Below are 72,089 nucleotides of genomic sequence, written 5' to 3' on the forward strand. Positions count from 1 at the left end.
ATGGTGCAACTCCCCATTGACAATTGGCATTGACTTAGACTATCGGGTTATCTGTCTGGCCAAGACCTCATCCTCCGGCAACTCACCCCGGGTCATGTAAGCCAAATATGGGACCGTCCAATCAGGAATAGCATGAAGAGCCGCCACCAATGCGCCTCTGGGTCAGGGACAACAAGATCCTCCTCTATAGGTAATTTAACAGTCAGGTTAAGCAAAATATCCAGAAATGTGTTAGGTGGCACCGGCTTACGCTGAGACCCTAGCCGGCTTAAAGTATCAACCGCCTCATTCTTCCTGCGATCAATATGCCCAACTTGATAACCCTTAAAATGACTAGCATCAACCTCTCGGCGATAAGCCACCATGAGCGGATCCTTAGAATCCCAAGTACCAGAAACTTGCTGAGCTACCAGATCTGAATCGCCAAAACACCTCACCCGGCTCAGATTCATCTCTTTATCCATCCGAAGACCATGGAGCAAGGCCTCATACTCAGCTGAATTGTTAGTACAAGGGAACATTAGCCGGAGAACATAAGAAAATTCATCACCTCATGGGGAAGTCAAGACAACTCCAGCTCCTAAGCCCTGCAACTGCCTGGATCCATCAAAGTGAATAGTCCAATATGTGTTATCTGACTTTTTCTCAGGCGCCTGTAACTCTGTCCAGTCATCGATGAAATACACAAGTGCTTGGGACTTGATGGTTGTACAAGGCACGTATTTTAAACCGTGAGGTCCAAGCTCAATGGCCCATTTAGCAACCCGGCCTGTGGCTTCCCTGTTTTGAATGATGTCTCCTAAAGGAGAAAAGCTAACCACAGTAATGGGATGACCCGGAAAATATTGTTTGAGCTTCCGGCTTGCCATGAAAACCCCATACACAAGCTTCTGCCAGTGTGGATATCTCTGCTTGGATTCAAGAAGTACCTCACTAATGTAGTAAACCAGCCGTTGAACCGGGTAGTCCTTGCCTGCCTCTTTCCTTTCCACCACAATAGCTACACTCATGGCCCAGCTGTTAGCAGCCACATATAGCAACATAGGCTCTTTATCAATAGGGGATGCAAGCATGGGCGGCTCAACCAACTATTTTTTTCAAATCCTCAAATAATTCATTAGCAGGATCACTCCAAACAAAGTGATCCATCTTCTTCATCATCCGATAAAGACGAATAGCTTTCTCACCTAACCGGCTTATGAACCGGCTTAGAGCTGCAATACGACCCGCCAGACGGTGAACATCATTGACACACGCCGGTTTAGCCAATGAAGTGATGGCTTTGATCTTCTCCGGATTAGCTTCAATGCCTCTGTTAGAAACCAGAAATCCTAAGAGCTTGCCTGCTGGTACACCAAAGACACATTTGACCGGGTTAAGCATCATCTTGTAGACCCGAAGATTATCAAACGTCTCCTTCAAATCATCAATCAGGGTCTCCTTATTTCTAGATTTTACCACAATGTCATCCACATAAGCATGAACATTACGCCTGATCTGATTATGAAGGCAATTTTGTACACGCCGCTGATAAGTCGCCTGGGCACTCTTGAGCCCAAAAGGCATAGATACATAGCAGGAGGCTCCAAACGGAGTAATGAAAGTTGTTTTCTCCTGGTCCTTAACTGCCATCTTGATCTGATGATAACCTGAATAAGCATCCAAAAAACTCAAACGCTCACAACCTGCCGTAGCATCAATGATTTGATCAATACGAGGGAGGCAAACGGATCAGCCGGACAAGCCTTGTTTAAGTCCGTGTAATCCACACACATTCGCCAAATGCCGCTCTTCTTAAGCACCAGCACCGAGTTAGCCAACCAATCAGGATGGAAAACTTCAACGATAAATCCGGCCGCTAAGATCTGGGCCAGCTCCTCACCAATGGCCTTCCGCCTCTCCTCGTCAAATCGGCAAAGAAATTACTTGACCAGCTTAAACTTCAGATCAATATTAAGAATGTGCTCAGCGAGTTCCCTCGGTACACCCGGCATGTCTGAAGGCTTCCATGCAAAGATGTCCCGGTTCTCGCGGATGAACTCGATGAGCGCGCTTTCCTATTTTGGATCCAGATTAGCGTTGATGCTGAAGTGTTTAGATGAGTCACCGAGGACGAAGTCAACCAATTTAGTATCATTTGCCGATTTAAACTTTAAGGAAGGATCATGCTCTATGGTTGAATTTTTCAGGGACGTCATATCTGCTGGCTCAACATTATCCTTGTAAAATTCCAGCTCCTTTGTTGCACAAACTGATTCAGCATAAGCCGCATCACCATCCTCCCACTCCAAGGCCACCTTGCGACTCCCATGCACTGTGATGGTGCCCTTATAAACCGGCATTTTAAGCTGCAAGTAAACATAACAAGGACTTTCCATGAACTTAGCATAAGCCGGCCGCCCAAATAGAGCATGATAAGGGCTCTTGATCTTGACCACTTCGAAGGTTAAAGATCCAGACCTGGAATCATACTCATCTCCAAAAGCAACCTCTAAAGATATCTTACCCACCGGGTAGGCCAACTTACCCGGTACCACACCATGGACAACAGTTTTTGACGGTTTAAGATTCTTATCAGTCAGCCCGATGCGATGGAAGGTCTCATAATAAAGTATGTTAATGCTGCTACCTCCATCCATGAGTACCTTAGTAAATTTATAGCCCCCAACCAGAGGCGCAACCACCATAGCTAGGTGACCTGAATTATCAACCTGGGGCAGATGATCCTCATGACTCCACACAATAGGCTGCTCTAACCATGAGTACCTTGGGCTGACGCTTGTTTCGTAGAATCCCCGTTAGACACGGCACACCGTAAGACTTGGAAGTTACACCGGCCTCAACTGAAGCTGTCGGGTAAACCAACGCGTGCTGATGAGCCGCCAGCTCAGCCTCTCGACGTGCTCTGCCCTGGTCCACCAAATCCTATGCATTGGTTCCATCACGCGCCGGGTCATGCCCATGAGGTCGGTGACGGTGCTGCTCCATACTCGAGACTTTCGGTGAGTCAATGTGCCTACTATAGCTCCGGCTTGGACGAGGGGTTGAATGAGTCCGGTCACGGCTATAAGAGTAAGGCTGTTGCTGGACTAAAGCTGTTTGAAGGAGCTCCCTAGTCCTTCGGGTTTCAACCGCCGTCGGAGTATCACCCTCAACTGGTAAGGACGCCAATCGCGTCGCCGCAGCAATCATGTTGTCCAAAGGGGTGGAATAGTGACCCGGCGGTGTTACAACGTGTTGAGGCGGGGTGTTGTTCATATACGGATAACTTGTCACGCGCAGCTGACCCGGCACCCCACCACCTGGCACTTCAGTTATTCGATTTACCACCGGCGGGTTACTGGCCCCGGCTCCAGGGGTGTTGAAGAGGTCCCTTGACTCATAAACTGAGGGCAGACGAATCCGGTATTTTCTCCTCGAAACTTTGTTCGACGTGTTCTGATCCACCGTGAGCTGGTATGAATATGCTTGAATCCGCTGTGCTTGGGCACTTTAAAACGGCCCGCTCTGCGGCCGTCCTAGCGTTTTCTGCTACTAATTTCGTTTTAGCGTGCGCTATCTCATCACGCAACTTAGCTATCTCTGTCTTGTGTAGCTCCTAGTTGTCTGGGGTTACCTCAACCTCCATCAAAGTCGCCAGAGCATCCAACAGATCTATTAAGACTTGAGCCGGCGGGCGCGCTGAACCGCCAGCCCCGGCTGCCCTTACTGCTGCTGCACTGGAAGTCTTAGCCGTGGCGGTTGTCGAACCAAGAACCGGCTGGGTGCCAGCCATGAAGATCGCCACCCTGTTCGGCGGCTCACGGGGATCCGGAATACTGTCGCCATCGGAACAGCCCGCAAGACGCCCGTCTTGTAGCTGATTCATTGAGTTGGTCTCGCCTGTGGACGACTCATCATCAGAACAAATGGCCGTCTCACCGCCAGAGACAGAGCCTTCCAACTCAGCCCCATGGGTGAACCCAACGAAGACATGCCTTACGGTGGGTTGAGCCCGGGCGGGTCGCGCATGCTGAGCCGTCTCCATGATGTCGGTGCAGATGTCCGGCTTAGGGCCCAGCTCGCCTATCTTACCGATGAAGACGTGGACTCCGCCGAAGGGGACCCGGTACCCGTACTCAATTGAGCCGGCCTCGGGGCCCCAGCCTGCATCGTCGATGTAGAGCTTGCCGCGATGACTCTTGGTCATCCGGCCCACATCGTATCCCTAGAGCCCTTCGAAGTTGCCCTTTAAGAACACAAAAGCACCGTGCACTGGCCCCATGGTGGGCGCCAACTATCGTGGAAGTGTCATGGCAGATGTCCTCATAGAAGGACTTAGTTGTGGAGCCATTACGACGAGGTTAGTTTATACTGGTTCGGCCCCTTGCGGTGAAGGTAAAGGCCTACTCTAGTTTGAGGTGGTATTGCTAGGGTTTCGATTACCAGGGAGCAAACACGCTTTGCCTGGCTTTTGACTTGTTGTTTCTTGCCCTAAGCCATTGCCAGGTCGTCCCGTTATATACATGGGTTGACGCCCTGCGGCCTACAGAGTCCCGGCTAGCTCATACAAACATGTCCGGCTCGGTGACTTATCTTACATGCCTTACAATACAAGTTTACCTATACATGGCAGTTTACACTTACGGGCCTGAAGCCGCCCCCAGACTTGGGCCTTTTAACAAGCCTATCTATGAACCACCATCCTTAGCATATTCTTGGGCTTCATTTAGATGAACCGCCATAATGGATGACCCGGCCACTCCTAGGCGGCTCATATCTGATAATCATATCCCCAACAGGTTGCATCATATACAACTCTTCTTTGAGAAATCCATTAAGGAATGTAGTTTTGACGTCCATTTGCCAGATTTCATAATCATAAAATGCGGCAATTGCTAACATGATTCAGACAGACTTAAGCATCACTACAGTTGAGAAAGTCTCACTATAGTTAACTCCTTGAACTTGTTGAAAACCTTTTGCAACAAGTTGAGCTTTGTAGACAGTAATATTACTATCAGTGTCAGTCTTCTTCTTGAAGATCCATTTATTCTCTATGGCTTTCTGATCATCGGGCAAGTCAACCAAAGTACACATTTTGTTCTCATACATGGATCCTATCTCAGATTTCATGGAATCAAGCCATTTTGCGGAATGTGGGCTCATCATCGCTTCCTCATAGTTCGTAGGTTCATCACGGTCTAGTAACATGACTTCCAGAACAGGATTACCGTACCACTCAGGCGCGGAACATGCTCTAGTTGACCTACGAGGTTCGGTAGTAACTTGATTTGAAGTTTCATGATCATTATCATTAGCTTCCTCTCTAGTTGGTGTAGGCAACACTGGAACTGATTTCTGTGATGAGCTAGTTTCCAATTCGAGAGAAGGTACAATTATCTCATCAATTTCTACTTTCCTCCCACTCATTTCTTTCGAGAGAAACTCCTTCTCTAGAAAGGATCCATTCTTAGCAACAAAGATCTTGCCTTCGGATCTATGATAGAAGGTGTACCCAATAGTTTCTTTTGGGTATCCTATGAAGACACACTTCTCTGATTTGGGTTCGAGCTTATCAAGCTGAAGCTTTTTCACATAAGCATCGCAACCCCAAACTTTAAGAAACGACATCTTAGGTTTCTTGCCGAACCACAGTTCATACGGTGTCATCTCAACGGATTTAGATGGTGCCCTATTTAAAGTGAATGCAGTTGTCAATGCATAACCCCAAAATGATAGCGGTAAATCAGTAAGACACATCATAGATCACACCATATCTAATAAAGTACGATTACAACGTTCACACACACCATTACGCTGTGGTGTTGTAGGTGGTGTGAGTTGTGAAACTATTCCACTTTGTTTTAAATGAAGGCCAAACTCGCAACTTAAATATTCACCTCCGCGATCAGATCGTAGAAACTTTATTTTCTTGTTACGATGATTCTCCACTTCACTCTAAAATTCTTTGAACTTTTCAAATGTTTTAGACTTGTGTTTTATTAAGTAGATATACCCATATCTGATCAAATCATCTGTGAATGTCAGAAAATATACCCGCCGCGAGTGTCAACACTCATCGGACCGCATACATCAGTATGAATTATTTCCAACTAGTCAATGGCTCGCTCCATTGTTCCGGAGAACGGAGTCTTAGTCATCTTTCCCATGAGGCATGGTTCGCAAGCATCAAATGGTTCATAATCAAGTGATTCCAAAAGTCCATCCACATGGAGTTTCTTCATTCGCTTTACACCAATATGACCTAAACGGCAGTGCCACAAATATGTTTCACTATCATTATCAACTTTGCATCTTTTGGCATCAATATTATGAATATGTGTATCACCACGATCGAGATTCAACAAAAATAGACCACTCTTCAAGGGTGCATGACCATAAAAATATTACTCATATAAATAGAACAACAATTATTCTCTGATTTAAATGAATAACCGTCTCGCATTAAACAAGATCCAGATATAATGTTCATGCTCAAGGATGGCACCAAATAATAATTATCCAGGTCTAAAACTAATCCCGAAGGTAGATGTAGAGGTAGCGTGCCGACGGCGATCACATCGACCTTGAAACCATTCCCGATGCGTATCGTCACCTCGTCCTTAGCCAATCTTCATTTAATCTATAGCCCCTGTTTCGAGTTGCAAATATGAGCAACAGAACCAGTATCAAATACCCAGGCGCTACTACGAGCATTAGTAAGGTACACATCAATAACATGTATATCAAGTATACCGTTGTTCACTTTGCCATCCTTCTTATCCGCCAAATACTTGGGGAAATTCTGTTTCCAGTGACCAGTCCCTTTGAAGTAGAAGCACTCGGTTTCAGGCTTGGGTCCAGACTTGGGCTTCTTCCTGGGAGTGACAACTTGCTTGCCATTCTTCTTGAAGTTCCCCTTCTTTCCCTTGCCCTTTTTCTTGAAACTAGTGGTCTTGTTAACCATCAACACTTGATGCTCTTTCTTGATTTCTACCTCTACAGCTTTGAGCATAGCGAAGAGCTCGGGAATTGTCTTATCCATCCCTTGCATATGATAGTTCATCACAAAGCCATTGTATATTGGTGGCAGTGATTGAAGAACTCTGTCAATAACACTATCATCTAGAAGATTAACTCCCAGCTAAGTCACGTGGTTATGATACCCATACATTCTGAGTATGTGTCCACTGACAGAACTGTTCTCCTCCATCTTGCAGCTATAGAACTTGTTCGAGACTTCGTATCTCTCAACTCGGGCATTTGATTGAAATATTAACTTCAATTCCTGGAACATCTCATATGGTCATGACGTTCAAAAACATCTTTGAAATCCTGACTCTAAGACGTAGAGCATGGCACATTGAACTATACAGTAGTCATCAGACCCCGTCTACCCGACGTTCAAAGCGTCTACATTAACAGGAGAGGGCTTGTCACCTAGCGGTGCATCGAGGACATAATTATTCTATGCAGCAATGAGGATAAACCTCAAGTTACGGACCCGGTCCGTGTAGTTGCTACCATCATCTTTCAACTTAGATTTCTCTAGGAATGCATTAAAATTCAAGGGAACGGTAGCACGGGCCATTGATCTACAACATAGATATGCAAAAACTATCAGGACTAAGTTCATGATAAATTAAGTTCAATTAATCATATTACTTAAGAACTCCCACTTAGATAGACATCCCTCGAGTCATCTAAATGATCACGTGATCCATATCAACTAAACCATGTCCGATCATCACGTGAGATGGAGTAGTTTTAAATGGTGAACATATCTATGTTGATCATATCTACTATATGATTCATGTTCGACCTTTCGGTCTCAAGTGTTTCGAGGCCATGTCTGTACATGCTAGGCTCATCAAGTTTAACTCGAGTATTCACTACAAAAAAATACACTTCCGTGATGATACGTGTTTGTCACAATAGGTCACATTTTCTGTCATGCATGTACATCCATGACGATTTTATAACATAATAAAGATAGTCATACCTGTGCTGTCATAGAAGTGTTCCATGACATTACCAAAATTATCATCATGGAAGTGTCCACTTCCATGACGATAAATCGCTCGTCAAATAAGTGCTTTCATCAAGGGTGTCCGACACATGGCATCGACCGTAACGGGTCGCCGTTAAGCTACCAGGTCCGGTTTTGGATCCGATAACCCCTTAACAGCCTAGACCAATGGGGATTTTCCACGTGTAAAATTATCATTGGCTGGAGGAAACACGTGTTGGCTCACCGCTGGGACAAATGTCATCCACTCATTGGACAGGAGGCACCTATGATATGTTGACACGTGGCACGGCCCGAAAGAGGCCCATTCCGATGAAAAGGCCGGCCCATTTGACTTGGTAGAAAGATAGTGGGGCGGCCCAAGGAAAGCATGTTAACGGCCTGTTCGCACATAGGGGTTGATGTATGTCTTGCATGTGCTTATCTGTGGTGACAATGGGATATCACGTGATCCACTTGATGTATGTTTTCGTGATCAACTTGCGAGTTCCATGACCTCGTGAACTTATGGATAGGGGTTGGCACACGTTTTCGTCTTGACTCTCCGGTAGAAACTTTGGGGCACTCTTTGTAGTTCTTTGTGTTGGTTGAATAGATGAATCTAAGATTGTGTGATGCATATCATATAATCATACCCACGGATACTTGAGGTGAAATTGGAGTATCTAGGTGACATTAGGGTTTTGATTGATCTGTGTCTTAAGGTGTCATTCTAGTACGAACTCTATGATAGATTGAACGGAAAGAATAGCTTCATGTTATTTTACTATGGACTCTTGAATAAATCGATCACAAAGGATAACTTTGAGGTAGTTTCGTACCCTACCATAATCTCTTCATTTGTTCTCCGCTATTAGTGACTTTGGAGTGACTCTTTATTGCATGTCGAGGGATAGTTATATGATCCAATTATGTTATTATTGTTGAGGGAACTTGCACTAGTGAAAGTATGAACCCTAGTCCTTGTTTCAACGCATTACAATACCGTTTGTGCTCACTTTTATGATTAGTTACCTTGCTGTTTTTATATTTTCAGATTACAAAAACCTTTATCTACCATCCATATTGCACTTGTATCACCATCTCTTCGCCGAACTAGTGCACCTATACAATTTACCATTGTATTGGGTGTGTTGGGGACACAAGAGACTCTTTGTTATTTGGTTGCAGGGTTGTTTGAGAGAGATCATCTTCATCCTACGCCTCCCATGGATTGATAAACCTTAGGTCATCCACTTGAGGGAAATTTGCTACTGTCCTACAAACCTCTGCACTTGGATACCCAACAACGTCTACAAGAAGAAGGTTGTGTAGTAGACATCAAGCTCTTTTCTGGCGCAGTTGCCGGGGAGGTTAGCGCTTGAAGGTATATCTTTAGATCTTGCAATCGAATCTTTTAGTTTCTTGTTTTATCACTAGTTTAGTTTATAAAAGAAAACTACAAAAAAATGGAATTGAGTTTGCCTCACACGCTTCATCTTTTTAATATCTTTCGTGAGAATGATGGAAAGGAAAATTGTGCTCAAGTGCTAGAAGAAGAAGTCTATAAAATGTTTGGCACTAAATCTTTGAATGGTGAGCATGATTGCAATGTTATTAGTATGAAATCTTTGAATATCCATAGTACTAATGATGATTGCACTAGTCATGATGAAAATATCTCTTATAAGCATATCGATTTTTGTGGAGTGCATAGAGTTTGCAAGTACATACCAAAAAGGGAAGATAGTTTCTGCAAGAGGCATAAGTATTTGGAAACTAAATGGTTGCAAGAAAGGCTAGATGTTTGTGCTGAAAATTTAAACTTTCTTAGCCATACTTGTGAACTTTGCAATGAACGTCATCATTTCAGTACCCAATGCAAATTGTTTCATGATCGTATCATGTCCAAAAATTGTGATGACTTGATTTCCCTTGCACATCCTAATGAACTTAGTTTGCTCTTGGGTTATGAAGAAATGAAACATATATCTAAGGTTATTCCAGAATTTGCCCTTGATAGTGTTCTTAATTTTGATCTAGAGGAAATTTATATGTATTATGCGGTGAATTGCATTGAAAATCCTTATATTGCCAAGTATATAAAGAAAAGAAAACAAATAGAAAATGAAGAGAATACTAATGAAAGGGAAGAGACTTCCCAATATCCTCCTATTATTTCTTATGATGAATCAGGTAACGAGGAGGAGCCTTCTATCCAACCAATCTCATTAATAACGAGCTCCAAAAGGAGGATTAAACCCACACATGATGTGAAGAAGAAAAAGAAAAGACGGAGAAGCAAAGGTAATAAGGTATTCCTCCCAAATGATGTTGCTCCTATTACTCATTGTGATGATGATAATTTCTATACTATTGATGCTAGCCATACTATTAATGATGAGAGTGATTATGCTTATGATATGAAAAGGCCCAAGCTTGGGGATGCTATGTTTGATGAGAATGACATGTTTGAGAATATATTTGCTGCAATTAATGTTTGTCCCAAGCTTGGGGATGCTATGTTTAGTGAAGATGATATTTTTAGTCTCCCAAGTTTTGATATGCAAATTTATTATGATGATAGCATGCCTCCTATTTATGATGGTTATATTGATGAAAGTGGGTTTGGATAGGTCTTGACTTTATTTGGTAATGATTCCACTATCTTGGAAGAGGTTTCAATTGATTATGATGAGAACAAATTTGCCACCTATGATGATTATCGTGATGACACTTATTCTATAAAAAGTAGTGATGATTATATTTATAAAACATGTCATGATTATGATTACCCTTTTCCTGCACATTACTCTTTTAATGTGGAAACAATTTATAGTATTCGAGTCTCTTATGATACTCCCACTATTCCGAATGAGAAGAATTTTGCTTATGTGGAGAATAATAAAATTTCTATGCTGGTAGATCATGAAAAGAATGCTTCAGGTGCTGGTTATATTGTTGAATTCATTCATGATGCTAATGAAAATTATTATTGGTGAGGAACATATGCTTGTAGGAATTGCAATAATATCAAGTTTCCTCTCTATGTGCTTAAAATCCGGAAGTTATGCTTGTTTTACCTTCCTATGCAAGTTGATTCTTGTTCCCATGAGTTGTTTGCCCACAAAATCCCTATGAATAGGAAGTGTGTTAGACTTAAATGTGCTAGTCATATTCTTCATGATGCTCTCTTTATGTTTCAATTCTTATCTTTTATGTGAGCATCATTCAAATCATCATGCCTTGATAGGGGCGTTAAATGATAGCGCTTGTTGGGAGGGAACCCAATTTTTATTTTTGCTCTTTTGCTTTTTGTTCCTGTTTAGTAATAAATAATTGATCTAGCCTCTGTTTAGATGTGGTTTCATGTTTTAGTTAGTGTTTGTGCCAAGTAGAACCTTTGGGAAGACTTGGGGAAAGTCTTTGCGATCATGCTGTAAAAAACAGAAACTTTAGTGCTCACGAGATTAGCTACCATTTTTTACTGGAGAGTGATATTAAGTTGATTCCTTTTGCAGATGATTAATAGACAAATTCCTCAGGTCCACCAATTTATTTGAGAATTTTATGGGTTCAATAAGTATACGTTTGATCCAGATTACTACAGACTGTTCTGTTTTTGACAGATTCTGTTTTCTATGTGTTGTTTGCTTATTTTGATGAATCTATGAGTAGTATCGGATGGTATGAACCATAGAGAAGTTGGAATACAGTAGATATTACACCAATATGAATTTAGAATGAGTTCACAACAGTACCTAAGTCGTGATTTATTTTCTTATACTAACAGAGCTTACGACTTTTCTGTTAAGTTTTGTGTTGTGAAGTTTTCATGTTTTGGGTGAAGATTCGATGGACTATGGAATAAGGAGTGGAAAGAGCCTAAGCTTGGGGATGCCCAAGGCACCCCAAGGTAATATTCAAGCACAACCAAGAACCTAAGCTTGGGGATGCCCCGGAAGGCATCCCCTCTTTTGTCTTCGTTCATCGGTAACTTTACTTGGAGCTATATTTTTATTCACCACATGATATGTGTTTTGCTTGGAGTGTCATTTTATTTTCTTTTTTTTATTTGCTATTTGAATAAATTACCAAGATCTGAAATTTTTAAATGTTAGAGAGTCTTCACATAGTTGCATAATTATTCAACTACTCATTGATCTTCACTTATATCTTTCGGAGTAGTTTGTCATTTGCTCTAGTGCTTCACTTATATCTTTTTTGAGCAAGGTGGTGGTTTTATTTTATAGAAATAATTGATATCTCATGTTTCACTTATATTATTTTGAGAGTCCTTTAGAACAACATGGCAATAATAAAAACTTTCATATAAGTGCATTGAATACTAAGAGAAGTTTGATACTTGATGATTGTTTTGAGATATGGAGATGGTGATATTAGAGTCATGCTAGTTGAGTAGTTGTGAATTTGAGAAATACTTGTGTTGAAGTTTGTGATTCCCATAGCATGCACGTATGGTGAACCGTTATGTGACGAAGTCGGAGCATGATTTATTTATTGATTGTCTTCCTTATGAGTGGCGGTCGGGGACGAGCGATGGTCTTTTCCAACCAATCTATCCCCCTAGGAGCATCCGCGTAGTACTTTGTTTCGATAACTAATAGATTTTTGCAATAAGTATGTGAGTTCTTTATGAATAATGATGAGTCCATGGATTGTACGCACTCTCACCCTTCCACCATTTCTAGCCTCTCTAGTACCGCGCAACTTTCGCCGGTACCATAAACCCACCATTACCTTCCTCAAAACAGCCACCATACCTACCTATTATGGCATTTCCATAGCCATTCCGAGATATATTGCCATGAAACTTTCCACCGTTCCGATTATTATGACACGCTCCATCATTGTCATATTGCTTTGCATGATCATGTAGTTGACATCGTATTTGTGGCAAAGCCATCGTCCATAATTCTTTCATACATATCACTCATGAGTCATTGCACATCCCGGTACCCCCCTGGTGGCATTCATATAGAGTCATTTTTTGTTCTAAGTATCGAGTTGTAATTCCTGAGTTGTAAGTAAATAGAGTGTGATGATCATCATTATTAGAGCATTGTCCTAGCGAGGAAAGGATGATGGAGACTATGATTCCCCCACAAGTCGGGATGAGACTCCGGATGAAAAAAAGGAGAAGGCCCAAAAAATGAGAGAAAAGGATAGAAGGGACAATGCTACTATCCTTTTTCCACACTTATGCTTCAAAGTAGCACCATGATCTTCATGATAGAGAGTCTCCTATGATATCACTTTCATATACTAGTGGGAATTTTTCATTATAGAACTTGGCTTGTATATTCCAATGATGGGCTTCCTCAAAATGCCCTAGGTCTTCATGAGCAAGCGAGTTGGATGCACACCCACTAGTTTCTTTTGATTGAGCTTTCATGCACTTATAGCTCTAGTGCATCCGTTGCATCGCAATCCCTACTCGCTCACATTGATATCTATTGATGGGCATCTCCATAGCCCGTTGATACGCCTAGTTGATGTGAGACTATCTTCCTCCTTTTTGTCTTCTCCACAACCACCATTCTATTCCACATATAGTGCCACATCCATGGCTCACGCTCTTGTATTGCGTGAAGATTGGAAAAGTTTGAGAACATCAAAAGTATTAAACAATTGCTTGGCTTGTCATCAGGGTTGTGCATGATTTAAATACTTTGTGTGGTGAAGATGGAGCATATCCATACTATATGATTTTGTAGGGATAGCTTGCTTTGGCCATGTTATTTTGAGGAGACATGATTGATTTATTAGTATGCTTGAAGTATTATTATTTTTATGTCAATATTAAAAATTTGTCTTGAATCTTATGGATCTGAATATTCTTGCCACAATAAAGAAGATTACATTGATAAATATGTTAGGTAGCATTCCACATCAAAAATTCTGTTTTTATCACTTACCTACTCGAGGACGAGCAGGAATTAAGCTTGGGGATGCTGATATGTCTCCAACGTATCTATAATTTTTGATTGTTGCATGCTATTATATTATATGTTTTGGATGTTTATGGGCTTTATTATACACTTTTATACTATTTTTGGGACTAACCTATTAACCGGAGGCCCAACCCAAATTGTTGTTTTCTTGCCTATTTCAGTGTTTCGAAGAAAAGGAATATCAAACGGAGTCCAAACGGAATGAAACCTTCGGGAAAGTTATTTTTGGAACGGAAGCAATCCAAGAGACTTGGAGTTTACGTCAGGGAAGCTTCGAGGTGGCCACGAGGCAGGGAGGTGCGCCTGCCCCCTAGGCGTGTGCCCACCCTCGTGGGCCCCTCGTGGCTCCCCTGACCGACTTCTTTCACCTATATATATATATCAATATACCCTAGAAACATTGAAGAGCAAAATAGATCGGGAGTTCCGCCGCCAGAAGCCTCCATAGACACCGAAAACCAATCTAGACCCGTTCTGGCACCCTGCCGGAGGGGGGAATCCCTCTCCGGTGGCCATCTCCATCATCCCGGCGCTCTACATGATGAGGGGGTAGTTCTACCTCGGGGCTGAGGGTATGTACCAGTAGCTATGTGTTTGATCTCTCTCTCTCTCTCTCATGTTCTTGAGTCGGCACGATCTTGATGTATCGCGAGCTTTGCTATTATATTTGAATCTTATGATGTTTCTCCCCCTCTACTCTCTTGTGATGAATTGAGTTTTCCCTTTGAAGTTATCTTATCGGATTGAGTCTTTAAGGATTTGAGAACACTTGATGTATGTCTTGCATGTGCTTATCTGTGGTGACAATGGGATATCACGTGATCCAATTGATGTATGTTTTGGTGATCAACTTGCGAGTTCCGTGACCTCGTGAACTTATGCATAGGGGTTGGCACACGTTTTCGTCTTGACTCTTTGATAGAAACTTTGGGGCACTCTTTGAAGTTCTTTGTGTTGGTTGAATAGATGAATCTGAGATTGTGTGATGCATATCGTATAATCATACCCACGGATACTTGAGGTGACATTGGAGTATCTATGTGACAATAGGGTTTTGGTTGATTTGTGTCTTAAGGTGTCATTCTAGTATGAACTCTATGATAGATTGAACGTTAAGAATAGCTTCATGTTATTTTACTACGGACTCTTGAATAAATCGATTAGAAAGGATAACTTTGAGGTGGTTTCGTACCCTACCATAATCTCTTCGTTTGTTCTCCGCTATTAGTGACTTTGGAGTGACTCTTTGTTGCATGTCGAGGGATAGTTATATGATCCAATTTTGTTATTATTGTTGAGGGAACTTTCACTAGTGAAAGTATGAACCCTAGGCCTTGTTTCAACGCATTGCAATACCGTTTGTGCTCACTTTTATCATTAGTTACCTTGTTGTTTTTATATTTTTAGATTACAAAAACCTTTATCTACCATCCATATTGCACTTGTATCACCATCTCTTTGCCGAACTAGTGCACCTATACAATTTACCATTGTATTGGGTGTGTTGGGGACACAAGAGACTCTTTGTTATTTGGTTGTAGGGTTGTTTGAGGGAGACCATCTTCATCCTACGCCTCCCACGGATTGATAAACCTTAGGTCATCCACTTGAGGGAAATTTGCTACTGTCCTACAAACCTCTGCACTTGGAGGCCCAACAACGTCTACAAGATGAAGGTTGTGTAGTAGACATCAGGCCCATTGTTTCTACGGCCCGTAGGAGGCCCATGGTAAGTACAGTAAATATGTAGCACATGGTTGTTGTGGCCTAGTTTTAAAAAATAGGTTATTGCGGCCACTAGCAAACCACAGAAAAAGAACTACACTGACTACAAGCAAACAAATAAACAAGACAACAAGGAAATAAATAAGCAAGCAACTTACTCTAGGCTATCACGGCTATTACACATATTACATCCACTAGGCATCAAAGTTTGTCACCAGTGCAAATATAGGGAACAAAGCAGCATATCATATACACTGGTTGTCAAAATTGGCGACCAGTGCAAATAAACGCCGCAGCAAAACAAGTCCAGAACTGAAACCACTTCCGAAGAGATCAAGAAACAATATCTTGGGTACCCATAATGCTGGCAAGTTGCTTAGCAAGCTTATTAACTTTCTCTTGTTTGGCGCATAAATCCTTCAGCGCTTGCTGTTGCACAAGAAACTATGCATCTGAATTCTGCAGGGACTTCCTCAGTCTTTCGGCTTCTTGCCACAGCACAGCTGACTGATGCCTTTAAGCTTGTAGCTGAGACGGAAGAAGACGAAGTGATTCAGGCAGCGAGTTCGAAGAGCTTGTGCCAGCGGTACTGGCCAGTAACTCAAACACTACATCAACGCAGGACTGTGGGGGTTTCCCACTGTCTACAAGATCATTTTTATCACCTTTCTTAGAGACCAACAGGGCTGTCTCACTGTCTTGAACCTTATCTTCATTACTTTCTCTACCATTGCATAGTGGGGTGCTCTTCTCCAATATTCTGTTCGCATACTACAAGAGAAACAAGCAGACACATCACAGGTTTAGCATGTAGTATACGAAACTCATTTTGGTAAACCGGTTCAGTAGTAAGGTGGACAGGATAACAACATGAAACAAACATATATGTATGTACTATGGTCACTGTATTATCCATATCATATTAGTTTATGTTGGCAAATCAAGATAGAGACACAGTTCAACTAATATGTTTTTAAGACACAACATCATAGACAGAATATAAGTGTGAGAAACTACACAACATTGGCAACACTTGTAATGTGCATCACATGAGAACATAACTGTTTATACAACTGAAATTGAAATCAACATAGAGCAAGAAGTTAGAACAGCAATCCAGTTAAAGAAATAGGTTTAAAACATACCTGTTGCGCCATTGGAGTTTCAATTGGATCCTTCAAATTCGAAAGTAGTTGGTATGAGTAAATATAGTGATGCAATAGCAAAGGAGTATGGACCATAGCTACGGAATCTAAACTGAGAACAATTGCTCTTCTGCTTTAAACATGGAGTTTGGGTTGGCTGTGGTGGTCTTCGTGCTTTGGGCACTGCAGTTGCTTTACAAACTGCTCGTGTGGGGGTACTCTGTGGTGGACATGGTGCTTTGTCAACTAGAAGTGGGTAACTATGCGCTGAGATTGGGGTTAGATGGGTTGTAGCTGGTTCTCTGCCCAACGGTGTAAGTGTGCAATCTCTAAGAGTCTCGATTATGTGTGGTGGGGCTAGTTCGTGGGCCAGTACAACCATGGTTCTATCTGCATCGACGAGTAGCACTGTCTTTTGTGAAGAACGGGTTTTTGCTCCCTTAGATACTACCATCACCCCCTCCAATTCAAATGGCTGAAAACAAGAAAAGAAATTGAACGTCCAGACATTGTATGATAGACAGATGTGGTAATTCACATATATGTTGTCTAACCAAACAGGACAACATGACACAATTTCACATATATGATGCCTAACTAAACAGGATAGCATGACACAGTTTCAGATATATGATGGATAACTTAACAGGATATAATGGCATAATTCAACATATGATGAGTATCTAAACAGGATGACATGACAAAACTATATGATGTCTGATACTTCTCCGTCGTATCTACTTTTCCAAACACTTTTGCCCTTGTTTTGGACTCTAACTTGCATGATTTGAATCGAACTAACCCAGACTGATGCTATTTTCAGCAAAATTGCCATGGTGTTATTTTTGTGCAGAAATAAAAGTTCTCAGAATGACCTGAAAATCAATAGAGAATTATTTTGTAATATATAAAAAATACTGGAAGAAAGATCCACGTCAGGGGGGCCTCCACCTGTCCACGAGGGTGGGGGGCGCCTGCCCCCTGGGCGCCCCACTGCCTCGTGGGCCCCTGACGTTCCACCGACCTCAACCCTGACTCCATATGTTCACTTTCGGGGAGAAAAAATCAGAGAGAAGAATTCATCGTGTTTTATGATACGGAGCCGCCGCCAAGCCCTAAACTCTCTTGGGAGGGCTGATCTGGAGTCCGTTCGGGGCTCCGAAGAGGGGAATCCGTCGCCATCGTCATCATCAACCATCCTCCATCACCAATTTCATGATGCTCACTACCGTGCGTGAGTAATTCCATCGTAGGCTTGCTGGACGGTGATGGGTTGGATGAGATTTATCATGTAATCGAGTTAGTTTTGTTAGGGTTTGATCCCTAGTATCCACTATGTTCTGAGATTGATGTTGCTATGACTTTGCTATGCTTAATGCTTGTCACTAGGGCCCGAGTGCCATGATTTCAGATCTGAACCTATTATATTTTCATCAATATATGAGAGTTCTTGATCCTATCTTGCAAGTCTATAGTCACCTACTATGTGTTATGATCCGGCAACCCCGAAGTGACAATAATCGGGACCACTCCCGGTGATGACCGTAGTTTGAGGAGTTCATGTATTCACTATGTGTTAATGCTTTGGTCTGGTACTCTATTAAAAGGAGGCCTTAATATCCCTTAGTTTTCAATAGGACCCAGCTGCCACGGGAGGGTAGGACAAAAGATGGCATGCAAGTTCTTTACCATAAGCACGTATGACTATATTCGGAATACATGCCTATATTACATTGATGAATTGGAGCTAGTGTTGTGTCACCCTATGTTATGACTGTTACGTGATGAACCGCATCCGGCATAATTCTCCATCACCGATCCAATGCCTACGAGCTTTTCATATAATGTTCTTCGCTTATTTACTTTTCCGCTGCTACTGTTACAATCACTGCAAAACACCAAAAATATTACTTTTTGTACCGTTACTTTTGCTACCGTTACCACTACTATCATATTACTTTGCTATTAAATACTTTGCTGCTGATATTAAGTTATCCAGGTGTGGTTGAATTGACAACTCAGGTGCTAATACTTGAGAATATTCTTTGGCAACCCTTGTGTCGAATCAATAAATTTGGGTTGAATACTCTACCCTCAAAAACTGTTGCGATCCCCTTATACTTGTTGGTTATCAAGACTATTTTCTGGCGCCATTGCCGGGGAGCATAGTTCTATTCTTTGAGTCACTTGGGATTTATATCTGCTTATCACTATGAAGAACTTGAAAGATCAAAGAACCAAGATTTATCCCTCAACTACGAGAGGAGGTAAGGAACTGCCATCTACCTCTGCACTTGATTCACCTTTTGTTTTGAGTAAGCTTGCGACACCTAATCCTGCTTCTGCTATTAATCCTGATATGTCGCATGTTATTGATGATGCCACTTCTGCTATGCATGATAATTATGATGAAACTACTTCTATGCTAGATACTACTGTGCCACTTGGTGGATTTCTTGATGAACAACTTGCTAGGGCTAGAGAGAATGAAATTATTCAAACTCATACTATTGATGAAAGTGATGATGAAGATTATCCCCCTAAATATGAATTGCCTGTTGTTCCTGAGGGTTATGTTATGGATGAAGAAACTGCTAGAGACTTTCTTTCTTGCAATGATAGGAGTGATCTTAAGAAATTATTAGCTAAGCTGAAACAAAAAACTCTGAATGCTAGAATGAAATATGATCCTGCTTATGCTACTTCACCTATCTTTGTTACTGATAAGGATTATGAATTCTCTGTCGACCCTGATATAATTACTTTGGTTGAATCTTATCCTTTCTATGGCTATGAATCTGAAACTGTTGTGGCACATCTTACTAAATTAAATGATATAGCCACCCTGTTCACTAATGATGAGAAAACTCGCTACTATTATATCCTTAAGATATTTCCGTTCTCATTAAAGGGTGATGCTAAGATATGGTTTAATTCTCTTGATCCTGGTTCTGTGCGTAGTCCCCAGGATATGATTTATTACTTCTCTGCTAAATATTTCCCTGCTCATAAGAAACAAGCTGCTTTAAGGGAAATATATAATTTTGTGCAAATTGAAGAAGAGAGTCTCCCACAAGCTTGGGGGAGGCTTCTCCAATTACTTAATGCTTTGCCTGATCATCCTCTTAAGAAAAATGAAATACTTGATATCTTTTATAATGGCCTAACTGATGCTTCCAGAGACCACCTGGATAGTTGTGCTGGTTGTGTTTTCAGGGAAAGAACACCAGATGAAGGTGAAATTTTATTGAATAATATGTTGACTAATGAAAATAATTGGACACTTCCTTATCCAATCCCTGATCCAATTCCTGAACCAACTCCTGAGCCAACTCAGAAGAAAAGGGTTATTCTACTTCTCTGTCCTGAAGATATGCAAGAGGCAAAGAAATCTATGAAAGAAAAAGGTATTAAAGCTGAAGATGTTAAGAATTTACCTCCTATTGAAGAATACATGGTCTTAATTTGTCTCATGTTGAAGAAATACATGGTCTTGATAACCCGACACAGGTAGTAAAGGTAAATTCTCTCTATAGATATGATAAAGCTGAAATCCCTCCTACTAAGTTTGCTAGCCAATGTTTGGATGAGTTTGATGACTTTATGGTTAAGCAAGAAGACTTCAATGCTTATTTTGGTAGAGAATTAAAACATAATGCTTATATGATTGAACACATGAGTGATTATATGGCTAATGTTAAAGGTGAACTAAAACTTATTAGTAAACATGCTTCTGTGGTTACCACTCAAGTAGAACAAGTACTTAAAGCTCAGAATGATTTGCTCAATGAATTGAATAATAATAAAAATGATAATGATGTTAGAGTTATGACTAGATGTGGTAAAATGACTCAGGAACCTTTGTATCCTGAGGGCCATCCTAAGAGAATTGAGCAAGATTCTCAGAGAAATAATATTGATGCACCTAGTCCTTCTAAAAGGAAGAAAAAGAAAAATGATAGGACTTTGCATGCTTCTAGTGAACCTGTTGATGACACACCTCAGAATCCCAATGATATTTCTATTTCTGATGCTGAAACACAATCTAGTAATGAGCATGAACCTAGTGATAATGTTAATAATGATGTTCACGTTGATGCTCAACCTAGTAATGACAATGAAGTAGAGATTGAACCTATTGTTGATCTTGATAACCCACAATCAAAGAATCAACGTTATGATAAGAGAGACTTTGTTGCTAGGAAGCACGGTAAAGAAAGAGAACCATGGGTTCAGAAACCCATGCCTTTTCCTCCTAAACCATCCAAGAAAAAGGATGATGAGGATTTTGAGCGCTTTGCTGAAATGATTACACCTATCTTCTTGCGTATGTGTTTGACTGACATGCTTAAAATGAATGCTTATGCTAAGTACATGAAAGATATTGTTACTAATAAAAGAAAGATACCGGAAGATGAAATTTCCACCATGCTTGCTAATTATACTTTTAAGGGTGGAATACCAAAGAAAGTTGGAGATCTAGGAGTACCAACTATACCATGCTCCATTAAAAGAAACTATGTTAAAACTGCTTTATGTTATCTTGGAGCCGGTGTTAGTGTTATGCCTCTCTCTTTATATCGTAGACTTGATTTGAATTAGTTGACACCTGCTGAAATATCTTTGCAAATGGATGACAAATCAACTGCTATACATGTCGTTATTTGTGAGGATGTGCCTGTTGTGGTTGCAAACGTTACTATTTTAACGGACTTTGTTATTCTTGATATTCCCGAGGACGATAGTATGTCTATTATTCTTGGAAGACCCTTTTTGAATACTGCAGGGGCTGTTATTGATTGCTCCAAAGGCAATGTTACTTTTCATGTTAATGGTAATGAGCACACGGTACTCCGCTTCACACGTAGATCTCGCAACGACGCTTTGCTTGGAACTGCACCAACTGATAGCTCAACCATTCAATATAAATACGTATCTGGATTGTGACTTAGAGTCATCCGGATCAATGTCAAAGTTAGCATCAACGTAACCATTTACAACGAGCTCTTTGTCACCTCCATAAACGAGAAACATATCCTTAGTCCTTTGCAGGTACTTCAGGATGTTCTTGACACCTGTCCAGTGATCTACTCCTGGATTACTTTGGTACCTCCCTACTAGACTTATAGCAAGGCACACATCAGGTCTGGTACACAACATAACATACATGATAGAACCTATGGCCGAGGCATAGGGAATGACTTTCATTTCCTCTCTATCTTCTGCAGTGGTCGGGCATTGAGTCTGACTCAACTTCACACCTTGTAACACAAGAAAGAACCCTTCCTTGACTGATCCATTTTGAACTTCTTCAAAACTTTATCAAGGTATGTGCTCTCTGAAAGTCCAATTAAGCATCTTGATCTATCTCTATAGATCTTGATGCCCAATATATAAGCAGCTTCACCGAGGTCTTTCATTGAAAAACTCTTATTCAAGTATCCTTTTATGCTATCCATAAATTCTATATCATTTACAATCAACAATATGTCATCCACATATAATATTAGAAATGCTACAGAGCTGCCACTCACTTTCTTGTAAATATAGTCTTCTCTGAAAGTCTGTATAAAACCATATGCTTTGATCTCACTATCAAAGCGTATATCCCAACTCCGAGATGCTTGCACCAGTCCATAAATGGATCGCTGGAGCTTGGACACTTTGTTAGCACCTTTAGGATCGACAAAACCTTCTGGTTGTGTCATGGAAGTGTCATGGCAGATGACCTCATAGAAGGACTTAGTTGTGGAGCCATTACGACGAGGTTAGCTTAAAGGGGTTAAAACAGGACAAAGGACACGGAGAGTTTATACTGGTTCGGCCCCTTGTGGTGAAGGTAAAGTCCTACTCTAGTTTGAGGTGGTATTGCTAGGGTTTCGATTACCAGGGAGCAAACACGCTTTGCCTGGCTTTCGACTTGTTGTTTCTTGCCCTAAGCCACTGCCGGGTCGTCCCCTTATATACATGGGTTGACACCCTGCGGCCTACAGAGTTCCGGTTGGCTCATACAAACGTGTCCGTCTCGGTGACTTATCTTACACGCCTTACAATACAAGTTTACATATACATGGCGGTTTACACTTACGGGCCTTAAGCCGCCCCCAGACTTGGGCCTTTTAACAAGCCTATCTATGAACCACCATCCTTAGCATATTCTTGGGTTTCATTTAGATGAACCGCCATAATGGATGACCCGGCCCCTCCTGGGCGGGTCATATCTGATAATCATATCCCCAACATTAGGCCCCAGGTTGATTTGAACTTGTTCATGTCAATCTTCAACATTTAGAAAAAAAAACCCTTCTTCATCTTCTTGTGCCATGCTGTAACCTGCCATGACATCATCTCTGGCAATTGCGGTAACCCGTCATGATGTATCTGTAATTAATGCAACGCACAACCCAAATAAATCTTTTTCTTAACTGACCCTTCCGAAAATCAAGGCGCTCACGCTATCACATATCCACTTTTCTGTCTCCTCGATTCCCGTGAATGCCACTTATCCTTCCAGTCTTATAATAGGGCCCTGAGCTCAATTCTCATTCTCCCCCTTTTCCTTCTCTCCTTCTTCTTCCTCCTCGCAACGTCCCAGTGCATCCGAGCTCCGCCGCCGTCGACCTTCATCCTCTTCATCAACTCCGACTGTTGCATCACCCTGAATGGACCAGAACACCGTGGTGTGGTGTCTCCTACACAACCTTCTTATTGTAGACGTTGTTGGGCCTCCAAGTGCAGAGGTTTGTAGGACAGTAACAAATTTCCCTCAAGTGGATGACCTAAGGTTTATCAATTCGTAGGAGGCGTAGGATGAAGATGGTCTCTCTCAAGCAACCCTGCAACCAAATAACAAAGAGTCTCTTGTGTCCCCAACACACCCAATACAATGGTAAATTGTATAGGTGCACTAGTTTGGCGAAGAGATGGTGATACAAGTGGTATATGGATGGTACATGATAGTTTTTGTAATCTGAAAATATAAAAACAGCAAGGTAACAAATGATAAAAGTGAGCGTAAATGGTATTGCAATGCGTTGAAACAAGGCCTAGGGTTCATACTTTCACTAGTGCAAGTCCTCTCAACAATAATACCATAATTGGATCACATAACTATCCCTCAACATGCAACAAAGAATCACTCCAAAGTCACTAATAGCGGAGAACGAACGAAGAGATTATGGTAGGGTACGAAACCACCTCAAAGTTATTCTTTCCAATCAATCCGTCGGGCTATTCCTATAAGTGTAACAAACAGCCCTAGAGTTCGTACTAGAATAAAACCTTAAGACACAAATCAACCAAAACCCTAATGTCACCTAGATACTCCAATGTCACCTCAAGTATCCGTGGGTATGATTATACGATATGCGTCACACAATCTCATATTCATCTATTCAACCAACACATAGAACCTCAAAGAGTGCCCCAAAGTTTCTATCGGAGAATCACGACGTAAACCTGTGCCAACCCCTATGCATAGGTTCATGGGCGGAACCCGCAAGTTAATAACCAAAACATACATCAAGTGAATCATGTGGTATCCCATTCTCACCACAGATACGCACGGCAAGACATACATCAAGTGTTCTCAAATCTTTAAAGACTCAATCCGATAATATAACTTCAAAGGGGAAACTCAATCCATTACAAGAGAGTAGAGGGGGGAAGAAACATCATAGGATCCAAATATAATAGCAAAGCTCGCGATACATCAAGATTGTATCACCTCAAGAACACGAGAGAGAGAGAGAGATCAAACACATAGCTACTGGTACATACCCTCAGCCCCGAGGGAGAACTACTCCCTCCTCGTCATGGAGAGCACCGGGATGACGAAGATGGCCACCGGAGAGGGGTTGCCCCCTCCGGCAGGGTGCCGGAACGGGTCTAGATTGGCTTTCGGTGGCCACGAAGGCTTCTGGCGGTGGAACTCCCGATCTGTTGTGCTCCCCAATGTTATTAGGGTATATGAAGATATATAGGCGGAAGAAGTATGTTAGGGGGGCCACGAGGGGGCCACGAGGGTGGAGGGCGCGCCCAGAGGGGGTGGGCGCTCCCCCCTGCCTCGTGGCCTCCTCGTAAGTCCCTTGGCGTGCACTCCAAGTCTTCTGGGCTTCTTTCCTTCCAAAAATGAGTTCCGTGAAGTTTCAGGTCAATTGGACTCCGTTTGATTTTCCTTTTCTTCGAAACCCTAAAACAAGGTAAAAACACAAACTGGCACTGGGCTCTGGGTTAATAGGTTAGTCCCAAAAATGATATAAAAGTGTATAATAAAGCCCATAAACATCCAAAACAGTAGATAATATAGCATGGAGAAATCAAAAATTATAGATACATTGGGGACGTATCAGCATCCCCAAGCTTAATTCCTGCTCGTCCTCGAGTAGGTAAATGATAAAAACAGAATTTTTGATGTGGAATGCTACTTGGCATAATTTCAATGTAATTCTTCTTAATTGTGGCGTGGATATTCAGATCCGAAAGATTCAAGACAAAAGTTCATATTGACATAAAAATAATAATACTTCAAGCATACTAACTAAGCAATTATGTCTTCTCAAAATAACATGGCCAAAGAAAGCTATCCCTACAAAATCATATAGTCTGGCTATGCTCCATCTTCACCACACAAAGTATTTAAATCATGCACAACCCCGATGACAAGCAAAGCAATTGTTTCATACTTTTGATGTTCTCAAACTTTTTCAATCTTCACGCAATATATGAGCGTGATCCATGGACATAGCACTATAGGTGGAATAGAATGGTGGTTGTGGAGAAGACAAAAAGGAGAAGATAGTCTCACATCAACTAGGCGTATCAACGGGCTATGGAGATGCCCGTCAATAGATATCAATGTGAGTGAGTAGGGATTGCCATGCAACGGATGAACTAGAGCTATAAGTGTATGAAAGCTCAACAAAAGAAACTAGTGGGTGTGCATCCAACTTGCTTGCTCACGAAGACCTAGGGCATTTGGAGGAAACCCATCATTGGAATATACAAGCCAAGTTCTATAATGAAAGATTCCCACTAGTATATGAAAGTGACAACATAAGAGACTCTCTATCATGAAGATCATGGTGCTACTTTGAAGCACAAGTGTGGTAAAAGGATAGTAGCATTGTCCCTTCTCTCTTTTTCTCTCATTTTTTTGTTTGGGCCTTCTCTTTTTTAGGGCCTCTTTTCTCTTCTTCTTTTTTTATTTGGGCTTCTTTGGCCTCTTTTATTTTTTTTTCTTTTTTTCGTTCGGAGTCTCATCCCGACTTATGGGGGAATCATAGTCTCCATCATCCTTTCCTCACTGGGACAATGCTCTAATAATGATGATCATCACACTTTTGTTTACTTACAACTCAAGAATTACAACTCGATACTTAGAACAAGATATGACTCTATATGAATGCCTCCGGCGGTGTACCGGGATGTGCAATGAGTCATGAGTGACATGTATGAAAGAATTATGAACGGTGGCTTTGCCACAAATACGATGTTAGCTACATAATCATGCAAAGCAATATGACAAAGATGGAGCGTGTCATAATAAACGGAATGGTGAAAAGTTGCATGGCAATATATCTCGGAATGGCTATGGAAATGCCATAATAGGTAGGTATGGTGGCTGTTTTGAGGAAGGTAAATGGTGGGTTTATGGTACCGGTGAATGTTGCGCGGTACTAAAGAGGCTAGTAAAGGTGGAAGGGTGAGAGTGCGTATAATCCATGGACTCAACATTAGTCATAAAGAACTCATATACTTATTGCAAAAATCTACAAGTCATCAAAGAAAAATATTACGCGCATGCTCCTAGGGGGATAGATTGGTAGGAAAAGACCATCGCTCGTCCCCGACCGCCACTCATAAAGAAGGCAATCAATAAATAAATCATGCTCCGACTTCGTCACATAACGGTTCACCATACGTGCATGCTACGGGAATCACAAGCTTCAACACAAGTATTTCTCAAATTCACAACTACTCAACTAGCATGACTTTAATATCACCATCTCCATATCTCAAAACAATCATCAAGCATCAAACTTCTCTTAGTATTCAATACTCTATATGAAAGTTTTTACTATTCTTGGATGCCTAGCATATTAGGATTGTTTAAGCAAATTACCATGCTATTTAAAACTCTCGAAATAATATAAGTGAAGTATGAGAGTTCATCTATTTCTTCAAAATAAAACCACCACCGTGCTCTAAAAGGATATAAGTGAAGCACTAGAGCAAACGACAAACTACTTCGAAAGATATAAGTGAAGATCAATGAGTAGTCGAATAATTATGCAACTATGTGAAGACTCTCTAACATTTAATAATTTCAGATCTTAATAATTTATTCAAACAGCAAGCAAAGCAAAATAAAATGACATTCTAAGAATGGCAAACATCATGTGAAGAAGCAAAAACTTAGGATCAACCGAAACTAACCGATAATTGTTGAAAAGAAAGGTGGGATGCCAACCGGGGCATCCCCAAGCTTAGATGCTTGAGACTTCTTGAAATATTATCTTGGGATGCCTTGGGCATCCACAATCTTGAGCTTTTGTGTCTCCTTAATTCCTCTCATATCACGGTCTCCCTAAATCTCAAAAGCTTCATCCACACAAAACTCAACAAGGACTTGTGAGATAAGTTAGTATAAACCATTGCAAAAACCTTATCATACTCTACCGTAGCAAATCACTAAAATTATTATTCAACATTCCATACTAAATGCTTCTGCATATTTAATAGTCCTATCCTCAAATAGAATCATTAAAGAAGCAAACATATGCAAACAATGCAAACATAACAGCAATCTGCCTAAACAGGACAGTCTGTAAAGAATGCAGCAACATCCATACTTCCCTAGCTCCAAAAATTATGAAATAAAATTCCCACTGTAGTAAATTTATATTATCTTAATATTCAAAAGGTTTCAAAATTTTATCACATTCTGACTTTTCTAGGTAATTATTGCAACAGCGGTAAACTTTCTGTTTTCAAACAGCAACATGTGGACTTCTAACATAGGCATAGTAAAGGCTATCAATGCCACTTTTATTGAAATAAAAGATGCAAAACATTGTTATAAATAACAGAAATCAAATCCTAACAAAATAAATTGAAGCTCCAAACAAAACACATATCATGTGGTGAATAAAAATATATCTCCAAGTAAAGTTACCGATGAACGAAGACGAAAGAGGGGATGCCTTCTGGGGCATCCCCAAGCTTAGGCTTTTGGTTGTCGTTGAATATTACCTTGGGGTGCCTTGGGAATCCCCAAGCTTAGGCTCTTGCCACTCCTTATTCCATAGTCCATCGAATCTTTACCCAAAATTTGAAAACTTCACAACACAAAACTTAAAGTAGAAAATCTCGTGAGCTCCGTTAGCGAAAGAAAACAAAAGACCACTTCAAGGTACTGTAATGAACTCATTATTTATTTATATTGGTGTTAAAACTAATGTATTCCAACTTCTCTATGGTTTATAAATTATTTTACTAGCCATAGATTCATCAAAATAAATAAACAACACATGAAAAACAGAATTTGTCAAAAACAGAACAGTCTGTAGTAATCTGGATCAAACATATACTTCTGTAACTCATAAAATTTTCAAATAAATTGTTGGACCTGAGGAATTTATCTATTAATCATCTGCAAAAAGAATTAACTAAATATCACTCTCCAAATAAAAATGACAGCAATTCTCTGTAACATCCCAAATTTTCAATTTGGAATGTTATACATTAGATCATCATTGCATATCATATTTTATTTTGCATTTTGGTTGATCCTAGAAATCCTAAGCAACTCAAGGACCCACGGAGAGAGTTGGGGATTTCGTTATTTTCATATTTGAGTTTTCTCAAATTTTGAGAATAGGATCATTTGATTTTATTTATTTTATCATCAATTATTTCTATTACAAAAATATGAGAGAGGGAATAAAATGACTTTCCCAAAATAAAGAAATATTGAGAATTTAATAATAAAATCAAATAAGATTTTATGTCAGAGTTTTTCGGTGTTTTATTTGAATTTAGGAAAAATGTGCGTTTTTCAAAATTTCATTTAGGTCCCAAATAAATGTTCACCTTGTGCGGCTTGATTTTAGAAGCCCGTGAAAATTTATTTCAGAATTTTTGGAGTCCGTTTAGTATTTCCTTTTATTTTTGTTCTGCGCATAATATTAAAAAAAATGAACCGACCTACGGGCCGTGTCCTATCCGGACTCCGGCCCGACTCGCCCTTTATAAGCCGGGGGAGGCCCAGCCCCAGGGAAACCCTAGCCCCCAGCCGCCCGACCCCGCCGCCGCCGCCGCCGCTGCCGCGCCGCCGTCGCCCGTCACCGCGCCGCTGGACGCCGCCACCGTCGATTTCGCCGCCCGAGGTTCGCCGTGCCTCGAAATCCATGCCATCGGTTTTTTTAAAAAAACCGATCGGTTTTCGTCGATTTTCATCGGTTTATTTTTTTAGATTCGGTTTTTTTAAATAGATCGGTTTTCCTGGTTTATTTAATAAGCGAGCGTTCGTCCGTTCATTCGTTCTAGCGAATGTTCGTCGTTTTTCTTTTTCTCGGATTTAATCCGCGATTTTTCTGATCGCGATTCCTGATCCGATTTTCGTTTTAGTATAACTTTTTGCTCGTTTATCAGAATCAGGCGATTCAAGCGCCTGGAGTTTTGTCTCGAAACCCTCTATCCGTTTAACCAACTTAAACAAGATTTTGCTACAGTTGCCTTAGATCCAGATTAGTAGAACGAAGTTGTTTTCTTTCGCCGTTTGACTTTCGTTGCTTCGTTCGATTTGATTCTTTTTGCCAACCGGAGTTCTTAAGTTGAACCTTCTGGTTAGATCTCTTATTTGAGTTTTACCTGTGCATTAGATGAGTACTTATTGTATGCTTGTTTGTTTGTCTGCGATAGAATACCCGAAGTGCGCCGCCTGTTACTTCGAATCGTTAGGTTTCCCGGATCATCAGCAAGGCAAGTAACACTTTGATCATACCTTTTCTACTACCTAGTTTTATTGCATTAGATCAATCCTCACACATTGCATGGTTAGGATCTAATTAAATTGTGGGATGGGAAGTAGATGAGGTAGTACCTATTACCTGTTTATTATCAAACCTTTGGGAGTTACTTCTACGTTTGCTTATTATGCCATGCTATGCTAGTAGACGTGGATTGGGTGAGTGATATCCATGACAGATGTGAGTTCTGTTAATTAATGGTTTATCTAAGGTGGCAACTTAAACACACATCTGGGTGGATTGAGGCACCTGGGTATTCCAGGACTTGCCTGTTTTCTTTTGGAACGCCACCCAGGCTCAAAGGGATCATGAGATTATTCATACTAGAAACTTCCGTGTGCAGCCACAAGATATTATGGGCTCTAGCATAGTTGACTAAGTTGTGCGAACTCTTACAGTGGTAGACTAGCAGATGTAGGGGATGTAGGTGGTACGGTCTACCCGATCGTAAGGTGCTAGCGCTTCTGAAAGACTATGTCTCGGTCATCCGTCTTCTCAAACACAATGTAGTGCGAGAAACCAAACGGAGGCGATCGAGTCTTGTGGGGAAAAGTGCGCAAACCTCTGCAGAGTGTAATAAACTAATCATGGTTAGCCGTGTCCCCGGTTATGGACATCTTGAGTATCTAGTACCTGGATTTTCATGTGAATCTCAACATGTTACTCTAAATTAATTTTGTTGGGTTATGTTAAATGATGATGCTTAATTGGGATTGAGAATGCTGTCTACCATTCTCAATGTTTAACAACCACCATGATAGTTAAATAAAGTTATTCCTTTGTAGTAGGGAAAAATTGGCTTTACGTAAAACTGTAACCATAGAGCTTTCCACCAGCCAAATATGCATATAGTATAGCTGTTTCATTCAATTACTCTCTATGTATTACCTTGCCAGCATATTCCATGTGCTCACCCGTTTCGGGCTGCAACGTTAATGTTGCAGACTTTTCAGACGACGATTAAGGAGTTTTTAGGCCGTGGTTCTATACTCAGTGATGCCGTTGGAGTTGATGGACTCACTTATCTTCCAAGCCTTCCGCTATTATCGTATTTAGATGGCCTTAAGCCATATTTATTGTAATAAGTTCTCTTTTGAGACACTCGATGTAATAAGTGTGTGATTGCTACTCTGCTATAAATCCTCCGAGTACTGTGTGGTGTCAGCATTACTGATCCAAGGATGACACCGGAGCACAGATATCAGACTGTTTGAGGTCTGGTCGCTACAGAGATGGTATCAGAGCACACGCTGACTGTAGGACACAACCACTAAGCTAAAAGACCTAGATCACTTTTCACTCTCTTCTCTTTTGACTTCTCATCTTTTCTACTCTTTAGGATGGTGGATGCAAGGAACAAGTTCACGCAACCGGATGAAGATACACCCTTGGACGTCACTTGAAGGAAGTCACTAGATACCTGAACATAGGAGTACCAAGCTTCACCGGAACCTACAACGCCACTTTACCTGAAGAAGAGTGCTGGATGATTCAAGTTCAAGTTCCAGGAAGGACGTTCATGCCAGTCACTGAGGCCATAGAGTTTTCTTTTGATGCCCCAACTTGGAGTCTAGGAAAGAGCATGGCAGCTCACATCGCCATGGGACGCATTGGAGAAGTCTACCGCAAGGATCTCAAGGATACTATCTACCAGATTTGTGAGCGCCATGATGAACACTGGGAGATGATCAGCACCAGGAAAGATAGATCAATTGCAGCTTTTATCCAGGAGTTAAACCAGCACATTCGACGACAGGAGAACCAGATGTGCGCTGACATGATAGATCTGAAGAAGGCTAAGACTAGAATCAAGGAACTGGAGGAAGAACTCAAGGCTACACGTGAAGATTATGAAGAGGAAATTGAAGTATTGGTGGAGAAGAATGATGACCTGATCAAGAAGATTGGAATATTTATGTGAGGCCCTACGCCAGTAGATGAAGACGAAGAACCCAAGGAGATTAGCCCGGAAGACTACATCATCATGGACGACACCGATTCGGATCCAGATAGTAGCGATGATGACTATGTTGATGAAGCTGGAGCAAATATCATGGAGTCTGCAACCGAAGAATATTTCTAGTAGACCACCTCATCAGTAGTAGTAGTCCACCATGTAAGTAATGTAGTCCGAGCACTTTTGCGATAGTTAGATCGATTGTATGCCCTTGTTTGATTGAATGAAGTGAATTGTTTGCTTTTGCCTCGTGTGCATATGGGTAGTGTTTTCTCTTTAGACCCCCTCTATTCTTACATCTCATCTTTTCTAAACCCTCAGATGCCTCCGAGACGTGACCCCGGATTTGCCTTTCCACCGGAGCTTACTCAGTTGATCTAGCAGCAGAACACATTGATGCAGTTGCTAGTCCAGAATCAGAATCAGGGGAACAACAACAAACAACAACCCACCACCACCACCACCTGTTGACCACTTAGCCCGTTTTCTTATGCTGAATCCGCCGGTGTTTTCCAGTAGCACCGAGCCGATAGTAGCTGATGATTGGCTCCGCAAGACCGCTAGGGAGTTGACCACAGCAGGATGCACAGATGCGGAGAAGGTGAAGTTTGCCGCACATCAGCTAGAAGGACCCGCTGCATCATGGTGGGAGAATTTCACCGCCACTTTCCCAGTCGACACTGTCACATGGGACCAGTTTCAGCAGGCTTTTCGTACTGCGAATGTTTCAGCAGGAGCTATGGCCATGAAGAAGCGTGAGTTTCGCAACTTGCGCCAAGGGGGACGGACAGATGGCCAGTATGTGGAGGACTTTAGTAAGTTAGCACGTTATGCCCCAGATGACGTCGCTACGGATGCAACTAAGCAGGAGAAGTTTCTGGAAGGACTGAATGATGAGATGAGCATGCAGTTGTTGGTAGCAACCTTCAACAACAACATGAGTTGTTAGATCGTGCTGTCATGATTGAAGGGAAGCAACAGCAAATTGAGAACCGCAAGAGGAAGTATGGACAAGGGAAGTACAATTCTGGAGCTCAGCAGAAACCACGTTTTACCCCTAGACCGGGAGGACATTTTTAGCATACCCATGGAGGAGGTAGCTCGCACAATCACAATGGCACCAAGAATGGTAATGGCAATGGAGGAAGTAACAGCCAGAATCGCACCAACCCATCAACACTAGCCAAGAAGGACCTGAGCCAAGTCACTTGCTTTAAGTGTCAGAAAACCGGACATTATGCCAATGAATGTCCTGAAGGCCAAAATGGCAATGGAAGTTCTGGAAAGAAGCCGAACCCTTTCAACAGGGGACAGGTGAACCACGTTAGTGTGGAGGAGCTTGAAGCCCAGCCCGATGCAGTAATAGGTAAGTTTTTGGTTAAGTCATTTACTGCACTCGTTCTTTTTGATACTGGTGCATCGCATTCATACATCTCAAGGGGATTTGTGGATAAGTATAACCTATCAACCCAAGCCCTTAGGTCACCCATGTTAGTAACCTCGCCTAGAGCAGAGTATGTGGCTAGTCTATGGTGTGATCGGTTACCATTAAGGTTTGGTAACTATGTTTTTCCCTCAGACCTAATAGTATTGGAATCTCAAGGATTGGATGTGATATTAGGCATGGATTGGTTATCAAAGTATGAAGGGAATATTGAATGTGCTAGTAGGTCAATTTTGCTTACCACCCCAGAAGGGAGAAGGATCAAGTATGTATCCTGGCATGTGCGAAAGAGGACTCAAGTAAATTGCCTAACAGGAGTTGTGCAGGAGGAAGTACCAGTGGTAAGGGATTTCCCTGAAGTATTTCTAGAGGAGTTGCCAGGCATGCCACCGGATAGAGATATTGAGTTTTGATTGAGATATTGCCAGGCACAGGGCCAATATCAAAGAGACCATATAGGATGCCAGCAAAGGATTTGGTGGAAATTAAGAAGCAGAATAAGGAGTTACTGGATAAGGGATATATTCTCCCAAGTTCTTCGCCTTAGGGATCGCCAGTACTTCTAGTGGAGAAGAAAGATGGATCGTTAAGGATGGTTGTTGATTACCGAGGATTGAATGAAGTAACGATCAAGAACAAGTACCCACTACCAATGATCAATGATCTGTTTGATCGATTGCAAGGAGCTAAGGTATTTTCCAAGATCGATCTGCGATCAGGATACCACCAGTTGAAGATTCGAGAATAGGATATACCGAAGACTGCTTTTACCACCAGGTATGGGCTGTATGACTATACCGTTATGTCATTTGGTCTGACTAACGCACCTGCCTATTTTATGAACATGATGAACAAAGTATTCATGGAGTTTTTGGATAAGTTGGTCGTGGTGTTCATTGATGATATCCTGGTTTACTCAAAGAATGAAGAGGAACATAAGGAACATTTGCGTTTGGTACTTGGAAAGCTCAGAGAACATCAATTATATGCCAAGTTCAGCAAATGTGAGTTTTTGTTGAAGGAAGTAGGATTCCTCGAACACGTTATATCTGGAGAAGGAATAGCAGTAGACCCAGCTAAAGTTGATACTGTGACCAAGTGGGAAGCACCATCTACCGTTGGGGAGATCCGGAGTTTTCTTGGACTCGCAGGGTACTACCGGAGATTTATTGAGAATTTCTCAAAGATTGCGAAGCCTATGACTGAGTTGTTAAAGAAAGATACCAAGTTCATATGGACGGAGGAATGTGAGGCTAGTTTCCAAGAGTTGAAGAAACGTTTGGTTACCTCACCAGTGTTGATTTCGCCAGACCAGACCAAAGATTATGAGGTGTATTGCGACGCTTCACGTCGAGGACTTGGAGAAGTGCTTATGCAGGAAGGGAGAGTAGTTTCATATGCCTCAAGACAACTGAAGCCTCATGAGTTAAATTATACCACGCGTGATTTGGAGTTAGCAGCCATAGTGCATGCATTGAAGACTTGGAGACATTTCCTCATTGGAAATCATTGTGAGGTGTACACGGATCATAAGAGTTTGAAGTACATTTTCACACACAAGGAGTTGAATCTCAGACAAAGGAGATGGTTGGAGCTCATCAGGGATTATGATATGAGATTGCATTATCACCCCGGAAAGGCTAATGTAGTAGCTGACGCATTAAGCCGTAAGAGCCATGTCAATACATTAATGACGGGAGAAATACCAAGGGAGCTAGCAGAAAATCTTCGTGAACTATGTTTGGAAATAGTTCCAAGAGGCTATGTAGCAGCATTGGAGATTCAGTCTACATTGATGGATAAAATCAGAGAATCTCAAAAGACTGACAAAGAGATTGCCGCTATTAAGGAGAAACTTAGCAAAGGAAAAGCTAAGAGATTTCGTGAGGATGAGCACGATACCCTATGGTTTGAAGACCGCGTTTACGTGCCCAATGACCCGGAGATCAGGAAGTTGATACTGCATGAAGCACACGATTCACCGTATTCAATTCACCCAGGAAATACCAAGATGTATTTGGATTTGAAGGATATTTTTTGGTGGACCGGAATGAAGAAGGATATTGCGGAGTATGTAGCAGTTTGTGATGTATGTCAGAGAGTAAAGGCAGAGCATCAGAAGCCAGCTGGATTGTTACAACCATTGCCGATACCCGAATGGAAGTGGGATAAGCTAGGCATGGATTTTATCACGGGATTTCCCAGGACTCGTTCAGGCTATGACTCGATTTGGGTTGTAGTCGATCGATTGACGAAACTAGCTCATTTCATCCCAGTAAAGACCACTTACACCAGTGCTAAGTTGGCAAAGATATACATGACCAGGATCGTATGTTTGCATGGAGTTCCAAGGAGTATCGTATCAGATAGAGGAACCCAGTTTACCTCAAAGTTCTGGAAGCAATTGCATGAAACTTTGGGAACCAGGCTAGAATTCAGTACAACTTTTCATCCACAGACAGATGGACAGACCGAGAGAGTTAATCATATTTTGGAGGATATGCTGAGAGCTTGTGCGCTAGATTATGGATCTAGTTGGGACGACAATTTGCCATATGCAGAGTTCTCTTACAACAACAGTTACCAAACCAGTTTAAAGATGGACCCTTTCGAAGCTTTGTACGGAAGGAGGTGCAGGACACCGTTATCGTGGGACGAAGTTGGAGACCGCCAGTTGTTTGGACCTGACTTGATTAAAGAGTCTAAACCGAAGGTGAAGTTGATTCGCGATAGGCTCAAGGTAGCCCATTCCAGACAGAAAAGTTATGCAGATTCTAAACGCAAGGAGACAGTTTACGAAGTCGGAGATAGAGCTTATCTTCGAGTATCTCCACTTCGAGGAACAAAGCGATTTGGAGTTAAAGGGAAGTTAGCGCCACGATTTGTAGGACCATGTTGAGTTTTGGAGCGTATGGGAGAAGTGGCCTACAAGTTGGAATTACCCGAAGGATTGTCAGGAGTTCATGATGTGTTCCACGTTTCTCAGTTGAAGAAATGTCACGCGGAGATGGCTGACATACCTTTGAGAGACACAGTGCCTTTGTAAACTATTCAGTTGGATAAGAATTTGACCTATGAGGAGAAACCAGTTAAGATTCTTGAGTTTGCCAGTCGAGTCACCCGCAGCAAGGCTATCAAGTTTTGCAAAGTTCAGTGGAGCCACCACACGGAGGATGAAGCCACCTGGGAACGAGAGGAAGATTTTCTCAAAGACCACCCTCACCTATTTTCTAGCCAACCCGAATCTCGAGGGCGAGATTCATCTTAAGGGGGTAGGTTTGTAACATCCCAAATTTTCAATTTGGAATGTTATACATTAGATCATCATTGCATATCATATTTTATTTTGCATTTTGGTTGATCCTAGAAATCCTAAGCAACTCAAGGACCCACGGAGAGAGTTGGGGGTTTCGTTATTTTCATATTTGAGTTTTCTCAAATTTTGAGAATAGGATCATTTGATTTTATTTATTTTATCATCAATATTTCTATTACAAAAATATGAGAGAGGGAATAAAATGACTTTCCCAAAATAAAGAAATATTGAGGATTTAATAATAATATCAAATAAGATTTTATTTCGGAGTTTTTTGGTGTTTTATTTGAATTTAGGAAAAATGTGCGTTTTTCAAAATTGCATTTAGGTCCCAAATAAATGTTCACCTTGTGCGGCTTGATTTTAGAAGCCCGTGAAAATTTATTTCGGAATTTTTGGAGTCCGTTTAGTATTTCTTTTTATTTTTCTTCTGCGCTTAAAAAAACGAACCGACCTACGGGCCGTGTCCTATCCGGACTCCGGCCCGACTCGCCCTTTATAAGCTGGGGGAGGCCTAGCCCCGGGGAAACCCTAGCCCCCAACCGCCCGACCCCGCCGCCGCCGCCGCCCCGCCGCCGCGCCGCGCCACGCCGCCGTCGCCCGCCACCGCCCGTCGCCTCGCCGGATGCCGCCGCCATCGATTTCGCCGCCCGAGGTTTGCCGCGCCTCGAAATCCGTGCCATCGGTTTTTTTAAAAAAACCGATCGGTTTTCGTCGGTTTATTTTTTTTAGATTCGGTTTTTTTAAATAGATCGGTTTTTCCGGTTTATTTAATTAGCGAGCGTTCGTCCGTTCGTTCATTCTAGCGAACATTCGTCGTTTTTCTTTTTCTCGGATTTAATCCGCGATTTTTCTGATCGCGATTCCTGATCTGATTTTTGTTTTAGTATAACTTTTCGCTCGTTTATCGGAATCAGGCGATTCAAGCGCCTGGAGTTTCGTCTCGAAACCCTCTATCCGTTTAACCAACATAAACAAGATTTTGCTACTGTAAAAATACCTTTAGATCCAGATTAGTAGAACGAAGTTGTTTTCTTTCGCCGTTTGACTTTCGTTGCTTCGTTCGATTTGATTCTTTTTGCCAACCGGAGTTCTTAAGTTGAACCTTCTGGTTAGATCTCTTATTTGAGTTTTACCTGTGCATTAGATGAGTACTTATTGTATGCTTGTTTGTTTGTCTGGGATAGAATACCCGGAGTGCGCCGCCTGTTACTTCGAATCGTTAGGTTTCCCGGATCATCAGCAAGGCAAGTAACACTTTGATCATACCTTTTCTACTACCTAGTTTTATTGCATTAGATCAATCCTCACACATTGCATGGTTAGGATCTAATTAAATTGTGGGATGGGAAGTAGATGAGGTAGTACCTATTACCTGTTTATTATCAAACCTTTGGGAGTTACTTCTACGTTTGCTTATTATGCCATGCTATGCTAGTAGACGTGGATTGGGTGAGTGATATGCATGACAGATGTGAGTTTTGTCAATTAATGGTTTATCTAAGGTGGCAACTTAAACACACATCTGGGTGGATTGAGGCACCTGGGTATTCCAGGACTTGCCTGTTTTCTTTTGGACCGCCACCCAGGCTCAAAGGGATCATGAGATTATTCATACTAGAAACTTTCGTGTGCAGCCACAAGCTATTATGGGCTCTAGCATAGTTGAATAAGTTGTGCGAACTCTTACAGTGGTAGACTAGCAGATGTAGGGGATGTAGGTGGTACGGTCTACCCGATCGTAAGGTGCTAGCGCTTCTGAAAGACTATGTCTCGGTCATCCGTCTTCTCAAACACCATGTAGTGCGAGAAACCAAACGGAGGCGATCGTGTCTTGTGGGGAAAAGTGCGCAAACCTCTGCAGAGTGTAATAAACTAATCATGGTTAGCCGTGTCCCCGGTTATGGACATCTTGAGTATCTAGTACCTGGATTTTCATGTGAATCTCAACATGTTACTCTAAATTAATTTTGTTGGGTTATGTTAAATGATGATGCTTAATTGGGATTGAGAATGCTGTCAACCATTCTCAATGTTTAACAACCACCATGATAGTTAAATAAAGTTATTTCTTTGTAGTAGGGAAAAATTGGCTTTACGTAAAACTGTAACCATAGAGCTTTCCACCAGCCAAATATGCATATAGTATAGCTGTTTCATTCAATTACTCTCTATGTGTTACCTTGCCAGCATATTCCATGTGCTGACCCGGTTCGGGCTGCAACGTTAATGTTGCAGACTTTTCAGACGACGATTAAGGAGTTTTTAGGCCGTGGTTCTATACTCAGTGATGCCGTTGGAGTTGATGGACTCACTTATCTTCCAAGCCTTCCGCTATTATCGTATTTAGATGGCCTTAAGCCATATTTATTGTAATAAGTTCTCTTTTGAGACACTCGATGTAATAAGTGTGTGATTGCTACTCTGCTATAAATCCTCCGAGTACTATGTGGTGTTAGCATTACTGATCCAAGGATGACAGCGGAGCACAGAGATCAGACTGTTTGAGGTCTAGTCGCTACATTCTCGTGAGCGCTAAAGTTTCTGTTTTTTACAGCATGATCAACAAGACTTTCCCCAAGTCTTCCCAAAGGTTCTACTTGGCACAAACACTAATTAAAAGCATAAAACCACATCTAAAAGAGGCTAGATGAATTATTTATTACTAAACATGAACAAAAAGCAAGGAACAAAAATAAAATTGGGTTGCCTCCCAACAAGCGCTATCGTTTAACGCCCCTAGCTAGGCATGATGATTTCAACGATGCTCACATAAAAGATAAGAATTGTAACATAGAGAGAGCATCATGAAGAATATGATTAGCACATTTAAGTCTAACCCACTTCCTATGAATAGGGATTTTTTGAGCAAACAACTTGTGGGAACAAGAATCAACTTGCATAGGAAGGTAAAACAAGCATAACTTCAAAATTTTAAGCACATAGAGAGGAAACTTGATATTATTGCTATTCCTACAAGCATATGTTCCTCCCTCATAATAATTTTCAGTAGCATCATGAATGAATTCAACAATATAACCAGCACCTAAAGCATTCTTTTCATGATCTACAAGCATAGAAATTTTATTACTCTCCACATAAGCAAAATTCTTCTCATTCGGAATAGTGGGAGCATCATAAGAGACTCGAATACTATAAATTGTTTCCACATTAAAAGAGTAATGTTCAGAGAAGGGATAATCATAATCATGGCAAGTTTTATAAATACAATCACTACTTTTTATAGCATAAGTATCATCACAATAATCATCATAGGTAGGAGGTATGCTATCATCATTATAAATTTGCATATCAAAACTTGGGAGACTAAAAATATCATCTTCATTAAACATAGCATCCCCAAGCTTGGGCCTTTTCATATCATAAGCATAATCACTCTCGTCATTAATAGTATGGATAGCACCAATAGTATAGCAATTATTATATTCTTCCAAGCAAGTGCCAAATAGATTTTCAAGATCATAAGAAGTATCATTATGTTCCACAATTATATTTTCATGAGGCACAATAGTAATAGGAGCAGCATTATTTGGGGGAGATATCTTTTTACCTCTCTTCCTTTTTCTTTTCTTCTTCTTCACCACATCATGTGTGGGTTCAATCCTCTTTTTGGAGCTCCTTATTAATGAGATTGGTTGAATAGGAGGCTCCTCCTCGTTACCTGATTTCTCAGAAGAAATAATAGGAGGATAATGGGAAGTCTCTTCCCTTTCATTAGTATTCTCTTCATCTTCTATTTCTTTTCTTTTCTTTATGTAGTTGGCAATATAAGGATTTTCAATACAATTCACCACACAATACATATAAATTTCCTCTAGATCAAATCCAAGAAGTTTATAACGGGCAAATTCTGGAAGATAATTAGTTATACATTTCATTTCTTCGTAACCCATAAGAAAACTAAGTTCATTATGATGTGCAAGGGACATCAAGTCATCACAATTTTTGGACACGATACACTCATGAAACAATTTGCATTGGGTATTGAAATGATCATGTTCATTGTAAAGCTCACAAGTATGGCCAATATAATTTAAATTTTCAGCACATTCATCTAGCCTTTCTTGCAACAATTTAGTTTCTAAGTACTTATGCCTCTTGCAATATCTATCTTCCCTATTTGGTGTGTGCGTACAAACCCAATGCACTCCACAAAAATTGACATGTTTATAGGAGACATTTTCATCATAACTAGTGCAATCATCATTAGTATCATGGATATTCAAAGAATTCCTACTAACAATATTGCAATCATGCTCATCATTCAAATATTTAGTGCCAAACATTTTATAGATTTCTTCTTCTAGCACTTGAGCACAATTATCCTTTCCATCATACTCATGAAAGATATTAAAAAGGTGAAGCATATGAGACAAACTCAATTCCATTTTTTATAGTTTTCTTTTATAAACTAAACTAGTGATAAAACAAGAAAGTAAAAGACTCGATTGAAAGATCTAAAGATATACCTTCAAGCGCTAACCTCCCCAGCAACAGCGCCAGAAAAGAGCTTGGTGTCTACTACACAACCTTCTTCTTGTAGACGTTGTTGGGCCTCCAAGTGTAGAGGTTTGTAGGACAATAGCAAATTTCCCTCAAGTGGATGACCTAAGGTTTATCAATCCGTAGGAGGCGTAGGATGAAGATGGTCTCTCTCAAGCAACCCTGCAACCAAATAACAAAGAGTCTCTTGTGTCCCCAACACACCCAATACAATGGTAAATTGTATATGTGCACTATTTGGCGAAGAAATGGTGATACAAGTGGTATATGGATGGTAGATAATAGTTTTTGTAATCTGAAAATATAAAAACAGCAAGGTAACGAATGATAAAAGTGAGCGTAAACGGTATTGCAATGTGTTGAAACAAGGCCTAGGGTTCATACTTTCACTAGTGCAAGTCCTCTCAACAATAATACCATAATTGGATCACATAACTATCCCTCAACATGCAACAAAGAGTCACTCCAAAGTCACTAATAGCGGAGAACGAACGAACAGATTATGGTAGGGTACGAAACCACCTCAAAGTTATTCTTTCCAATCAATCCGTCGGGCTATTCCTATAAGTGTAACAAACAGCCCTAGAGTTCATACTAGAATAACACCTTAAGACACAAATCAACCAAAACCCTAATGTCACCTAGATACTCCAATGTCACCTCAAGTATCCGTGGGTATGATTATATGATATGTGTCACACAATCTCATACATCTATTCAACCAACACATAGAACCTCAAAGAGTGCCCCAAAGTTTCTACCGGAGAATCACGACAAAAACGTGTGCCAACCCCCTATGCATAGGTTCATGGGCGGAACCCGCAAGTTAATCACCAAAACATACATCAAGTGAATCACATGGTATCCCATTGTCACCACAGATATGCACGGCAAGACATACATCAAGTGTTCTCAAATCTTTAAAGACTCTATCCGATAATATAACTTCAAAGGGGAAACTCAATCCATTACAAGAGAGTAGAGGGGGCAAGAAACATCATAGGATCCAAATATAATAGCAAAGCTCGCGGTACATCAAGATCATATCACATCAAGAACACGAGAGAGAGAGAGAGAGATCAAACACATAGCTACTGGTACATACCCTTAGCCCCGAGGGAGAACTACTCCCTCCTCGTCATGGAGAGCACCGGGATGATGAAGATGGCCACCGGAGAGGGATTGCCCCCTCCGGAAGGGTGCCAGAACGGGTCTAGATTGGCTTTCAGTGGCTACAGAGGATTCTGGCGGCGGAACTCCCGATCTATTGTGCTCGCCGATGTTTTTAGGGTATATGGAGATATATAGGCGGAAGAAGTACGTCAGGGGGGCCACGAGGGGCCCACGAGGGTGGAGGGCGCGCCCAAAGGGGGTGGGCGCGCCCCCCTGTCTCGTGGCCTCCTCGTAAGTCCCCTGGCGTGCACTCCAAGTCTTCTGGGCTTCTTTCCTTCCAAAAATGAGTTCCGTGAAGTTTCAGGTCAATTGGACTCTGTTTGATTTTCCTTTTCTTCGAAACCCTAAAACAAGGTAAAAATAGAAACTGGCACTGGGCTTTGGGTTAATAGGTTAGTCCCAAAAATGATATAAAAGTGTATAAAAAGCCCATAAACATCCAAAACAGTAGATAATATAGTATGGAGCAATCAAAAATTATAGATACGTTGGAGACGTATCACGGCGCCTCTCCGCTGTCTGATCAGCATCAGTAAGTCTTCCCTTTCCTCGTCATAGATCTGTCATTAGGGTTTCAGTGTTCATCGGTGTTCGTTGCCGCCCTTCTTTCTTCTTGCTTAGATTCATGGCTTAGATCCGAAAAACCACATAAACCTTACGCGGTAACAGTTTTAGCACTTATTTTGGAAAGCAGACCATATGTTTCTTGCAATATATGTCATCTGAACACCCCTGCTCTTCTGCTACCACCGCCTTAGGTTTATATTTTATTCCATTTTTCTGAATAACTGCAGATCCAATCTTATATCCTTAATCTGCGAAACCTATTTGTCTCAACACTTAGTAAAATTTTGCTCTTGTCAGATCCTGAATACCAGTACGTGTCATGGCGGCTTACATGTCCGGCTTATAATTACTCATATATCATTAGTCTCACTTAAGCAGCCATTCTGAATATATATATGATGTAACTGTTCACCTGCGATTTCACCAATCTGATTTGAACCGGCCAAAATTTCCCTTTCTTTAGGCTTTTACAATGCCGCCAAAGACATTCTATGCATGCAACTGGGTTCCCTCCATTGTCACTGAGGGCACGCTTAAAGACTTTATCAAAATCGGATATTTTCCAGAAAAGAATGTCATGCACTACCGTGCCCCTGAATGGGCGAAGAAAGACCTGCACCGAAGGAGGGCGAAGTCATTGTATTCACTGATCATATGAACCGGGGCTTCTCACCACCCGGCTCTAAGTTTTTCTGAGATGTCCTGCACTTGTTCCAGCTCCATCCTCAAGACATTGGTCCCAACTCCATGTCGAATATCTGCAACTTTCAAGTCTTCTACGAAGTATACCTTCAAGAGGAGCCCAGCGTTGAACTTTTCAGAGAATTCTTTTATTTGAACCGCTAGAATGAGTTCACGAACGGCCCTAGCTTGGAACTAGGAGGAATTTCGATTCAACGCGGAAGAGACGCCATCTTCCCTTATGCCTGCCTACCTAGTCACCCCAAAGATTGGAATCAGACATGGTTTTACTGCAAAGATACTTCTCCGGCTGACAAGAATCCATTGTCGAGTCATCGTGTTGAACATCTTGACCCGAAGCATGATCTTCCGGGAAAGCTCTCGGCCACCGAACATAGAAAACTTGAGCCTACCATAGCGAAAGTTAAAGCTCTGCTGGGAAACGGATTAACCGGCATTGACTTAGTTCGATGCTGGGTTGCCTGGCGGATCATACCCTTGAGCCATCGACCTAGCTTAATGTGTACATACACACGCGGTACAAAGGATCCACTACGCCACAGCCCATTGCGTCTGTCTGATGATGCCATTACTGAAATGACAAGAAATCTTCTGAATGAAGATTCTAAGGACTACAACAAAGTGGGTCTAAACCCTTTCTGCAAACTTAACCCGCCGCCAGATGTGAGTCTCTAACTTGCTTTGCTTTCAACTCATCATCTGAATATCTTATTAACTTCAACTTTTGTTAACTTTCACAGGCTAAATCGGATTTTTGGAAGGCAAAATATGACCACAAAGCTGCTAAAAAGACTAGGGCTACCAAGAAAGCCGCCAAGAAAAACCACAAGAAAAGCAAGAAGAAGCCAAGTGCTTCCAGTATGTTTGAGCTGGATGACAGTTCTGAGTCGGAGGTAACCCTTGACTCCCTTGGCTCCTTTTTCAATCAACTTATTGACACTGACTATTATTAGAATGATACGGGGGCTGGCCAAGCCATTGAAGAAGAGGTAATGATTGTTTCCTCCGACTTAGAGCCTTTGCCAAGACAGAAATTTTGACGGGTAATTCGAAAGTAAGATTTTCACACTCCTTAGCTCATTTGGATCCTCACTTTCTTTTGAAGCAACAACAGCACGAGAGCCAGTGCCAGACTCGGAATAGCGGAGGTGAAGAACTGTCCTCCAGCTTACCGAACACTCCTGCTCCTCAAAAACAGTCAAACCAGGTTCTTTTTTAACTTGCTCATTTAACCCGATGGCGGGTCTTATTTGCCTATCACTTAACTCTGTTGATGACTATTGACCAGGAACTTGCCCGTTCTTCCTATGGCGACTCATCGCAAACCGAGTTGCCGGCTTTTAAAACTACCCCTGGGTAATGGCAATTAATTTTACTCTGTAGGTCTTTATACTCTTATATTTATACTGACCTGTCATAACCCATGCAGTGGTCAAGCAAAGCCTAACAAGAAGGTGAAGGTGACCAAATCAACTGAGGCACCTGAAGTTGCGGAGCCGGAGCAGCAAGTCCCTGTACCTAAAGCTTCTGACAAACAGCCAGAAGAACCTGCCATTGACACACCGCCTGAGATTCCCGACTTCTCCCATGATCATATGGATGCCAATCCTGTGTTCACTGAATCATCCGATCCACTTAAGCCGCCAAAAGAACATGGTGAAGATGTTATCATTACTGGCACCAGCTTCAGAGAACCGGGACGTCCAACCATCTTGGCCAAGCACTCTGCTAAAGATGAATTCATTGAGAGGTGAAAAATGAAATTTGACATTGCTGACTACTCTCAACTGACCGTCAATGAAGTATTGTCTGGTCATCTTAACCAAGTTCATTCCAGTCGCGACCTTGATATTGATATGGTGAAACAGATGCACCAGAAATATGAGGTACGACTTCCGGATTTTAAATAAGTTATGTACATCCTGCCAGCCCCCAAGTCTACTAGCTATGATAAGATTGAATAGGCTGTAGACTTAGAAGAATCCATAAGTTTCTATCATAGACTCCCTCCATGTTTGGCTTAAAATTAAACCAGATGTTCAAGCAGTTTAACTTTGCACCCGTAGTCCCCAAGGGCCGGTTTAGTCAGCATGAATGAGCCGGTCCCGTTTATCATTGTGTAAGAAAGTAGAGCTTAACTACATAGACCCCATGAGTCGGCTGAGACTGTTTACAGCACATCCGGCTTATCATTAATAAGATACAAGAGATATGCATTAGCCCCAAGTGCCAAGTAGTATTGCTTGCAAAGTGCTTGGGACACTATTCGTAAGAGTCGTTTCCTTGAAAAATTGCTTTGACAGACATTAGCCCCCAAGTGCCAAGTGTTGTTGCTTGCAAAGGACTTGGGACTTATATTATTGTAATCTGCCATGAATGTGTTTGATAAGTCTGTGCTGCATGCAGGCTGCTACTGCTGAACTGGAATCTCAATTAACTGATGCAAAGACCCGGCTGGTGACTCATGAAACTGAGACCCAAAAAGCTGAGTCAAAGTTCCAGTTTAGCGTGGCTGAGTCGGAAAAGTTGAAGACCAATTTTGAGGCAGAGAAAAAGACTTGGGCTAAAGAAAAGACTGCCTTAATACAGCGAGCTGAAAAGGCAGAAGCAGCTCTTCAAGAAGTAACCACTGAGCTCACCGGTTTAAAACACCATGTATCTTAGATGGTTTCTGCTATCTTTGGTGAGTCACCTTGCTATTCATCCAAAGTGAGTACTTGTCATAGTAATATAAACCGCCATTTAACCGATCTGTGATTTACGCAGGTCCCAAGAACAACAACCTTAACCAGGACATGCTTGTGAAGCTCAAGGCGGTCTATACTCTTGTCGAGCAGTAGTATACCGGAGCTCAGCGTACATTAGCGACCATTTCTCCAAAAAACCAAGGACCCAATCTGTTAAGTGATGTGTTGAAGAAATTGTCAATCCTGCCCACCAGAATTCAAGAGACAATGCGGTCTTGTGCAAGAGCCGATGCTGTGACAACTTTGAGCCGTGCTAAGGCATGGGTACCAGAGTTAGACCCAGCCGACGTAGCCAGTGGATATCCAAGTCTGAAGGAAGATGGGACTTCTTTTGATCAACAAGACTTCACCGCTTGTGTTAAAGCAATCCGTCCTCATGCGACAGTCATTGCTGAAGAAACCAATCTCTCCAAATATCAGCCGGCTTACGACACAGAGAACCAGAAGATGCATACTCCTGCGTATAAAGTGATGGATTTGATTCCTCCAATTCGTAAGCACACCTTCGCCCCTGAAATTGACCCGTCCAATCTTATTGATGACAAAGCTGAATTCTACGCCTTGAACGGCTTTGATTGGTCAAAACCAAACTTCCAGACGGCAGAGGAGGACGAAGAACCGGCAATGGATGACCCAGAGCCAGGCCAAGAAGAATGAACCGTCGGGCGGTTGATACCTTTGATCTTTGAAAAACACTTGATCTCATTCGAATCATGAAACCATGTAATAGGTAGCAAAAACTTGAATCTGATGTGCCATCGTGCACGTTTCTGCCTTTTGCTTAATACTGTTGATCTGTTGGTTTAAAAAAACCCTTATGATTATGATAGCCTTTGACTTATACAGATCTGAATGATTATTATCCTGCACTCAAAGAAAGTACAAGCGCCCTGGCGGCTTACCGTCGAGCGGGTCATGATACCCAATTAAAGCCACCAAGGACGAAAAGTCCATAACCAGCGCCGATCTGACAATTGTTAAATAAGATGGCATACATGTATTATATGCTTAGACTGTCGGCTTATCAGCTTCATGCAGTTAGAGGTGTTAGAGCTATAACTCTAAACATAGGAGTATGATACTCTGGCGACTTAGAGTCTGCCCTCCTGACAGGTCGTAGAAAACCAAAGTATGCTTCAAATATGAGCCGTAAACAGGGCAGCTAGGCCCAACTTCTAAAAAAACCAGAAGGAAACAAAAAAACCATATGAAAAATACAATTAAGAAATCAAAAGAAATTCGAGGCTTTTGTAGGCTGCCAAGCCGAAGTGTCTTCTTCAATGAAACTAGCCGGAGCCACTGAATTGTTCGTGCATTCTATGAGCCTGACTCGCAGTACCCAATCGACATTTGAACCCAGATAAAGTCCTATCTTGCTTTATAGACTTATTAGGAGTACGCGGGGTCAGAGTAACAGCATACATCACGGGCCGATCTATCCAAGTTTCAAGGAAGGCGACTTATGAAGCATGGATCTATCATGACTATCTGTAAACCGTGCTCTCGCATGACAAGCCGCCGTTTGAACCTTAACGAGCTCAGATCTTGGTCAAATACACCGTCATGACTGATCGTTAAGAGTTCGGCGGGTTAATCAGGATTACCTGATGGAGTTGAAGCAGCTGGTTACAGGTAGGATGACCCGGAAATGTTATGTTCTCTTTGGTCGAATACACCTATGTTTGAACAAACCTGGTCAAGAGGGTAGTAACGCTATGTTCTCTTTGGTCGAATACGCCTATGTTTGAATAGGAAGACCCCAAGTGACATGCTTACAAATCGTGCTCGTTAGGGACCTATGTTTGAGCTGTGATGTGCATCCAACTCTCATTGGTCCCAGAAATTTGGGCGTCGAGCCTCTTAAATGAATATGATGATAAAGACTCTGCTTCGAGGAAGCAAAACGACAAAGGCCCTGAATTGTCAGGGATGCCGGCTTTATTATACTGCTTATAATATATACATTAGGTAACTATGTACATCATGAGAGCCGGTAGCTCAAGTATAGTAGGGCCGAAGATGAGCAATGTTCCATGGCTGATAGGTCTCCTCCTCCGATGTGCGTGAGTCCTTGTTGTCTCGAACGTCTATAAGGTAGTATGACTCATTATGTAAATTCTTGCTGACCACGAAAGGTCCTTCCCAAGGCGGTGATAACTTGTGCATATATGTCTGATCTTGGATGAGCCGGAGCACTAAGTCGCCTTCTTGAAAGGTTCTGGTTTTGACTCGGCGGCTGTGATAATGACGTAGGTCTTGCTGATAAATCGCCAAACGAGCCGCCGCGAGATCACGCTCCTCATCCAATAAGTCAAGTGCATCTTGACACTCCTTTTCATTGTTAGCCTCAACATATGCCGCCACCCAGGGTGAATCGTGAGGGATGTCACTAGGGAGAACTGCCTCTGCCCCATAAACCAAGAAAAAAGGTGTGTAACCCGTAGACCTGTTGGGGTCGTATTGATGCTCCACAACACCGAGGGTAACTCCACCCAACAACCCGGCGTTCTCTGCAAAGGAACCATAAGCCGGGGCTTGATACCTCGCAGAATCTCCTGATTTGCTCGTTCTGCCTGACCATTGGATTAAGGGTGAGCCATAGAGGAAACGTCAAGCCGGATATGCTCTCGTTGACAAAACTCTTCCATAGCGCCTTTAGAGAGATTAGTACCATTATCTGTTATAATGTTGTGTGGAAAGCCAAAACGGAAGATCACCTTCTTCATGAATTGAACCGCCGTTGCTGCATCACATTTACTAACCGGCTCTGCTTCAATCCACTTAGTAAACTTATCAACTGCCACCAAGGGGTGGGTCTTCTTATCCTTGGACCTCTTAAAGGGCCCAACCATACCAAGCCCCCAAATTTCAAACAGCCAAGTAATTGGAATCATCCTCAATTCTTGAGCCGGCACATGAGCTCGTCGTGAAAATTTCTGGCAGCCGTCACATCTGCTTACGAAATCCTCAGCATCAGCATGAGCCGTCAACCAATAGAACCCATGACAAAAAGCCTTGGCTACAAGAGATTTAAAGCCGGCATGATGACCACAATCTCCTTCATGGATCTCTCGTAAAATCTCACAACCCCCTTTAGGAGAGACGTAACATTGAAACGCTCCTGTGACACTCGAGGGTGCAACTCCCCATTGACAATTGGCATTGACTTAGACTATCGGGTTATCTGTCTGGCCAAGACCTCATCCTCCGGCAACTCACCCCGGGTCATGTAAGCCAAATATGGGACCGTCCAATCAGGAATAGCATGAAGAGCCGCCACCTATTGCGCCTCTAGGTCAGGGACAACAAGATCCTCCTCTATAGGTAATTTAACAGCCAGGTTAAGCAAAATATCCAGAAATGTGTTAGGTGGCACCGGCTTACGCTGAGACCCTAGCCGGCTTAAAGTATCAACCGCCTCATTCTTCCTGCGATCAATATGCCCAACTTGATAACCCTTGAAATGACTAGCATCAACCTCTCGACGATAAGCCACCATGAGCGGATCCTTAGAATCCCAAGTACCAAAAACTTGTTGAGCTACCAGATCTGAATTGCCAAAACACCTCACCCGGCTCAGATTCATCTATTTATCCATCCGAAGACCATGGAGCAAGGCCTCATACTCGGCTGAACTGTTAGTACAAGGGAACATTAGCCGGAGAACATAAGAAAATTCATCACCTCGTGGGGAAGTCAAGACAACTCCAGCCCCTAAGCCCTGCAACTGCCTGGATCCATCAAAGTGAATAGTCCAATATGTGTTATCCGACTTTTTCTCAGGCGCCTGTAACTCTGTCCAGTCATCGATGAAATCCACAAGTGCTTGGGACTTGATGGTTGTACAAGGCACATATTTTAAACCGTGAGGTCCAAGCTCAATGGCCCATTTAGCAACCCGGCCTGTGGCTTCCCTGTTTTGAATGATGTCTCCTAAAGGAGCAGAGCTAACCACAGTAATGGGATTACCCGGAAAATATTGTTTGAGCTTCCGGCTTGCCATGAAAACCCCATACACAAGCTTCTGCCAGTGTGGATATCTCTGCTTGGATTCAATAAGTACCTCACTAATGTAGTAAACCAGCCGTTGAACCGGGTAGTCCTTGCCTGCCTCTTTCCTTTCCACCACAATAGCTACACTCATGGCCCGGCTGTTAGCAGCCACATATAGCAACATAGGCTCTCTATCAATACGGGATGCAAGCACGGGCGGCTCAGCAAACTATTTTTTTCAAATCCTCAAATAATTCATTAGCAGGATCACTCCAAACAAAGTGATCCATCTTCTTCATCATCCGATAAAGACGAATAGCTTTCTCACCTAACCGGCTTATGAACTGGCTTAGAGCTGCAATACGACCCGCCAGACGGTGAACATCATTGATACACGCTAGTTTAGCCAATGAAGTGATGGCTTTGATCTTCTCCGGATTAGCTTCAATGCCTCTGTTAGAAACCAAAAATCCTAAGAGCTTGCCTGCTGGTACACCAAAGACACATTTGACCGGGTTAAGCATCATCTTGTAGACCCGGAGATTATCAAACGTCTCCTTCAAATCATCAATCAGGGTCTCCTTCTTTCTAGATTTTACCACAATGTCATCCACATAAGCATGAACATTACGCCTGATCTGATTATGAAGGCAATTCTGTACACGCCACTGATAAGTCGCCTGGGCACTCTTGAGCCCAAAAGGCATAGACACATAGCAGGAGGCTCCAAACGGAATAATGAAAGTTGTTTTCTCCTGGTCCTTAACTGCCATCTTGATCTGATGATAACCTGAATAAGCATCCAAAAAACTCAAACGCTCACAACCTGCCGTAGCATCAATGATTTGATCAATACGAGGGAGGGCAAACGGATCAGCCGGACAAGCCTTGTTTAAGTCCGTGTAATCCACACACATTCGCCAAATGCCGCTCTTCTTAAGCAGCAGCACCGGGTTAGCCAACCACTCAGGATGGAAAACTTCAACGATAAATCCGGTCGCTAAGAGCCGGGCCAGCTCCTCACCAATGGCCTTCCGCCTCTCCTCGTCAAATCGGCGAAGAAATTACTTGACCGGCTTAAACTTCAGATCAATATTAAGAATGTGCTCAGCGAGTTCCCTCGGTACACCCGGCATGTCTGAAGGCTTCCATGCAAAGATGTCCCGGTTCTCGCGGATGAACTCGATGAGCGCGCTTTCCTATTTTGGATCTAGATTAGCGTTGATGCTGAAGTGTTTAGATGAGTCACCGAGGACGAAGTCAACCAATTTAGTATCATTTGCCGATTTAAACTTTAAGGAAGGATCATGCTCTATGGTTGAATTTTTTAGGGACGTCATATCTGCCGGCTCAACATTATCCTTGTAAAATTCCAGCTCCTTTGTTGCACAAACTGATTCAGCATAAGCCGCATCACCTTCCTCCCACTCCAAGGCCACCTTGCGACTCCCATGCACTATGATGGTGCCCTTATGAACCGGCATTTTAAGCTGCAAGTAAACATAACAAGGCCTTTCCATGAACTTAGCATAAGCCGGCCACCCAAATAGAGCATGATAAGGGCTCTTGATCTTGACCACTTCGAAGGTTAAAGATCCAGAACTGGAATCATACTCATCTCCAAAAGCAACCTCTAAAGATATCTTACCCACCGGGTAGGCCGACTTACCCGGTACCACACCATGGACAACAGTGTTTGACGGTTTAAGATTCTTATCAGTCAGCCCGATGCGATGGAAGGTCTCATAATAAAGTATGTTAATGCTGCTACCTCCATCCATGAGTACCTTAGTAAATTTATAGCCCCCAACCAGAGGCGCAACCACCATAGCTAGGTGACCTGAATCATCAACCCAGGGCAGATGATCCTCATGACTCCACACAATAGGCTGCTTTGACCATCGTAAATAGCAAGGCACCGCCGGCTCAACAACGTTCACAACTCTCTTGTGAAGCTTCTGATCCTGTTTGCACAGACTGGTGGTGAAAACGTGGTACTGCCCACTATTCAACTGCTTTGGATTGCTCTGATAACCAGACTGCTGCTCCTGTTGATTCCCCTGATTATTCTGCTGATTGTAACCACCTTGATTGCCTTGGCCATGAAACACAGAATTTGAGCCGCCGCCACCATGACCCAGGCCATGAGAGCCGGATCCTAACCCACCGTTTGGGCCACGGTTGTGTTGGATTGACTCCCTAAAACTTCGCATTATGCTGCAATCTTTCCACGAATGAGTAGCCGGCTTCTGATCCATTCCGTGTTTTGGACATGGCTAATTTAATACCGCGTCAAGGTCAAATCTTGTCCCTTGATCCGGTGGTCCGTTACGGGGCTGGTTATAATTGCGCACACCGGTGTTAGCCACAAAATCATCAGCATTGCAATTACCGTTGCCGCCCTGATTGGTAGGGTTATACTGATGTCCCTTCATGTTGTTACTCTTCTTTCCCTTTCCAGATATTTCATCCTTAGAGTCGGGGTCCTTGGTACCATCAGAGTCGGCATACTTTACAAGAGCCGCCATTAGCTCCCCCATGTCGTTGCAAGGACGCTTGAGCCGCCCAAGCTTCTGCTTGAGTGGAATGGACCAGCAATTTTTCTCCAACATCAGAATCTCTGAACCGACATTGATATTATCTGAAGAATGTATGATGGTCGAGACCCGGCGCACCCAACTAGTTGTTGATTCGCCTTCGGCCTGAACACAAGAAACCAAATCCATGATTGACATAGGTTGTTTACATGTATCCTTGAAATTCTGGATGAACCGGGCCTTCAGCTCCGCCCATGACCCGATGGAGTTAATTAGCTGGCAGCCCCTTCAACCAGGTACGAGCCGTCCCCTCCAGCATCATGGTGAAGTACTTAGCGTATGCACCCTCACTAACATCTAGCATCTCCATAGCCATCTCATAACTCTCCACCCACGCCTTAGGGGGTTGGTCGGATGTGTAATTAGACACCTTACGGGGGCCTTTAAAGTCCTTGGGCTGACGCTCGTTTCATAGAACCGCCGTTAGACACGGCACACCGTAAGACTTGGAATTTACACCGGCCTCAACTGAAGCTGTCGGGTAAACCAACGCGTGCTGATGAGCCGCCAGCTCAGCCTCCCGATGTGCTCTGCCCTGGTCCACCAAATCCTATGCATTGGTACCATCACGCGCCGGGTCATGCCCATGAGGTCGGTGACGGTGCTGCTCCATACTCAAGACTGTCGGTGAGTCAATGTGCCTACTATAGCTCCGGCTTGGACGAGGGGTTGAATGAGTCCGGTCACGGCTATAAGAGTAAGGCTGTTGCTGGACTAAAGTTGTTTGAAGGAGCTCCCTAGCCCTTCGGGTTTCAACCGCCGTCGGAGTATCACCCTCAACTGGTAAGGACGCCAATTGCGTCGCCGCAGCAATCATGTTGTCCAAAGGGGTGGAATAGTGACCCGGCGGTGTTACAACGTGTTGAGGCGGGGTGTTGTTCATATACGGATAACTTGTCACGCGTGGCTGACCCGGCACCCCACCACCTGGCACTTCAGTTATTCGATTTACCACCGGCGGGTTACTGGCCCCGGCTCCAGGGGTGTTGAAGAGGTCCCTTGACTCATAAACTGAGGGCAGACGAATCCGGTATTTTCTCCTCGAAACTTTGTTCGACGTGTTCTGATCCACCGTGAGCTGGTATGAATATGCTTGAATCCGCTGTGCTTGGGCACTTTAAAACGGCCCGCTCTGCAGCCATCCTGGCATTTTCTGCTACTAATTTTGTTTTAGCTTGCGCTATCTCATCACGCAACTTAGCTATCTCTGTCTTGTGCAGCTCCTAGTTGTCTGGGGTTACCTCAACCTCCATCAAAGTCGCCAGAGCATCCAACAGATCTACTAAGACTTGAGCCGGCGGGCGCGCTGAACCGCCAGCCCTGGCTGCCCTTAATGCTGCTGCACTGGAAGTCATAGCCACGGCGGCTGTCGAACCAAGAACCGGCTGGGTGCCAGCCATGAAGATCGCCACCCTGTTCGGCGGCTCACGGCGATCCGGAATACTGTCGCCATCGGAATAGCCCGCAAGCCGCCCGTCTTGTAGCTGATTCATTGAGTTGGTCTCGCCTGTGGACGACTCATCATCAGAACAAATGGCCGTCTCACCGCCAGAGACAGAGCCCTCCAACTCAGCCCCATGGGTGAACCCAATGAAGGCATGCCTTACGGTGGGTTGAGCCCGGGCGGGTCGCGCATGCTGAGCCGTCTCCATGATGTCGGTGCAGATGTCCGGCTCAGGGCCCGGCTCGCCGATCTTACCGATGAAGACATGGATTCCGCCGAAGGGGTCCCGGTACCCGTACTCAATTGAGCCGGCCTCGGGGCCCCAGCCTGCATCATCGATGTAGAGCTTTCCGCAATGACTCTTGGTCATCCGGCCCACATCGTATCCCTAGAGCCCTTCGAAGTTGCCCTTTAAGAACACAAAAGCACCGTGCGCTGGCCCCATGGTGGGCGCCAACTGTCATGGAAGTGTCATGGCAGATGTCCTCATAGAAGGACTTAGTTGTGGAGCCATTACGACGAGGTTAGCTTAAAGGGGTTAAAACGAGACAAAGGACACGGAGAGTTTATACTGGTTCGGCCCCTTGCGGTGAAGGTAAAGGCCTACTCTAGTTTGAGGTGGTATTGCTAGGGTTTCGATTACCAGGGAGCAAACACGCTTTTCCTGGCTTTCGACTTGTTGTTTCTTGCCCTAAGCCATTGCCAGGTCGTCCCGTTATATACATGGGTTGACGCCCTGCAGCCTACAGAGTCCCGGCCAGCTCATACAAACGTGTCCGGCTCGGTGACTTATCTTACATGCCTTACAATACAAGTTTACATATACATGGCAGTTTACACTTACGGGCCTTAAGCCGCCCCCAGACTTGGGCCTTTTAACAAGCCTATCTATGAATCACCATCCTTAGCATATTCTTGGGCTTCATTTAGATGAACCGCCATAATGGATGACCCGGCCCCTCCTGGGCGGCTCATATTTGATAATCATATCCCCAACAGGTTGCATCATATACAACTCTTCTTTGAGAAATCCATTAAGGAATGCAGTTTTGACGTCCATTTGCCAGATTTCATAATCATAAAATGCGGCAATTGCTAACATGATTCAGACAGACTTAAGCATCACTACGGTTGAGAAAGTCTCACTATAGTTAACTCCTTGAACTTGTTGAAAACCTTTTTTAACAAGTTGAGCTTAGTAGACAGTAATATTACTATCAGTGTCAGTCTTCTTCTTGAAGATCCATTTATTCTCTATGGCTTGCTGATCATCGGGCAAGTCAACCAAAGTACACATTTTGTTCTCATACATGGATCCTATCTCAGATTTCATGGAATCAAGCCATTTTGCGGAATGTGGGCTCATCATCGCTTCCTCATAGTTCGTAGGTTCATCACGGTCTAGTAACATGACTTCCAGAACAGGATTACCGTACCACTCAGGCGCGGAACATGCTCTAGTTGACCTACGAGGTTTGGTAGTAACTTGATTTGAAGTTTCATGATCATTATCATTAGCTTCCTCTCTAGTTGGTGTAGGCAACACTGGAACTGATTTCTGTGATGAGCTAGTTTCCAATTCGAGAGAAGGTACAATTATCTCATCAATTTCTACTTTCCTCCCACTCATTTCTTTCGAGAGAAACTCCTTCTCTAGAAAGGATCCATTCTTAGCAACAAAGATCTTGCCTTCGGATCTATGATAGAAGGTGTACCCAATAGTTTCTTTTGGGTATCCTATGAAGACACACTTCTCTGATTTGGGTTCGAGCTTATCAAGCTGAAGCTTTTTCACATAAGCATCGCAACCCCAAACTTTAAGAAACGACAGCTTAGGTTTCTTGCCGAACCACAGTTCATACGGTGTCATCTCAACGGATTTAGATGGTGCCCTATTTAAAGTGAATGCAGTTGTCAATGCATAACCCCAAAATGATAGCGGTAAATCAGTAAGACACATCATAGATCACACCATATCTAATAAAGTACGATTACAACGTTCACACACACCATTACGCTGTGGTGTTGTAGGTGGTGTGAGTTGTGAAACTATTCCACTTTGTTTTAAATGAAGGCCAAACTCGCAACTTAAATATTCACCTCCGCGATCAGATCGTAGAAACTTTATTTTCTTGTTACGATGATTCTCCACTTCACCCTAAAATTCTTTGAACTTTTCAAATGTTTTAGACTTGTGTTTTATTAAGTAGATATACCCATATCTGATCAAATCATCTGTGAATGTCAGAAAATATACCCGCCGCGAGTGTCAACACTCATCGGACCGCATACATCAGTATGAATTATTTCCAACTAGTCAATGGCTCGCTCCATTGTTCCGGAGAACGGAGTCTTAGTCATCTTTCCCATGAGGCATGGTTTGCAAGCATCAAATGATTCATAATCAAGTGATTCCAAAAGTCCATCCACATGGAGTTTCTTCATTCGCTTTACACCAATATGACCTAAACGGCAGTGCCACAAATATGTTTCACTATCATTATCAAGTTTGCATCTTTTGTCATCAATATTATGAATATGTGTATCACCACGATCGAGATTCAACAAAAATAGACCACTCTTCAAGGGTGCATGACCATAAAAATATTACTCATATAAATAGAACAACAATTATTCTCTGATTTAAATGAATAACCGTCTCGCATTAAACAAGATCCAGATATAATGTTCATGCTCAAGGATGGCACCAAATAATAATTATCCAGGTCTAAAACTAATCCCGAAGGTAGATGTAGAGGTAGCGTCCTGACGGCGATCACATCGACCTTGAAACCATTCCCGACACGTATCGTCACCTCGTCCTTAGCCAATCTTCATTTAATCTATAGCCCCTGTTTCGAGTTGCAAATATGAGCAACAGAACCAGTATCAAATACCCAGGCGCTACTACGAGCATAAGTAAGGTACACATCAATAACATGTATATCAAGTATACCGTTGTTCACTTTGCCATCCTTCTTATCTGCCAAATACTTGGGGAAATTCTGTTTCCAGTGACCAGTCCCTTTGCAGTAGAAGCACTCGGTTTCAGGCTTGGGTCCAGACTTGGGCTTCTTCCTGGGAGTGACAACTTGCTTGCCATTCTTCTTGAAGTTCCCCTTCTTTCCCTTGCCCTTTTTCTTGAAACTAGTGGTCTTGTTAACCATCAACACTTGATGCTCTTTCTTGATTTCTACCTCTGCAGCTTTGAGCATAGCGAAGAGCTCGGGAATTGTCTTATCCATCCCTTGCATATGATAGTTCATCACAAAGCCATTGTATATTGGTGGCAGTGATTGAAGAACTCTGTCAATAACACTATCATCTGGAAGATTAACTCCCAGCTAAGTCACGTGGTTATGATACCCATACATTCTGAGTATGTGTCCACTGGCAGAACTGTTCTCCTCCATCTTGCAGCTATAGAACTTGTTGGAGACTTCGTATCTCTCAACTCGGGCATTTGATTGAAATATTAACTTCAATTCCTGGAACATCTCATATGGTCCATGACGTTCAAAAACGTCTTTGAAATCCTGACTCTAAGACGTAGAGCATGGCACATTGAACTATACAGTAGTCATCAGACCCTGTCTACCAGATGTTCAAAGCATCTACATTAACAGGAGAGGGCTTGTCACGTAGCGGTGCATCGAGGACACAATTATTCTATGCAGCAATGAGGATAAACCTCAAGTTACGGACCCGGTCCGTGTAGTTGCTACCATCATCTTTCAACTTAGCTTTCTCTGGGAATGCATTAAAATTCAAGGGAACGGTAGCACGGGCCATTGATCTACAACATAGATATGCAAAAACTATCAGGACTAAGTTCATGATAAATTAAGTTCAATTAATCATATTACTTAAGAACTCCCACTTAGATAGACATCCCTCGAGTCATCTAAATGATCACGTGATCCATATCAACTAAACCATGTCCGATCATCACGTGAGATGGAGTAGTTTTAAATGGTGAACATATCTATGTTGATCATATCTACTATATGATTCACGTTCGACCTTTCGGTCTCAAGTGTTTCGAGGCCATGTCTGTACATGCTAGGCTCGTCAAGTTTAACTCGAGTATTCACTACAAAAAGATACACTTCCGTGATGATACGTGTTTGTCACAATAGGTCACATTTTCTGTCATGCATGTACATCCATGACGATTTTATAACATAATAAAGATAGTCATACCTGTGCTGTCATAGAAGTGCTCCATGACATTACCAAAATTATCATCATGGAAGTGTCCACTTCCATGATGATAAATCGCTCGTCAAAGAAGTGCTTTCATCAAGGGTGTCCGACACGTGGCATCGACCGTAACGGGTCGCCGTTAAGCTACCAGGTCCGGTTTTGGATCCGATAACCCATTAACAGCCTAGACCAATGGGGATTTTCCACGTGTAAAATTCTCATTGGCTGGAGGAAACACGTGTTGGCTCACCGCTGGGACAAATGTCATCCACTCATTGGACAGGAGGCACCTATGATATGTTGACACGTGGCACGGCCCGAAAGAGGCCCATTCCGATGAAAAGGCCGGCCCATTTGACTTGGTAGAAAGATAGTGGGGCGGCCCAAGGAAAGCATGTTAATGGCCTGTTTGCACATAGGGGTTGATGTATGTCTTGCATGTGCTTATCTGTGGTGACAATGGGATATCACGTGATCCACTTGATGTATGTTTTCGTGATCAACTTGCGAGTTCCATGACCTCGTGAACTTATGCATAGGGGTTGGCACACGTTTTCGTCTTGACTCTCCGGTAGAAACTTTGGGGCACTCTTTGTAGTTCTTTGTGTTGGTTGAATAGATGAATCTAAGATTGTGTGATGCATATCATATAATCATACCCACGGATACTTGAGGTGAAATTGGAGTATCTAGGTGACATTAGGGTTTTGGTTGATCTGTGTCTTAAGGTGTCATTCTAGTACGAACTCTATGATAGATTGAACGGAAAGAATAGCTTCATGTTATTTTACTACGGACTCTTGAATAAATCGATCACAAAGGATAACTTTGAGGTGGTTTCGTACCCTACCATAATCTCTTCATTTGTTCTCCGCTATTAGTGACTTTGGAGTGACTCTTTATTGCATGTCGAGGGATAGTTATATGATTCAATTATGTTATTATTGTTGAGGGAACTTGCACTAGTGAAAGTATGAACCCTAGTCCTTGTTTCAACGCATTACAATACCATTTGTGCTCACTTTTATGATTAGTTACCTTGCTGTTTTTATATTTTCAGATTACAAAAACCTTTATCTACCATCCATATTGCACTTGTATCACCATCTCTTCGCCGAACTAGTGCACCTATACAATTTACCATTGTATTGGGTGTGTTGGGGACACAAGAGACTCTTTGTTATTTGGTTGCAAGGTTGTTTGAGAGAGATCATCTTCATCCTACGCCTCCCACAGATTGATAAACCTTAGGTCATCCACTTGAGGGAAATTTGCTACTGTCCTACAAACCTCTGCACTTGGAGACCCAACAACGTCTACAAGAAGAAGGTTGTGTAGTAGACATCAAGCTCTTTTCTGGCGCAGTTGCTGGGGAGGTTAGCGCTTGAAGGTATATCTTTAGATCTTGCAATCGAATCTTTTAGTTTCTTGTTTTATCACTAGTTTATTTTATAAAAGAAAACTACAAAAAAATGGAATTGAGTTTGCCTCACACGCTTCATCTTTTTAATATCTTTCGTGAGAATGATGGAAAGGAAAATTGTGCTCAAGTGCTAGAAGAAGAAGTCTATAAAATGTTTGGCACTAAATCTTTGAATGGTGAGCATGATTGCAATGTTATTAGTATGAACTCTTTGAATATACATAGTACTAATGATGATTGCACTAGTCATGATGAAAATATCTCTTATAAGCATATCGATTTTTGTGGAGTGCATAGAGTTTGCAAGTACATACCAAACAGGGAAGATAGTTTCTGCAAGAGGCATAAGTATTTGGAAACTAAATGGTTGCAAGAAAGGCTAGATGTTTGTGCTGAAAATTTAAACTTTCTTAGCCGTACTTGTGAACTTTGCAATGAACGTCATCATTTCAGTACCCAATGCAAATTGTTTCATGATCGTATCGTGTCCAAAAATTGTGATGACTTGATTTCCCTTGCATATCCTAATGAACTTTGTTTGCTCTTGGGTTATGAAGAAATGAAACATATATCTAAGGTTATTCCAGAATGTGCCCTCGATAGAGTTCTTAATTTTGATCTTGAGGAAATTTATATGTATTATGCGGTGAATTGCATTGAAAATCCTTATATTGCCAAGTATATAAAGAAAAGAAAACAAATAGAAAATGAAGAGAATACTAATGAAAGGGAAGAGACTTCCCAATATCCTCCTATTATTTCTTATGATGAATCAGGTAACAAGGAGGAGCCTTCTATCCAACCAATCTCATTAATAACGAGCTCCAAAAGGAGGATTAAACCCACACATGATGTGAAGAAGAAAAAGAAAAGACGGAGAAGCAAAGGTAATAAGGTATTCCTCCCAAATGATGTTGCTCCTATTACTCATTGTGATGATGATAATTGCTATACTATTGATGCTATCCATACTATTAATGATGAGAGTGATTATGCTTATGATATGAAAAGGCCCAAGCTTGGGGATGCTATGTTTGATGAGAATGACATGTTTGAGAATATATTTGCTGCAATTAATGTTTGTCCCAAGCTTGGGGATGCTACGTTTAGTGAAGATGATATTTTTAGTCTCCCAAGTTTTGATATGCAAATTTATTATGATGATAGCATGCCTCCTATTTATGATGGTTATATTGATGAAAGTGGGTTTGGATAGGTCTTGACTTTATTTGGTAATGATTCCACTATCTTGGAAGAGGTTTCAATTGATTATGATGAGAACAAGTTTGCCACCTATGATGATTATTGTGATGACACTTATTCTATAAAAAGTAGTGATGATTATATTTATAAAACATGTCATGATTATGATTACCCTTTTCCTGAACATTACTCTTTTAATGTGGAAACAATTTATAGTATTCGAGTCTCTTATGATACTCCCACTATTCCGAATGAGAAGAATTTTGCTTATGTGGAGAATAATAAAATTTCTATGCTGGTAGATCATGAAAAGAATGCTTCAGGTGCTGGTTATATTGTTGAATTCATTCATGATGCTAATGAAAATTATTATTGGGGAGGAACATATGCTTGTAGGAATTGCAATAATATCAAGTTTCCTCTCTATGTGCTTAAAATCCGGAAGTTATGCTTGTTTTACCTTCCTATGCAAGTTGATTCTTGTTCCCATGAGTTGTTTGCCCACAAAATCACTATGCATAGGAAGTGTGTTAGACTTAAATGTGCTAGTCATATTCTTCATGATGCTCTCTTTATGTTTCAATTCTTATCTTTTATGTGAGCATCATTCAAATCCTCATGCCTAGATAGGGGCGTTAAATGATAGCGCTTGTTGGGAGGGAACCCAATTTTTATTTTTGTTCTTTTGCTTTTTGTTCCTGTTTAGTAATAAATAATTGATCTAGCCTCTGTTTAGATGTGGTTTCATGTTTTAGTTAGTGTTTGTGCCAAGTAGAACCTTTGGGAAGACTTGGGGAAAGTCTTTGTGATCATGCTGTAAAAAACAGAAACTTTAGTGCTCACGAGATTAGCTACCATTTTTTACTGGAGTGATATTAAGTTGATTCCTTTTGAAGATGATTAATAGACATATTTCTCAGGTCCACCAATTTATTTGAGAATTTTATGAGTTCAATAAGTATACGTTTGATCCATATTACTATAGACTGTTCTGTTTTTGACAGATTCTGTTTTCTATGTGTTGTTTGCTTATTTTGATGAATCTATGAGTAGTATCGGAGGGTATGAACCATAGATAAGTTGGAATACAGTAGATATTACACCAATATGAATTTAGAATGAGTTCACAACAGTACCTAAGTCGTGATTTATTTTCTTATACTAACAGAGCTTACGAGTTTTCTGTTAAGTTTTGTGTTGTGAAGTTTTCAAGTTTTGGGTGAAGATTCGATGGACTATGGAATAAGGAGTGGAAAGAGCCTAAGCTTGGGGATGCCCAAGGCACCCCAAGGTAATATTCAAGCACAACCAAGAACCTAAGCTTGGGGATGCCCCGGAAGGCATCCCCTCTTTTGTCTTCGTTCATCGGTAACTTTACTTGGAGCTATATTTTTATTCACCACATGATATGTGTTTTGCTTGGAGTGTCATTTTATTTTCTTTTTTTTGCTTGATATTTGAATAAATTACCAAGGTCTGAAATTTTTAAATGTTAGAGAGTGTTCACATAGTTGCATAATTATTCAACTACTCATTGATCTTCACTTATATCTTTCGGAGTAGTTTGTCATTTGCTCTAGTGCTTCACTTATATCTTTTTTGAGCAAGGTGGTGGTTTTATTTTATAGAAATAATTGATATCTCATGTTTCACTTATATTATTTTGAGAGTCCTTTAGAACAACATGGCAATAATAAAAACTTTCATATAAGTGCATTGAATACTAAGAGAAGTTTGATACTTGATGATTGTTTTGAGATATGGAGATGGTGATATTAGAGTCATGCTAGTTGAGTAGTTGTGAATTTGAGAAATACTTGTGTTGAAGTTTGTGATTCCCATAGCATGCACGTATGGTGAACCGTTATGTGACGAAGTCGGAGCATGATTTATTTATTGATTGTCTTCCTTATGAGTGGCGGTCGGGGACGAGCGATGGTCTTTTCCAACCAATCTATCCCCCTAGGAGCATCCGCGTAGTACTTTGTTTCGATAACTAATAGATTTTTGCAATAAGTATGTGAGTTCTTTATGAATAATGATGAGTCCATGGATTGTACGCACTCTCACCCTTCCACCATTTCTAGCCTCTCTAGTACCGCGCAACTTTCGCCCGTACCATAAACCCACCATTACCTTCCTCAAAACAGCCACCATACCTACCTATTATGGCATTTCCATAGCCATTCCGAGATATATTGCCATGTAACTTTCCACCGTTCCGTTTATTATGACACGCTCCATCATTGTCATATTGCTTTGCATGATCATGTAGTTGACATCGTATTTGTGGCAAAGCCATCGTCCATAATTCTTTCATACATATCACTCATGAGTCATTGCACATCCCGGTACCCCGCCGGTGGCATTCATATAGAGTCATTTTTTGTTCTAAGTATCGAGTTGTAATTCCTGAGTTGTAAGTAAATAGAGTGTGATGATCATCATTATTAGAGCATTGTCCCAGCGAGGAAAGGATGATGGAGACTATGATTCCCCCACAAGTCGGGATGAGACTCCAGACGAAAAAAAGGAGAAGGCCCAAAAAAATGAGAGAAAAGGATAGAAGGGACAATGCTACTATCCTTTTTCCACACTTATGCTTCAAAGTAGCACCATGATCTTCATGATAGAGAGTCTCATATGATATCACTTTCATATACTAGTGGGAATTTTTCATTATAGAACTTGGCTTGTATATTCCAACGATGAGCTTCCTCAAAATGCCCTAGGTCTTCATGAGCAAGTGAGTTGGATGCACACCCACTAGTTTCTTTTGATTGAGCTTTCATGCACTTATAGCTCTTGTGCATCCGTTGCATCGCAATCCCTACTCGCTCACATTGATATCTATTGATGGGCATCTCCATAGCCCGTTGATACGCCTAGTTGATGTGAGACTATCTTCCTCCTTTTTTTCTTCTCCACAACCACCATTCTATTCCACATATAGTGCCACATCCATGGCTCACGCTCATGTATTGCGTGAAGATTGGAAAAGTTTGAGAACATCAAAAGTATTAAACAATTGCTTGGCTTGTCATCAGGGTTGTGCATGATTTAAATACTTTGTGTGGTGAAGATGGAGCATATCCATACTATATGATTTTGTAGGGATAGCTTGCTTTGGCCATGTTATTTTGAGGAGACATGATTGCTTTATTAGTATGCTTGAAGTATTATTATTTTTATGTCAATATTAAAAATTTGTCTTGAATCTTATGGATCTGAATATTCTTGCCACAATAAAGAAGATTACATTGATAAATATGTTAGGTAGCATTCCACATCAAAAATTCTGTTTTTATCATTTACCTACTAGAGGACGAGCAGGAATTAAGCTTGGGGATGCTGATATGTCTCCAACGTATCTATAATTTTTGATTGTTACATGCTATTATATTATATGTTTGGGATGTTTATAGGCTTTATTATACACTTTTATACTATTTTTGGGACTAACCTATTAACCGGAGGCCCAACCCAAATTGTTGTTTTCTTGCCTATTTCAGTGTTTCGAAGAAAAGGAATATCAAACGGAGTCCAAACGGAATGAAACCTTCGGGAAAGTTATTTTTGGAACGGAAGCAATCCAGGAGACTTGGAGTTTACGTCAGGGAAGCCTCGAGGTGGCCACGAGGCAGGGAGGTGCGCTTGCCCCCTAGGCGTGTGCCCACCCTCGTGGGCCCCTCGTGGCTCCCCTGACCGACTTCTTTCACCTATATATATATATATATCAATATACCCTAGAAACAACGAAGAGAAGAATAGATTGGGAGTTCCGCCGCCAGAAGCCTCCATAGACACCGAAAACCAATCTAGACCCTTCTGGCACCCTGCCGGAGGGGGGAATCCCTCTCCGGTGGCCATCTCCATCATCCCGGCACTCTACATGACGAGGGGGTAGTTCTCCCTCGGGGCTGAGGGTATGTACCAGTAGCTATGTGTTTGATCTCTCTCTCTCTCATGTTCTTGAGTCGGCACGATCTTGATGTATTGCGAGCTTTGCTATTATATTTGAATCTTATGATGTTTCTCCCCCTCTACTCTCTTGTGATGAATTGAGTTTTCCCTTTGAAGTTATCTTATAGGATTGAGTCTTTAAGGATTTGAGAACACTTGATGTATGTCTTGCATGTGCTTATCTGTGATGACAATGGGATATCACGTGATCCACTTGATGTATGTTTTGGTGATCAACTTGCGAGGTCCGTGACCTCGTGAACTTATGCATAGGGGTTGGCACACGTTTTCGTCTTGACTCTTCGATAGAAACTTTGGGGCACTCTTTGAAGTTCTTTGTGTTGGTTGAATAGATGAATCTGAGATTGTGTGATGCATATCGTATAATCATACCCACGGATACTTGAGGTGACATTGGAGTATCTATGTGACATTAGGGTTTTAGTTGATTTGTGTCTTAAGGTGTCATTCTAGTATGAACTCTATGATAGATTGACCGTTAAGAATAGCTTCATGTTATTTTACTACGGACTCTTGAATAAATCGATTAGAAAGGATAACTTCGAGGTGGTTTCGTACCCTACCATAATGTCTTCGTTTGTTCTCCGCTATTAGTGACTTTGGAGTGACTCTTTGTTGCATGTCGAGGGATAGTTATATGATCCAATTATGTTATTATTGTTGAGGGAACTTGCACTAGTGAAAGTATGAACCCCAGGCCTTGTTTCAATGCATTGCAATACCGTTTGTGCTCACTTTTATCATTAGTTACCTTACTGTTTTTATATTTTTAGATTACAAAAACCTTTATCTACCATCCATATTGCACTTGTATCACCATCTCTTTGCCGAACTAGTGCACCTATACAATTTACCATTGTATTGGGTGTGTTGGGGACACAAGAGACTCTTTGTTATTTGGTTGCAGGGTTGTTTGAGGGAGACCATCTTCATCCTACGCCTCCCACGGATTGATAAACCTTAGGTCATCCACTTGAGGGAAATTTGCTACTGTCCTACAAACCTCTGCACTTGGAGGCCCAAGAACGTCTACAAGATGAAGGTTGTGTAGTAGACATCAGGCCCATTGTTTCTACGGCCCGTAGGAGGCCCATGGTATGTACAGTAAATATGTAGCACATGGTTGTTGTGGCCTAGTTTTAAAAAATAGGTTATTGCAGCCACTAGCAAACCACAGAAAAAGAACTACACTGACTACAAGCAAACAAATAAACAAGACAACAAGGAAATAAATAAGCAAGCAACTTACTCTAGGCTATCACGGCTATTACACATATTACATCCACTGGGCATCAAAGTTTGTCACCAGTGCAAATATAGGGAACAAAGCAGCATATCATATACACTGGTTGTCAAAATTGGCGACCAGTGCAAATAAATGCCGCAGCAAAACAAGTCCAGAACTGAAACCACTTTAGAAGAGATCAAGAAACAATATCTTGGGTACCCATAATGCTGGAAAGTTGCTTAGCAAGCTTATTAACTTTCTCTTGTTTGGCGCATAAATCCTCTAGTGCTTGCTGTTGCACAAGAAACTATGCATCTGAATTCTGCAGGGACTTCCTCAGTCTTTCGGCTTCTTGCCACAGCACAGCTGACTGATGCCTTTAAGCTTGTAGCTGAGACGGAAGAAGACAAAGTGATTCAGGCAGCGAGTTCGAAGAGCTTGTGCCAGCGGTACTGGCCAGTAATTCAAACACTACATCAACGCAGGACTGTGGGGCTTTCCCACTGTCTACAAGATCATTTTTATCACCTTTCTTAGAGACCAACAGGGCTGTCTCACTGTCTTGAACCTTATCTTCATTACTTTCTCTACCATTGCATAGTGGGGTGCTCTTCTCCAATATTCTGTTCGCATACTACAAGAGAAACAAGCAGACACATCACAGGTTTAGCATGTAGTATGCGAAACTCGTTTTGGTAAACCGGTTCAGTAGTAAGGTGGACAGGATAACAACATGAAACAAACATATATGTATGTACTATAGTCACTGTATTATCCATATCATATTAGTTTATGTTGGCAAATCAAGATAGAGACACAGTTCAACTAATATGTTTTTTAGACACAACATCATAGACAGAATATAAGTGTGAGAAACTACACAACATTGGAAACACTTGTAATGTGCATCACATGAGAACATAACTGTTTATACAACTGAAATTGAAATCAACATAGAGCAAGAAGTTAGAACAGCAATCCAGTTAAAGAAATAGGTTTAAAACATACCTGTTGCGCCATTGGAGTTTCAATTGGATCCTTCAAATCCGAAAGTAGTTGGTATGAGTAAATACAGTGATGCAACAGCAAAGGAGTATGGACCATAGCTACGGAATCTAAACTAAGAACAATTGCTCTTCTGCTTTAAACATGGAGTTTGGGTTGGCTGTGGTGGTCTTCGTGCTTTGGGCACTGCAGTTGCTTTACAAACTGCTCGTGTGGGGGTACTCTATGGTGGACATGGTGCTTTGTCAACTAGAAGTGGGTAACTATGCGCTGAGATTGGGGTTAGATGGGTTGTAGCTGGTTCTCTGCCCAACGGTGTAAGTGTGCAATCTCTAAGAGTCTCGATTATGTGTGGTGGGGCTAGTTCGTTGGCCAGTACAACCATGGTTCTATCTGCATCGACGAGTAGCACTGTCTTTTGTGAAGAACGGGTTTTTGCTCCCTTAGATACTACCATCACCCCCTCCAATTCAAATGGCTGAAAACAAGAAAAGAAATTGAACGTCCAGACATTGTATGATAGACAGATGTGGTAATTCACGTATATGTTGTCTAACCAAACAGGACAACATGACACAATTTCACATATATGATGCCTAACTAAACAGGATAGCATGACACAGTTTCAGATATATGATGGATAACTTAACAGGATATAATGGCATAATTCAACATATGATGAGTATCTAAACAGGATGACATGACAAAACTATATGATGTCTGATACGTCTCCGTCGTATCTACTTTTCCAAACACTTTTGCCCTTGTTTTGGACTCTAACTTGCATGATTTGAATCGAACTAACCCGGACTGATGCTATTTTCAGCAAAATTGCCATGGTGTTATTTTTGTGCAGAAATAAAAGTTCTCGGAATGACCTGAAAATCAACGGAGAATTATTTTGGAATATATAAAAAATACTGGAAGAAAGATCCATGTCAGGGGGGCCTCCACCTGTCCACGAGGGTGGGGGGCGCCTGCCCCCTGGGCGCCCCACTGCCTCGTGGGCCCCTGACGTTCCACCGACCTCAACCCTGACTCCATATGTTCACTACGGGGAGAAAAAAATCAGAGAGAAGAATTCATCGCGTTTTACGATACGGAGCCGCCGCCAAGCCCTAAACTCTCTTGGGAGGGCTGATCTGGAGTCTGTTCGGGGCTCCGAAGAGGGGAATCCGTCGCCATCGTCATCATCAACCATCCTCCATCACCAATTTCATGATGCTCACTACCATGCGTGAGTAATTCCATCGTAGGCTTGCTGGACGGTGATGGGTTGGATGAGATTTATCATGTAATCGAGTTAGTTTTGTTAGGGTTTGATCCCTAGTATCCACTATATTCTGAGATTGATGTTGCTATGACTTTGCTATGCTTAATGCTTGTCACTAGGGCCCGAGTGCCATGATTTCAGATCTGAACCTATTATATTTTCATCAATATCTGAGAGTTCTTGATCCTATCTTGCAAGTCTATAGTCACCTACTATGTGTTATGATTCGGCAACCCCGAAGTGACAATAATCGGGACCACTCCCGGTGATGATCGTAGTTTGAGGAGTTCATGTATTCACTATGTGTTAATGCTTTGGTCTGGTACTCTATTAAAAGGAGGCCTTAATATCCCTTAGTTTTCAATAGGACCCAGCTGCCACGGGAGGGTAGGACAAAAGATGGCATGCAAGTTCTTTACCATAAGCACGTATGACTATATTCGGAATACATGCCTATATTACATTGATGAATTGGAGCTAGTGTTGTGTCACCCTATGTTATGACTGTTACATGATGAACCGCATCCGGCATAATTCTCCATCACCGATCCAATGCCTACGAGCTTTTCATATAATGTTCTTCGCTTATTTACTTTTCCGCTGCTACTGTTACAATCACTGCAAAACACCAAAAATATTACTTTTTCTACCGTTACTTTTGCTACCGTTACCACTACTATCATATTACTTTGCTATTAAATACTTTGCTACTGATATTAAGTTATCCAGGTGTGGTTCAATTGACAACTCAGGTGCTAATACTTGAGAATATTCTTTGGCAACCCTTGTGTCGAATCAATAAATTTGGGTTGAATACTCTACCCTCGAAAACTGTTGCGATCCCCTATACTTGTGGGTTATCACTATGAAGAACTTGAAAGATCAGAGAACCAAGATTTATCCCTCAACTACGAGAGGAGGTAAGGAACTGCCATCTAGCTCTGCACTTGATTCACCTTCTGTTTTGAGTAAGCTTGCGACACCTAATCCTGCTTCTGCTATTAATCCTGATATGTCGCATGTTATTGATGATGCCACTTCTGCTATGCATGATAATTATGATGAAACTACTTCTATGCTAGATACTACTGTGCCACTTGGTGGATTTCTTGATGAACAACTTGCTAGGGCTAGAGAGAATGAAATTATTCAAACTCATACTATTGATGAAAGTGATGATGAAGATTATCCTCCTAAATATGAATTGCCTGTTGTTCCTGAGGGTTATGTTATGGATGAAGAAACTGCTAGAGACTTTCTTTCTTGCAATGATAGGAGTGATCTTAAGAAATTATTAGCTAAGCTGAAACAAAAAACTCTGAATGCTAGAATGAAATATGATCCTGCTTATGCTACTTCACCTATCTTTGTTACTGATAAGGATTATGAATTCTCTGTCGACCCTGATATAATTACTTTGGTTGAATCTTATCCTTCCTATGGCTATGAATCTGAAACTGTTGTGGCACATCTTACTAAATTAAATGATATAGCCACCCTGTTCACTAATGATGAGAAAACTCGCTACTATTATATCCTTAAGATATTTCCGTTCTCATTAAAGGGTGATGCTAAGATATGGTTTAATTCTCTTGATCCTGGTTCTGTGCGTAGTCCCCAGGATATGATTTATTACTTCTCTGCTAAATATTTCCCTGTTCATAAGAAACAAGCTGCTTTAAGGGAAATATATAATTTTGTGCAAATTGAAGAAGAGAGTCTCCCACAAGCTTGGGGGAGGCTTCTCCAATTACTTAATGCTTTGCCTGATCATCCTCTTAAGAAAAATGAAATACTTGATATCTTTTATAATGGCCTAACCGATGCTTCCAGAGACCACCTGGATAGTTGTGCTGGTTGTGTTTTCAGGGAAAGAACACCAGATGAAGGTGAAATTTTATTGAATAATATGTTGACTAATGAAAATAATTGGACACTTCCTTATCCAATCCCTGATCCAATTCCTGAACCAACTCCTGAGCCAACTCAGAAGAAAAGGGTTATTCTACTTCTCTGTCCTGAAGATATGCAAGAGGCAAAGAAATCTATGAAAGAAAAAGGTATTAAAGCTGAAGATGTTAAGAATTTACCTCCTATTGAAGAATACATGGTCTTAATTTGTCTCATGTTGAAGAAATACATGGTCTTGATAACCCGACACAGGTAGTAAAGGTAAATTCTCTCTATAGATATGATAAAGCTGAAATCCCTCCTACTAAGTTTGCTAGCCAATGTTTGGATGAGTTTGATGACTTTATGGTTAAGCAAGAAGACTTCAATGCTTATTTTGGTAGAGAATTAAAACATAATGCTTATATGATTGAACACATGAGTGATTATATGGCTAATGTTAAAGGTGAACTAAAACTTATTAGTAAACATGCTTCTGTGGTTACCACTCAAGTAGAACAAGTACTTAAAGCTCAGAATGATTTGCTCAATGAATTGAATAATAATAAAAATGATAATGATGTCAGAGTTATGACTAGATGTGGTAAAATGACTCAGGAACCTTTGTATCCTGAGGGCCATCCTAAGAGAATTGAGCAAGATTCTCAGAGAAATAATATTGATGCACCTAGTCCTTCTAAAAGGAAGAAAAAGAAAAATGATAGGACTTTGCATGCTTCTAGTGAACCTGTTGATGACACACCTGAGAATCCCAATGATATTTCTATTTCTAATGCTGAAACACAATCTAGTAATGAGCATGAACCTATTGATAATGTTAATAATGATGTTCACGTTGATGCTCAACCTAGTAATGACAATGAAGTAGAGATTGAACCTGTTGTTGATCTTGATAACCCACAATCAAAGAATCAACGTTATGATAAGAGAGACTTTGTTGCTAGGAAGCACGGTAAAGAAAGAGAACCATGGGTTCAGAAACCCATGCCTTTTCCTCCTAAACCATCCAAGAAAAAGGATGATGAGGATTTTGAGCGCTTTGCTGAAATGATTACACCTATCTTCTTGCGTATGTGTTTGACTGATATGCTTAAAATGAATGCTTATGCTAAGTACATGAAAGATATTCTTACTAATAAGAGAAAGTTACCGGAAGATGAAATTTCCACCATGCTTGCTAATTATACTTTTAAGGGTGGAATACCAAAGAAAGTTGGAGATCTAGGAGTACCAACTATACCATGCTCCATTAAAAGAAACTATGTTAAAACTGCTTTATGTTATCTTGGAGCCGGTGTTAGTGTTTTGCCTCTCTCTTTATATCGTAGACTTGATTTGAATTAGTTGACACCTGCTGAAATATCTTTGCAAATGGCTAACAAATCAACTGCTATACATGTCGTTATTTGTGAGGATGTGCCTGTTGTGGTTGCAAACGTTACTATTTTAACGGACTTTGTTATTCTTGATATTCCCGAGGACGATAGTATGTCTATTATTCTTGGAAGACCCTTTTTGAATATTGC

This window comes from Triticum urartu, chromosome 1A, assembly GCF_056163025.1.
Source record: "Triticum urartu cultivar PI428250 chromosome 1A, HENAU_Tu73, whole genome shotgun sequence".
Lineage (NCBI taxonomy): Eukaryota > Viridiplantae > Streptophyta > Magnoliopsida > Poales > Poaceae > Triticum > Triticum urartu.